At 48.0% G+C, this 72,089-nt stretch overlaps 1 protein-coding gene across 1 annotated transcript; it reads right to left on the bottom strand.

The window, feature by feature from the left end:
* Window positions 1-17,671: 17,671 nt before the first annotated feature.
* Window positions 17,672-51,577, bottom strand: LOC138643176 (prostate stem cell antigen-like). Its single transcript, XM_069732006.1, has 3 exons — window positions 51,441-51,577; window positions 39,134-39,238; window positions 17,672-18,135 (listed from the first exon to the last, which is right to left on the bottom strand). Exons 1-3 carry the CDS (start codon window positions 51,496-51,498, stop codon window positions 17,897-17,899), a joined length of 402 nt encoding a protein of 133 aa, XP_069588107.1. The 5' UTR covers window positions 51,499-51,577; the 3' UTR covers window positions 17,672-17,896.
* Between the last annotated feature and the right edge of the window lie 20,512 nt (window positions 51,578-72,089).

Raw genomic sequence — 72,089 nt, 5'->3', positions numbered from 1 at the left:
GACCCCCGTATGTCTGGGGGAGAGGAGAGGGACCCCCGTGTGACTGGGGGAGAGGGACCCCCGTGTGTCTGGGGGAGAGGAGAGGGACCCCCGTGTGTCTGGGGGAGAGGAGAGGGACCCCTGTGTCTCTGGGGGAGAGGAGAGGGACCCCCGTGTGTCTGGGGCAGAGGAGGAGGACCCCCGTGTGTCTGGGGCAGAGGAGGAGGACCCCCGTGTGTCTGGGGGAGAGGAGAAGGACCCCCGTGTGTCTGGGGGAGAGGAGAGGGACCCCCGTGTGTCTGGGGGAGAGGAGAGGGACCCCCGTGTGTCTGGGGCAGAGGAGAAGGACCCCCGTGTGTCTGGGGCAGAGGAGAAGGACCCCCGTGTGTCTGGGGGAGAGGAGAGGGACCCCCGTGTGTCTGGGGGAGAGGAGAGGGACCCCCGTGTGTCCAGGATAGGAGAAAGACCCTGTGTGTCCTGGGGAGAGGAGGAGGATCCCCGTGTGTCTGGGGGAGAGGAGAGGGACCCCCGTGTGTCTGGGGGAGAGGAGAGGGACCCCCGTGTCTCCAGGATAGGAGAAAGACCCTGTGTGTCCTGGGGAGAGGAGAGGGACCCCTGTGTGTCTGGGGGAGAGGAGGAGGACCCCCGTGTGTCTGGGGGAGAGGAGAAGGACCCCCGTGTGTCTGGGGGAGAGGAGAAGGACCCCCGTGTGTCTGGGGGAGAGGAGGAGGACCCCCGTGTGTCTGGGGGAGAGGAGGAGGACCCCCGTGTGTCTGGGGGAGAGGAGAAGGACCCCCGTGTGTCCAGGATAGGAGAAAGACCCCGTGTGTCTGGGGGAGAGGAGGAGGACCCCCGTGTGTCTGGGGGAGAGGAGAGGGACCCCTGTGTGTCTGGGGGAGAGGAGGAGGACCCCCGTGTGTCTGGGGGAGAGGAGAGGGACCCCTGTGTGTCTGGGGGAGAGGAGGAGGACCCCCGTGTGTCTGGGGGAGAGGAGAAGGACCCCCGTGTGTCTGGGGGAGAGGAGAAGGACCCCCGTGTGTCTGGGGAGAGGAGAAGGACCCCCCGTGTGTCTGGGGGAGAGGAGAAGGACCCCCGTGTGTCTGGGGGAGAGGAGAGGGACCCCCGTGTGTCTGGGGGAGAGGAGGAGGACCCCTGTGTGTCTGGGGGAGAGGAGGAGGACCCCTGTGTGTCTGGGGGAGAGGAGATGGAACTCCGTGTGTCTGGGGGAGAGGAGAAGGACCCCCCGTGTGTCTGGGGGAGAGGAGGAGGACCCCCGTGTGTCTGGGGGAGAGGAGAAGGAACCCCGTGTTTCTGGGGGAGAGGAGAAGGACCCCCGTGTGTCCAGGATAGGAGAAAGACCCCGTGTGTCCTGGGGAGAGGAGAAGGACCCCGTGTCTGGGGGAGAGGAGAAGGACCCCCGTGTGTCCAGGATAGGAGAAAGACCCCGTGTGTCCTGGGGAGAGGAGAAGGACCCCCGTGTGTCTGGGACAGAGGAGAGGGACCCCTGTGTGTCTTGGGGCAGGGGAGAGAGACCCGTGTGTGTCCTGGGGATAGGAGAGAGATACACACACACCCCCGCCGTGTGTCCAGGAGAGTGTAGAGTGAACCCCAGCGTGTCTGGGGAAGTAGAGAGTGACACCAGGGCCAGCGTCAGAACGTTCTTTGAGGGTGGAGTTGGCGCGTAAGTTGTACGGCCCCCGAAGGATGGTGTAAATATCCAAATGGCCCTTGGCAGGAAAAATTCCCCTCCCCCGATCTACATGACCATATCATAATTCACCTTTTATCAGCACCTGAGTTACACCCACACACCACTCCTTGATGACCTTGCGTGGTCCGGGTTGTGGGATGTTCTCAGCCCCTCAGGATTTTATGAAATTCCCAACATTAACAATACCTTCACTCCTCATGATCGCAGAAGGTTGAGGTCGCCGCCATATTTATCAGTATTTTACCTTTCCATAGATAGGAGACACCAGCCTTGCCGTGTTCACTGTTGATTTGGGGCTTAGAGGCAGGTGTCACAGTTATGAAAAAAATATGCATGTTTGAGGATTAGTCCTCAGGTTGAGGATGTACGTCCCATCAATATCAGATCTATAATAACCCCAATATTCATAACTTTCCACCAGAGACTAATGGCAGGTCTAACAATTCCCCTGAAGGGAACAATAGTTTCGTTTCACGTCTGGATGTCTTTCCTGGGAACAAAGAAGACTTTTCTACTTCTCTATCTGTTTGTAAACATGTGTCCCTTTTGTTATCTGGACCTCAGAAAATAACTGCTGTCTAATTAGCTGTATTCTGCAGGGAGTCTTGGCTTCAAAGGGCTAACTATTCATTTCCTAATTGGTTTCCTTCCTTTGGGGGGGTGGATGCCCCCTCACTAGTTGCAATGGGGGGGGGGTGGATTCCCCCTCACTAGTTGCAATGGGGGGGGGTGGATTCCCCCTCCCTAATGGCAGGTAGGGGGGTGTATGCCCCCTCACTAGTGGCTTTGGGGTCTTAATAGCTTCTATGACACCTCCCCCTGTTTGAGGTTGTGTGAGGGACTGATTTAGGGTATGTGCAGACGTTGCAGATTTGCCTGTGGAATTTTCTGTGCAGATTCTTCCCTCTCTTGCCACACTTGTGAGAAACTCACACTAGTCTCGCACCTCAATACCCAGCACTGGGACCGGAGCGTTCAGCTGCACAGAATTACACGCAGCCGCACACTCCGGTCGCCAGTGCCGGGTATTGAGGTGTGAAACTAGTGCGAGTTTCTCGCAAGTGTGACCCCGGCCTTAAATATCTGTTTAATTTTTAAAAAATTGGGCTCCCGCGCAACTTTCAAGTCCAGAGTGGGAAAGCCAGCGACTGGGGGCCGATGTTTATAGCCTGGGAAGGGTTTAATACCCATGGAGCTTCCCAGGCTATGAATATCAGCTCACCCCCCCCCCAAGAAAAAAAGAAAAAATGATGTGGGCTCCCCTATAATTTGGAATGAGATATGGAAGGCAGCACTATACAATATTGAAAATGGGGTTCACCTAATAATAATGATCTTAATAATCTTTATTTTTATATAGCGCTAACATATTCCGCAGCGCTTTACAGTTTTGCACACATTATCATCTATGAGCAAGAAGGATGAGAACATGCAAGACACAAGAGAAAGCACGCCCGTATATTTAGGGAACACCCAGAAATATTAAATACTCAGTTTATTACAAAAAATCAACACAGTCATTACACTTAGGACACAATGACAATTAAAATAATTTAAAAACAGCTGTGAAACATCCAAAGGCCACGGCCAATAATGTGGATCATAGACCACCCCGTGACTACTCAAACATGCTCAATATTATAAACATGGGCTCAGAGATTAGTGTGTTAATACCATTCAGATCCACCTAATATGGTATCACAGCATGGTGAGGGATCTATGAATATCTGGTGACATACAGAACCTGTTATCCACCGAGAGGGAAGGAAAAGGAAGGCCAGAGCTCAAACCCCACAAATGGGGCATGGAGATGCCCAGCAGGGAGCCATACGAGCAAGGGGTAATCGTGGGTAAACCCCACGCGTATCGCCACCAAAGTTGTGGCTTCTTCAGGGGAAGAACTTCATATGCACTGTGTCCAACAAGCCCCATAGATGCTCCAAATAAAGCTGTGCCATATATAATGCTCTGCACCGTTCATTATAGCCCCATAGATGCTCCATATAAAGCTGTGCCATATATAATGCTCTGCACCGTTCATTATTGCCCCATAGATGCTCCATATAAAGCTGTGCCATATATAATGCTCTGCACCGTTGATTATTGCCCCATAGATGCTCCATATAAAGCTGTGCCATATATAATGCTCTGCACCGTTCATTATAGCCCCATAGATGCTCCATATAAAGCTGTGCCATATATAATGCTCTGCACCGTTCATTATTGCCCCATAGATGCTCCATATAAAGCTGTGCCATATATAATGCTCTGCACCGTTGATTATTGCCCCATAGATGCTCCATATAAAGCTGTGCCATATATAATGCTCTGCACCGTTCATTATAGCCCCATAGATGCTCCATATAAAGCTGTGCCATATATAATGCTCTGCACCGTTCATTATTGCCCCATAGATGCTCCATATAAAGCTGTGCCATATATAATGCTCTGCACCGTTGATTATTGCCCCATAGATGCTCCATATAAAGCTGTGCCATATATAATGCTCTGCACCGTTGATTATTGCCCCATAGATGCTCCATATAAAGCTGTGCCATATATAATGCTCTGCACCGTTCATTATAGCCCCATAGATGCTCCATATAAAGCTGTGCCATATATAATGCTCTGCACCGTTCATTATTGCCCCATAGATGCTCCATATAAAGCTGTGCCATATATAATGCTCTGCACCGTTGATTATTGCCCCATAGACGCTCCATATACAGCTGTGCCATATATAATGCTCTGCACCGTTGATTATTGCCCCATAGACGCTCCATATAAAGCTGTGCCCCACATATTATGCTCTGCACCGTTCAGTATGGCCCCATAGATGCTCCATATAAATCTGTGCAATATAGAATGCTGCTGCAATAAAAAAAAAAAAATATGCCATACTCACCTCTCTTGCTGCCCGCAGCTCCTCAGCGTCCCGTCTCGGCGTCTCTCTGCACTGACTGTTCAGGCAGAGGGCGGCGCGCAGATTAGTACGTCATCGCGCCCTCTGACCTACACAGTCACGGCAAGAGGACGCGGAAGATGGAGCGACGCCCGGCGGGTGGAACGTGGACAGGTAAATATGAGATACTTACCTGCTCCCGACGTCCCTGGCTCCTTAGCCTGGACAGATGGTCTCCGGGTGCCGCAGCCTCTTCCTCTGTCAGCGGTCACCGTTACCACTCATTAGAGGAATGAATATGTGGCTCCACCCCTATGGGAGTGGAGTCCATATTCATAACTTTAATGAGCGGTACCATGTGACCGCTGAACGGAGGAAGAGCTGCGGCACCCGAAGACCATGGGACAGGCAGGGACAGCGACAGGCGCGCCGGGACTAGGTGAGTATATGACAGTCCTCTCTCCCCCTCACCCGCCGACCCCACCGCCGATCATGACTCGAGTATAAGCCGAGAGGGGCACTTTCAGCCCAAAAATTTGGGCGAAAATCTCGGCTTATACTCGAGTATATACGGTATATATATATACTCAGACATATATAGAACAATTCCCTCTTTTTGTCCACCACACAATCTATATGGTACTGTGAATAGATAGGGCAGCTCATTGATATATATTCAGGATTAGATCTGAATGGTATTAACACACTAATCTCTGAGCCGATGTTTATAATATTGAGCATGTTTGAGTAGTCACGGGGTGGTCTATGATCCACATTATTGGACATGGCCTTTGGATGTTTCACAACTGTTTTTAAATGATTTTAATTGTCATTGTGTCCTAAGTGTAATGACTGTGTTGATTTTTTTGTAATAAACTGAGTATTTAATATTTCTGCGTGTTCCCTAAATATATGGGCGTGCTTTCTCTTGTGTCTTGCATGTTCTCCCCTATAATTTATAGCCAGAAAGGCTATGCAGACAGCTGCAGGCTGATATTCATAGCCTAGAGAGGGGCCATGGATATTTGCCCCCAGCCTCCCCCCACCCCCCCCCCCCCCACCCCCCGCCGGGGCTACAAATATCAGTCTGCAGCTGCCCCAGAAATGGCTCATCTGCAAGATGCGCCAATTCTGGCACTCAGCCTCTCTCTTTCCACTGCCCTGTAGTGGTGGCATATAGGGTAACAAAGGGTTAATGTCACCTTTTATTGTAAGGTGACGTCGAGCCTGGTTAGTAATGAAGAGGCGTCAATAAGATACCTATCCATTACTAATAGTAGTGAAAGAGTTAAGAAAGATACAGCCTGAAAAAAGTATTTTAATCTTAATTTCACCATACGTACAACCACCATCGATCACTTGCAAAAAAAAAAAATAAACCAACCGTACACTCCCTGTCCGACCCAGTCCAATTAATAACGAGTGTCCCACGACGATCTCCCCTATAGAACAGTGACATCGGGTGATGTCACTGCTCTATAGGCCTCTAGTGACAGGAGACAATGGCTCCTGCTGTGTTATCACTGAGGGTTCAATGAGTTCATTGCTCACTTTACAGCAGTGCTGCGTGAGAATTTTTCCACGCAGCGGTGCCGAAAGTGAGAGTATGAACTATACTGTACTCACAGCTGCGGAGGGATACAGTGCAGAATGATACCTACCACCATTGTATCGCCGGAGCCCCTGGAGAGCGGTCGCATCAGCTGATGTGGCAGCTCTCCACGGGAGATCGTCGTGGGACACTCGTTATTACATGGATTACTGCAGATCAGGGAGTATACTGTTGGTTTATTATTTTTATATTTCTTACAGGTGATCAATGGCTTCGGGGATTAGCTGTGTGGTGAGTATGTACTGTGTGTTGTATGTACTGTATGTATATATGTGTTTTTATTTTTTACACTTGAACACAGTAGCCGGATGATGGGACTATACTGTCCCATCATCCGGCTAGCTGTCACTGTAGCAGGCATAGCCGGATGGGACCAGTAGTCCCATCGGACGATGCCTCCCTACACACAGCCCCGCACACACAGCCCCACACACAAACACACGCAGACCCCCGCACAGCCCTGAAGATACACACAGACGTGCACATCTCCGCACACACACCGTCTCTGCCCACACACTCTTCCCCCTCCCAATCTGCAGCATTACTCACAGGCACATCCGCAACAAATCGGCAGATCTTTTTTACATCTGCTGGTTTGCTGCGGATTGGCCTGACACAATTGAAGTCCATGGGTGCAGAAACACTGCAGATCCGCAAAAAGAATTGACATGGTCCTTTTTTGAATCTGCTGCATTTTCCGTGCAGATTTTTCCGCACCATGAGCACAGCATTTTTTTCCCATTTGTTTACATTGTACTGTAAATCACTTGCGGCTCTGCAGCGTTTCTGCGTGCAAAAAAACGCTGCGCATCCACAGCAAATCTGCAGCGTGTGCACTACCCTTACAGATCGCCCCACAATCCCACCTTAGGGACCACTCTTCCTGGATCCCACAGTACCCTCTCCTTTTGGGATTTTAGAGATCGGCTTGTCCGAAGGGTTACTCAGCTACACCAGACAGGTCTAAGACTCCTGGCTAGAGGTAGCCAGAAGTAACACTAAGGCCCCAACCTCACAGGAACCCTCTGGGGCTTGTTCTGGGTCAGTCACTGGTCCTGTTATCCCACTGGATGATGAGGGGTCCAAAAGGCAGTGAGTTATCTGCGTTCTCGGACCGCTGGTGGCAGCATCTATGTAGGCTGTCTCCCCAGGGGATAACAACATATGACAAGCTGCATTACTCCATGTGAATCCTACATAGTAACATAGGCCGAAAAAAGACATTTGTCCATCCAGTTCAGCCTATATTCCATCATAATAAATCCCCAGATCTACGTCCTTCTACAGAACCTAATAATTAACATAGTAACATAGTAACATAGTTAGTAAGGCCGAAAAAAGACATTTGTCCATCCAGTTCAGCCTATATTCCATCATAATAAATCCCCAGATCTACGTCCTTCTACAGAACCTAATTGTATGATACAATATTGTTCTGCTCCAGGAAGACATCCAGGCCTCTCTTGAACCCCTCGACTGAGTTCGCCTTGACCACCTCCTCAGGCAAGCAATTCCAGATTCTCACTGCCCTAACAGTAAAGAATCCTCTTCTATGTTGGTGGAAAAACCTTCTCTCCTCCAGGCGCAAAGAATGCCCCCTTGTGCCCGTCACCTTCCTTGGTATAAACAGATCCTCAGCGAGATATTTGTATTGTCCCCTTATATACTTATACATGGTTATTAGATCGCCCCTCAGTCGTCTTTTTTCTAGACTAAATAATCCTAATTTCGCTAATCTATCTGGGTATTGTAGTTCTCCCATCCCCTCCCCATATGCAATCCTCTTGCATATTATTGGTCATGGAGTTATAAAAAATCCTTAAGCACATGCATTGGTAACATGACATCTGGCCAGCTTCAAAGGGATTCACCTCCCCCTAACCTGCAGCTGGTATTCAACCTTCTTCAGGAAACCCCCCTGTAGATCCAAGCCATGCGGCCTGAGTCCTTAGTTCAGCCAGCTAGGATTTCATAAAGGAGTTATAGAAATACTATACGTCCTAACGGTACATCGTATATATTTCTGAGAACCCCAGACCAGGGCAAACACCTTTCTGGGTCTTGAGTCATTCTAACATGCACGGGAAGGGAGATGCATAGAACAGCCACTAGCAGCTAGGTAGCAAAATTGTGTTTAGTCTCTTTGAGTAGCAGGTGCCCGGTCGGATCCCATGGTGCCAGAACCGCTGCCCTAGTAATAATAGGAGGCTGCATCTGTATCCACTAGTAGGCCAGTTATTGGGAAATATAACAGCATATGGTATATATACCTCTTATCCACAGTCATGGGATATGTGTTTATACCCCTGGTATGGTCACTGCTATCTTCATGATAACCCCAGACTATTCACAGCCACCACCAGTCGTTTATACAAGCTGATTAGACGTAGTGTATGGCTTTGGGATGCGGTTTACAGAACAAAAGGAACAGAAATATTAAATGTTATTTAATCCTGAATGATAGGCAGTGTTTATAAAATACACAAAAGATTTTACAAAGGGACCAAACAATGCAGCATATTCAGTTACATAAAATGGAATAACAGAAACTTACTATGGACATCATGGAGATCATTTGGATTAGTGATTGGAAACGTCCAGTGAACAGGATCATATGTATCTGTCTGCATGCATCCAGATCATAATTCACCTTGACCTTTTATCAGCACCAAAGTTCCCCCTAAACACACCATTCATTGATGACCTCACGTGGGCTAGGTTGTGGGAATCTCAGCCCTTTAAGAAATTCCCAACGTTAACAATTAGTGATGAACGAGTATACTTGTTGCTCGGGTGATCTTCGAGTATTTGTAAGTGCTCAGAGATTTAGTTTTCATCGCCGCAGCTGAATGATTTACAGCTACTAGCCAGCTTGAATACATGTGGGGATTCCCTAGCAACCAGGCAACCCCCACATGTACTCAGGCTGGCTAGTAGCTGTCAGTCATTTAGCTGCGATGATGAAAACTAAGGCTATGTGCACACATGGAATGGGGTGCAGAATTTTCTGCACAAAATCCGCATCTCCTGGCAGAAACCACAGGTGCAGATTTGCCGCAGATTTTGTGCGGAATTGATGCAGATTTTCTGCGGTTTTTACCACTGCGGATTTCTAAAACGGAAGGGTGCAGAAACGCTGCAGATCCGCACAAAAGAAGTGACATGCACTTCTTTTAAATCTGCGTTTCCGCACAGATTTTTCCGCACCATCTGCAGAGCTTTTTTTTTTTACATTGATTTACATTGTACTGTAAATCACAGTGCGGGTCTGCATCGTTTCTGCGCAACGAGTACACTCACTCATCACTATTAACAATATCTTCGCTCCTAATGATCTCAGAAGTTTGAGATCACTGCTATATTTTTTTATCAGGATTTTACCTTTCCATGCATAGTAAACATGACATGACTGATGTCTGCTATCTGGCCACTATTGATTTGGGGCATATTGGCAGGTGTCACAGTTATGAAAAAATATACATATTCAAAGATTAGTCCTGAAGTTGAGTATGTACGTCCCATCAATATTAGATCTCTAATAACCCCAATATTCATAACTTTCCACTAGTGGCAGGTCTAACAATTTCCCTGAAGGCAAGAATTCCTTTCACCTCAGGATGTCTTTCCTTTTAACAAAGAAGGCTTTTCTACTCTATTTATGTGTAAACAAATATCCCTTTTGTTATCTGGACCTCAGAAAAGAACTTTACTGTCTAATTACCTATTCTCTTTAAAAGGGCACTTGAATGGTTAACTATTCATATCTTAATTGGTTTCCTCACCCCTTGGCTTTACGTAATTTACCGACTTCCCTATGTCCATTGTGCAATTTTACATCTAAGAGACTAAGGGTACCGTCACACAGAGGCATTTTGATCGCTACGACGGCACGATCCGTGACGCTCCAGCATCGTAACAATATCGCTCCAGCGTCGTAGACTGCTGTCACACTTTGCAATGTACGACGCTGGAGCGATAATTTCATGACGTATGTGCGATGTAGAAGCCGTTGCTTACTATGCGCACATCATATACAATATCGTGCACACCTTTGTTACACCATGCGATCATGCCGCCACAGCGGGACACTAGACGACGAAAGAACGTTTCAAACGATCTGCTACGACGTACGATTCTCAGCGGGGTCCCTGATCGCAGGAGCGTGTCAGACACTGCGAGATCGCTGGAACGTCATGGATATATCGCTGGAACGTCACAAATCGTGCCGTCGTAGCGATCAAAATGCCACTGCGTGACGGTACCCTTAGAATGTAAGCTATTTTTGCTGCTGCAATTTTGTGTGAGAGAGGAGGAGGGAGGGGGGGGAATGCCCCCTCACTAGAGTGGCTTTATGGGAAATATATATATATCTTGGTACCGTGTTAGCCAGTAGATTGAAAAATATTTAGAATTGAGAGTCCTCCGTGGTTGATACCTTTTAATGGCTAACTGAAAAGATGGTAACAAATTGCAGCTTTCGAGACTACTCAGATCACTTCATCAGGCACAGACTAAAGCAAATTCTGAAGAATCACATATTTATGGACAACGCAGCACAGATAAATGCCATAGATAAGACAGGTGACGTGAAGCAGAACTACCATTATGTGAGTGATTAACAGTTATGTCCATAAATATTGGGACAGTTCAGAGATAATCAGTGTGAATGTTTTATTGTCCTCTGATTGGGGTCTGGTTCTGTGTTGTGATGCCCCCCACACGGTCTGAGGAGCAAAGATAGGGTCAGAATCGTGGTTTTTATAGTTAGTGTAGGTCTGCAACTGTTAAATCCACAACTCCTGAGAAACCAACAGTCCTTTTTAGGGCTAATTCATGGGTCCCGATATTGCAGCACTAGGTAGGCAGGGCACAGCATATCCACATCAGTGCAAGGCCTGCAGGCACTGTTTGTGCGTCCATTGCTCCCAATGCATCCCTCCCAGAGCTCCATAACTGTCTGCTGCTGCAGCTTACTTACTATATACCTAGTTGCATTTTTTTTTTTCAAAAAATTCACCCCCCCAAAAAAAAAAAAAATACAGTGTGTTCTGTCAGACTTAGGCCTGTTTAAAAATCATAATTTCAGGCATATGTAGCATAGTTGTGTGTGCTAGCCTTGTGGCTCTCTGTTATTCTACTTATATACAGGGCATTGTTGGCTGGTTTACCACTTTTTTGCTGTCTGTTACTCTACGTATATACAGCACTATTTTGCATAAATTAAATTCACAAAAAAGCCCCAAAAAATAGAATACAGTCTGTTATGTCAGGCTGAGGCCTGCCTGGTGTTTGAAAAATCGTAGATTTGCAGGCATACTGATCAGATATTATTTTCCTCCTAATAAATACATTTGTGTTGAGCTTTTGAAATAGTGCAGTAGTCCATTTAAAATGGGCAAGGCAAGGAACGGGGAAGTGGACATGATGATGATGGTGCATGCAGACGTGGCCAAGGTTAAAGTGGGCCACAACAAAGACCCACATCTTCTCGCTCGACCTTCCTGTCCCAGTTTCTAGAGGAATGCAGCACACCACTATTGAAGCCAGAGCAGTGTGAAACGGTTGTTGGTTGGATAGCGGATAATGCTTCCAGTCACTTAGCCACCACCACCATGTCTTCCACACGGTCAAGTCTGAGTAGCCGTGAGTGTGGCCCGGATATTCCTCACCCTGATCCTCCTTCCCACCATGCCCAGTGCCCTGAGACAACTGATCCCACACTTGGACTCTCTGAAGAGCTGTTCAGTTTTCCATTTCAAGATTACAGACTGTCAACTTGAAGTGGTGACAGCTGAGATCGCATGTAGAGATGCCCAAAGCTTTGACCAGCACTGGTCACACGAAGGCGATGGTGGGAAAGTGTCAGAAGAGGTGGACGATGATGAGACATAATTGCCAGAAAGTCAGGAGGAGGAGCAGGGTGCGGATGTGGAAGACGAGGTGGTGGATGATTATGTGACTGACCTAACCTGGCAGGAGAACATGCAGAGTGAGGGCAGCAGCACACATGGGGAAGGAGGCATATCACCCCAACAGGCAAGAAGCATTGTGGTGGCCACAGACAGAAGGCGTGCATCAATTCCCCGTAACACCAACATGAGGGAAGTCTCCATTCCAACTGTTAGATCTTCCCATGTCTAGTTATTTTTTAAAGACTGCAAACAGGCCATTTGCAGCACCTGCCATGCTCGCATCAGCAGGGGTAGCAAAACAACCAGCCTGACCACCACCAGCATGATCAGGCACATGGCAGCAAAGCACCCGACTTTGTGGGACGAACTCCAGGACCACTGTCTGCAGGTCACACCACTGCTTCTTCCACTGTTTTGTGTAGAAGCCAATCCCCGTGCATGTGAAGATGCCTCTAGCCCAGCACCTGTTGTGGCGCACAGTCAAGCAGCACCATCATCAAGCCCGTCTACATCCTTGTCCCAGCACAGCCTTCAGTTGTCTATACCCCAGTCTTTGGAACGCAAGTGGAAATACCCAGCCAATGCCCCACAGGCCACAGTCCTAAATTCTAATGTTTCTCTTCTGCTTGTGCTAGAAATGCTGCCTTTTAGGCTAGTTGAGAAGGAAGCTTTCCGCAACCTGATTGCGGCGGCCGTCCCAAGGTACTTGGTCTCTAGTCGCCCCTATTTCTCCCAGTGTGCCGTACCAGCATTACACCAGCATGGTCCCACAACATTACCCGTGCCCTCAGCAATGCTGTTACAGGGAAAGTCCACCTAACCACGGTCACAGGGACAAGTACTTGTGGACAGGGACGGTACATCTCACTGATGGCACACTGAGTTAGCAGTGGAAGCCGGGACCCATTCGGACCTTGGGATGGAACACATCCACCCCACGCCAAGGATTGATGGCTCTACGTCAGGGTTGCCCCCACAGTCTACAGCTCCTGCACCTCCTCCTCTTCATCCTCAATCTCTGAAATCAACACATCAGTCAGAAGCTGGAAGCACTGCAGTACTGCCTCAGCCAAGCGGCAACAGGCTGTGCTAAAGCTAATCTGCATAGGTAACAAAAAGCACAATACAGAAGCGTTGAGGACAGTGCTGAAAGAGCAGTCAGATATTTGGATGACACCGCTGAACCTGCAGCCAGGCATGGTCGTGTGTGACAATGGCTGTAACCTGGTGGTGGCTCTAAGGCAAGGTGAGCTCACACACGTACCTTGCTTGGCCCATGTGCTTAACCTCATGGTTCAATGTTTTCTGAAAAGTTACCCGGAGCTACCGGATCTGCTAGTGAAAGTACGCCGTCTGCCCATTTTAGAAAGTCAGCTACAGCTTCAGCCGCCCTTGCTGTGCTTAAGCAGCGTTTGAAGCTTCCAGCTCACCGACTGGTGTGTGATGTCCCCACGTGCTCGAACTCTACGCTGCATATGTTGGAAAGGATTTGTGAGCCGATGAGGGCAGTTGTTGACTACCAACATCAACAAGGCCGTCGATATTCATTTCAGACTCCACACATAAGACCTCAGGAGTGGACATGGATGTCAGACATATGTACCATCCTCCAAAACTTTGAGGACTGCACCAAGATGGTGAGCGGTGATGACGCCATAATTAGCGTCACCATCCCGCTTCTCAGCATTGTGAAAACCTTTCTGCTCACAATTAGATGATGCAGAGCACGAGGACATGGAGCAAGGAACCATACAGGGGAATTACACTCAGCCCAGCTTCATGTCTTCTCAACGTGGATAGGTAGGCAATGAGGAGGAGGAAGAACAGGAGCTACTTTCATGCACTATAGACGGCACTACAAACACATCTGTATTAGCTTCTGTTCAGTGGGGATGGCCTGAGGACAGGGAAGAGGAGGAGGACGGCAGCATGATCAGTCATCCTGTTGGTGAGGACACGGAAGTCTTGCCTGTTAGCAGTCTGGCACGCATGGCTGACTTTATGTTGCGCTGCATTTTACGTGACCCTCGGATTATCAAAATTTTCGGTGACATTCATTACTGGTTGGTGACACTTCTAGACCCACGCTACAAGGAGAACTTTCAATCTCTTCTTCCTGAGGCAGAGAGGTGTACTAAAATATTGCAGTACCACAGGGCCCTTGTAGTGGAATTACTTAGAATATTCCCATGTGAGAACGCTGGCAGCAGACGTCAGAGTTTGTTGTACAACCAAGGAGTCCAAGCGAGAGAGACAGAAGTACAATCCAGCTCAGGCAGGGGAACAATGGCCAAATTCTGGGACAGTTTTCTCAGACCCTCCCATCGTGGCGGCACAGAGGCAAAGGGTACTGTCACAAGAAGTGCAATGTTTGGGAAGATGGTGAAGGGAGTACCTTGCAGATCGTACAAACATCCTCTGGGATTCCTCTGTGCCTTATAATTATTGGGTATCCAATCTGGACACGTGGCATGAACTGTCTCTCTACGCCTTGGAGGTCCTGGCCTGCCCTGCTGCTAGCGTTCTGTCAGAGATGGCTTTTAGTGCCGCTGGTGGAATTATAACAGATAAGCGCATCCACCTGTCAACGGAAAATGTTGACAGGCTGACTCTTACAAAAATGAACAAGGGCTGGATTGGGAAAGACTTCTGTACACCACCAAGTGAAAACAGTAAAACATAACCTCAAATACATTCTCTTTTGGGGAGGTGTATTCTCACTCACCTCTTCACAACCATACATGGGTATACGTGTCCAGATTTGGTCTGTTTGTTCTTATCCTTATCATCCAGAACCACTAGATGACCAGGGTGAACGTTCTCTGTACTGTTATAGGACGGTGACGTTTGGGCAAGGGGGCTGTGATGGCACTAGTTTATTTACTAAAAAAAGGACCCCACATTGGGCTTTACATTACATTGGGCCTACTTCTTAACTCTGTCTCCTGCAATATGTCCTTTAACTTCCACTAGATCACCAGGGTGAACGTGCTCTGTACGGTGAATTTTGGGCAAGGGGTTGTGATGGGACTATTTTATTTAGTAAAAAAAAGGACCCCACATTGGGGAATTGTTTGTCAGCTCATGCACTCCATTACAAGTCTCAGAGACCCACACCCCTACATTGGGCCTACTTAACTCGGTTTCCTGCAATGTCTCTTCCTTATCTCCGACGACATGACCTTGGTGAACGTGTTCTGTACTTTTATAGGCCACAGAATTTTGAGCAAGGTGCTGATACCTGCATAATTGGGGACGCCCATGCAGTGTAGGTAATCTCCCATGGGTTCTCTGTCTTGGTCTTGCTTCTCTGATCTTCCAGACGGATGATGTTTAAAAGCCTCTTGGTGATGATGTAAGTATACTGTAAGTAGTTCATCTTTATATATACTTAAGCATTATATGTTCTTATTAACCTTTGTATGTTAACATATACAAAAGTGTACGCACTCACACTATTCAATCATACTATTCCTTGAATTTTGTAGTTTGAAATAAAATTGCCTTGTATTGCAAGTATTGGCCTTTTTAAAGCCGTATCGGAACGTTCGTGTTAAAAACTTGTCAAATAAAATTGCCAAGTTCTCCTGTAAATCATTCTGCAAACAGGGAACCATCACACCATTAAAAAATACGAGTGGATGTGGGTTCCAAGGCGTAATGGGGGGCATATGACTATATAGCAGGGCAGGCCTTGGTGCCAATGTATAAAACCAAGGAGTATGGAGCACAAAATGAATATTGTGAAGTGGATTTTCCTGGGCCCATTCAGTATGTGGGTTCCAAGGCCTAATGGGGTGCATATGAATTGGTAGCAGGGCTGGCCTAGAATTTAATGCAACACTTTTTTAGGAGGCCCTCCTGGACATCTTATAAAAGGGGCATTGTGGTGCGTCGTAATTCTTGGCAGCCCACCCACTCACAGCATAGGCAACAACAGTTTAGGAGACCCACTCTTTAATAATGGCCCTTTAAGAAGATTAATGCCGCCTGATGCACCAGTACAAATAGGCTCTGTGACTTTAAGAGTCCCTCCTTCATAAATGAAACAAGATGGGTCTACTTATGTGTCACCCACCACATGGCCAGCTAGGGGGGTTACATGTTACAATGACATTTCCCAGTGAATGCATTTGTAGTGGTTGAAAGCAATGTTAAAGTTGGAAAACGCTGCGTCTGAACTAAGCCCAATTGATGGAGGAAATTTTCATTCTGGGGCTACATATTTGGCCTTACAGGCAAGTCATTAACCTGCAGAGGACGGATCTTGACATATTTCCCAGAAAAATCCGTTTTGGTTTAGTTTTCAGGTGTTTTTTGTGGCACCGAGAAAAATGGCATGAATCTCGGAAAATAATGATTAAAGCCGTGAACTAGGAGTCAGGAATGCTTCCAGGGACGATCCCCATGATGTTCCCGTGTAATTTGAGCAGTGTTTCCATCATTTTCAGATGTTTTTAGACCTTTAAAGGACCTCCGGGAGGGATCGCGGTAAAATACTCGCGTCTCCCATAGACTTACTGTACATTGGGCTCGTTGTTCTGGCTGAGTACCTGAGTATTCCAATCTGATCGACCTGAGCAACGAGCGCCCTGGCATTTTAGTGCTAGTAATTACAGATATGTGAAGGATGACGCCAGCCATCAAACAGTTCTGCCAACACCGTGCCCCAACATCACTTTGTGGTTTGCATTTTTGCTTTAGCATGGGAACAGATAACCATTAGCGCTCTCCCCGGCTCCACCATTATCTGCCCATAATAAAACCTAATAAATTCACCTCCATCCTGCCACCCCATATCCTCAGTAAACTGCAGGAGAATGTGCGCTCCGCTGCGCCACCTTGTGGCCCATACCTGACAGGACACTTAGCATGTTACATTGTATCAAAAGGTTGTTACTGCGGAATCTGTTCTATGAACTTGTAACTTGTTGTTATTGTTTTATTTCTTCCAGAACATCTACATGAATTTTAACTCCTTAAATTTTCTCCATTTTTATTGGTGTAAAGGGGGAAGGAGTTGATTCCAATATTTATAACTTTTTTTTTTTAACTTTTTTTCTGTCTTTGTTTTATGGAGGCTGCATCTTTAGAGCGTTTTTTTTTTTTCAACTCCCTAAGAGAAACCCCAGATTGCTGCTTCTCCCACTTGGTAGATACAGTGCTCTCCAGTCACTACCAAAGCTGCATTCAGACTCTCATCCAAAATCTTGATAAGTCCAACTGCCTTAAGGTCTGTGTCACAGGAAACCTACCAGCACAGTACTGAGAAATGCTCCATGATAACGGGAAAGACATCGGGATTTTGAGTGCAGCTCTGGATGTGATTAGAGACAAATCTTGGATCTCACGTCTGAGGATGCCGTCTTGTGTCTTGGAGACGTCCGCATTTTCATATTTATACTGCAGATTTCCAGTTTTCATCAAACTTTAGCAGAATTGTGAATGCAGCTCTGGGTGTGATTGGAGACATGGAATAGGTAAACTAAATATTTGCCGTTTCCTATAAAATATTCCAGACACTGAAGCCCAGAACAGAAAAATCAAAGACGAGAAAACTCTGACGACATTTATTAAAGTGACGGCTGAAATCTTTATCATACGTTAAATATCTATAGTGTCCCCGATACGATCATTCCCCCTGATTAGCTTTATTTGGATCGTATCAGTGTATACCCGATGTCAGAGCCTGCGATACCTCAGCACGGTGCGAGGCGTTCTGGCCTCATGCCTCCACACAACATCCAGCAGCTGATACATTCATTCCCATTGATGGCGCTTTACATGGCAGAGATGGCACTGAGGAGACCGGAGACGGCAATCAACAGCAAAGCGCCGCCTGCCAGGACACCGCCGCCACTGCCGAGATACAGGCTGTTCACATCTCCGAGCTTCTCATTGTTGCACAAGTCCGAAGTGCAACAGGTTTCTGTGGCTGCCACAATGGTGAGGTTCTGGGAAGCAGTAATGCAGGCGGCGGAGCAGAACTTACTCATATACGTCATTATAACACCATCAACTGCGGGAGAAGATAATAGAGATGTGAGGCACGGACAAAAAAACACATACTCCAGAGCTGCACTCACTATTCTGCTGGTGCAGTCACTGTGTACATACATTACATTACTGATCCTGAGTTACATCCTGTATTATACCCCAGAGCTGCACTCACTATTCTGCTTGTGCAGTCACTGTGTACATACATTACATTACATTACTGATCCTGAGTTACCTCCTGTATTATACCCCAGAGCTGCACTCACTATTCTGCTGGTGCATTCACTGTGTACATACATTACATTACTGATCCTGAGTCACCTCCTGTATTATACTCCAGAGCTGCACTCACTATTCTGCTGGTGCATTCACTGTGTACATACATTACATTACTGATCCTGAGTTACATCCTGTATTATACCCCAGAGCTGCACTCACTATTCTGCTGGTGCAGTCACTGTGTACATACATTACATTACTGATCCTGAGCTACATCCTGTATTATACCCCAGAGCTGCACTCACTATTCTGCTTGTGCAGTCACTGTGTACATACATTACATTACTGATCCTGAGTTACATCCTGTATTATACCCCAGAGCTGCACTCACTATTCTGCTGGTGCAGTCACTGTGTACATACATTACATTACTGATCCTGAGTTACATCCTGTATTATACCCCAGAGCTGCACTCACTATTCTGCTTGTGCAGTCACTGTGTACATACATTACATTACTGATCCTGAGTTACCTCCTGTATTATACTCCAGAGCTGCACTCACTATTCTGCTGGTGCAGTCACTGTGTACATACATTACATTACTGATCCTGAGTTACATCCTGTATTATACCCCAGAGCTGCACTCACTATTCTGCTGGTGCAGTCACTGTGTACAGACATTACATTACTGATCCTGAGTTACATCCTCTATTATACTCCAGAGCTGCACTCACTATTCTGCTGGTGCAGTCACTGTGTACATACATTACATTACTGGTCCTGAGTTACATCCTGTATTATACTCTAGAGCTGCACTCACTATTCTGCTGGTGCAGTCACTGTGTACATACATTACATTACTGATCCTGAGTTACATCCTGTATTATATTCCAGAGCTGCACTCACTATTCTGCTAGTGCAGTCACTGTGCACATACATTACATTACTGGTCCTGAGTTACATCCTGTATTATACCCCAGAGCTGCACTCACTATTCTGCTGGTGCAGTCACTGTGTACATACATTACATTACTGATCCTGAGTTACCTCCTGTATTATACTCCAGAGCTGCACTCACTATTCTGCTGGTGCAGTCCCTGTGTACAGACATTACATTACTGATCCTGAGTTACATCCTGTATTATACTCCAGAGCTGCACTCACTATTCTGCTGGTGCAGTCACTGTGTACAGACATTACATTACTGATCCTGAGTTACATCCTGTATTATACCCCAGAGCTGCACTCACTATTCTGCTGGTGCAGTCACTGTGTACAGACATTACATTACTGGTCCTGAGTTACATCCTGTATTATACTCTAGAGCTGCACTCACTATTCTGCTGGTGCAGTCACTGTGTACATACATTACTGATCCTAAGTTACCTCCTGTATTATACTCCAGAGCTGCACTCACTATTCTGCTGGTGCAGTCACTGTGTACATACATTACATTACTGATCCTGAGTTACATCCTGTATTATACTCCAGAGCTGCACTCACTATTCTGCTTGTGCAGTCACTGTGTACATACATTACATTACTGATCCTGAGTTACCTCCTGTATTATACTCCAGAGCTGCACTCACTATTCTGCTGGTGCAGTCACTGTGTACATACATTACATTACTGATCCTGAGTTACATCCTGTATTATACCCCAGAGCTGCACTCACTATTCTGCTGGTGCAGTCACTGTGTACAGACATTACATTACTGATCCTGAGTTACATTCTCTATTATACTCCAGAGCTGCACTTACTATTCTGCTGGTGCAGTCACTGTGTACATACATTACATTACTGGTCCTGAGTTACATCCTGTATTATACTCTAGAGCTGCACTCACTATTCTGCTGGTGCAGTCACTGTGTACATACATTACATTACTGATCCTGAGTTACATCCTGTATTATATTCAAGAGCTGCACTCACTATTCTGCTGGTGCAGTCACTGTGCACATACATTACATTACTGGTCCTGAGTTACATCCTGTATTATACCCCAGAGCTGCACTCACTATTCTGCTGGTGCAGTCACTGTGTACATACATTACATCACTGATCCTGAGTTACCTCCTGTATTATACTCCAGAGCTGCACTCACTATTCTGCTGGTGCAGTCCCTGTGTACAGACATTACATTACTGATCCTGAGTTACATCCTGTATTATACTCCAGAGCTGCACTCACTATTCTGCTGGTGCAGTCACTGTGTACAGACATTACATTACTGATCCTGAGTTACATCCTGTATTATACCCCAGAGCTGCACTCACTATTCTGCTGGTGCAGTCACTGTGTACAGACATTACATTACTGGTCCTGAGTTACATCCTGTATTATACTCTAGAGCTGCACTCACTATTCTGCTGGTGCAGTCACTGTGTACATACATTACTGATCCTAAGTTACCTCCTGTATTATACTCCAGAGCTGCACTCACTATTCTGCTGGTGCAGTCACTGTGTACATACATTACATTACTGATCCTGAGTTACATCCTGTATTATACTCCAGAGCTGCACTCACTATTCTGCTGGTGCAGTCACTGTGTACATACATTACATTACTGATCCTGAGTTACATCCTGTATTATACCCCAGAGCTGCACTCACTATTCTGCTTGTGCAGTCACTGTGTACATTCATTACATTACTGATCCTGAGTTACATCCTGTATTATACCCCAGAGCTGCACTCACTATTCTGCTGGTGCAGTCACTGTGTACATACATTACATTACTGATCCTGAGTTACATCCTGTATTATACCCCAGAGCTGCACTCACTATTCTGCTTGTGCAGTCACTGTGTACATACATTACATTACTGATCCTGAGTTACCTCCTGTATTATACTCCAGAGCTGCACTCACTATTCTGCTGGTGCAGTCACTGTGTACAGACATTACATTACTGATCCTGAGTTACATCCTCTATTATACTCCAGAGCTGCACTCACTATTCTGCTGGTGCAGTCACTGTGTACATACATTACATTACTGGTCCTGAGTTACATCCTGTATTATACTCTAGAGCTGCACTCACTATTCTGCTGGTGCAGTCACTGTGTACATACATTACATTACTGATCCTGAGTTACATCCTGTATTATATTCCAGAGCTGCACTCACTATTCTGCTAGTGCAGTCACTGTGCACATACATTACATTACTGGTCCTGAGTTACATCCTGTATTATACCCCAGAGCTGCACTCACTATTCTGCTGGTGCAGTCACTGTGTACATACATTACATTACTGATCCTGAGTTACCTCCTGTATTATACTCCAGAGCTGCACTCACTATTCTGCTGGTGCAGTCCCTGTGTACAGACATTACATTACTGATCCTGAGTTACATCCTGTATTATACTCCAGAGCTGCACTCACTATTCTGCTGGTGCAGTCACTGTGTACAGACATTACATTACTGATCCTGAGTTACATCCTGTATTATACCCCAGAGCTGCACTCACTATTCTGCTGGTGCAGTCACTGTGTACAGACATTACATTACTGGTCCTGAGTTACATCCTGTATTATACTCTAGAGCTGCACTCACTATTCTGCTGGTGCAGTCACTGTGTACATACATTACTGATCCTAAGTTACCTCCTGTATTATACTCCAGAGCTGCACTCACTATTCTGCTGGTGCAGTCACTGTGTACATACATTACATTACTGATCCTGAGTTACATCCTGTATTATACTCCAGAGCTGCACTCACTATTCTGCTTGTGCAGTCACTGTGTACATACATTACATTACTGATCCTGAGTTACCTCCTGTATTATACTCCAGAGCTGCACTCACTATTCTGCTGGTGCAGTCACTGTGTACATACATTACATTACTGATCCTGAGTTACATCCTGTATTATACCCCAGAGCTGCACTCACTATTCTGCTGGTGCAGTCACTGTGTACAGACATTACATTACTGATCCTGAGTTACATTCTCTATTATACTCCAGAGCTGCACTTACTATTCTGCTGGTGCAGTCACTGTGTACATACATTACATTACTGGTCCTGAGTTACATCCTGTATTATACTCTAGAGCTGCACTCACTATTCTGCTGGTGCAGTCACTGTGTACATACATTACATTACTGATCCTGAGTTACATCCTGTATTATATTCAAGAGCTGCACTCACTATTCTGCTGGTGCAGTCACTGTGCACATACATTACATTACTGGTCCTGAGTTACATCCTGTATTATACCCCAGAGCTGCACTCACTATTCTGCTGGTGCAGTCACTGTGTACATACATTACATCACTGATCCTGAGTTACCTCCTGTATTATACTCCAGAGCTGCACTCACTATTCTGCTGGTGCAGTCCCTGTGTACAGACATTACATTACTGATCCTGAGTTACATCCTGTATTATACTCCAGAGCTGCACTCACTATTCTGCTGGTGCAGTCACTGTGTACAGACATTACATTACTGATCCTGAGTTACATCCTGTATTATACCCCAGAGCTGCACTCACTATTCTGCTGGTGCAGTCACTGTGTACAGACATTACATTACTGGTCCTGAGTTACATCCTGTATTATACTCTAGAGCTGCACTCACTATTCTGCTGGTGCAGTCACTGTGTACATACATTACTGATCCTAAGTTACCTCCTGTATTATACTCCAGAGCTGCACTCACTATTCTGCTGGTGCAGTCACTGTGTACATACATTACATTACTGATCCTGAGTTACATCCTGTATTATACTCCAGAGCTGCACTCACTATTCTGCTGGTGCAGTCACTGTGTACATACATTACATTACTGATCCTGAGTTACATCCTGTATTATACCCCAGAGCTGCACTCACTATTCTGCTTGTGCAGTCACTGTGTACATTCATTACATTACTGATCCTGAGTTACATCCTGTATTATACCCCAGAGCTGCACTCACTATTCTGCTGGTGCAGTCACTGTGTACATACATTACATTACTGATCCTGAGTTACATCCTGTATTATACCCCAGAGCTGCACTCACTATTCTGCTTGTGCAGTCACTGTGTACATACATTACATTACTGATCCTGAGTTACCTCCTGTATTATACTCCAGAGCTGCACTCACTATTCTGCTGGTGCAGTCACTGTGTACATACATTACATTACTGATCCTGAGTTACATCCTGTATTATACCCCAGAGCTGCACTCACTATTCTGCTGGTGCAGTCACTGTGTACAGACATTACATTACTGATCCTGAGTTACATCCTCTATTATACTCCAGAGCTGCACTCACTATTCTGCTGGTGCAGTCACTGTGTACATACATTACATTACTGGTCCTGAGTTACATCCTGTATTATACTCTAGAGCTGCACTCACTATTCTGCTGGTGCAGTCACTGTGTACATACATTACATTACTGATCCTGAGTTACATCCTGTATTATATTCCAGAGCTGCACTCACTATTCTGCTGGTGCAGTCACTGTGCACATACATTACATTACTGGTCCTGAGTTACATCCTGTATTATACCCCAGAGCTGCACTCACTATTCTGCTGGTGCAGTCACTGTGTACATACATTACATTACTGATCCTGAGTTACCTCCTGTATTATACTCCAGAGCTGCACTCACTATTCTGCTGGTGCAGTCCCTGTGTACAGACATTACATTACTGATCCTGAGTTACATCCTGTATTATACTCCAGAGCTGCACTCACTATTCTGCTGGTGCAGTCACTGTGTACAGACATTACATTACTGATCCTGAGTTACATCCTGTATTATACCCCAGAGCTGCACTCACTATTCTGCTGGTGCAGTCACTGTGTACAGACATTACATTACTGGTCCTGAGTTACATCCTGTATTATGCTCTAGAGCTGCACTCACTATTCTGCTGGTGCAGTCACTGTGTACATACATTACTGATCCTAAGTTACCTCCTGTATTATACTCCAGAGCTGCACTCACTATTCTGCTGGTGCAGTCACTGTGTACATACATTACATTACTGATCCTGAGTTACATCCTGTATTATACTCCAGAGCTGCACTCACTATTCTGCTGGTGCAGTCACTGTGTACATACATTACATTACTGATCCTGAGTTACATCCTGTATTATACTCCAGAGCTGCACTCACTATTCTGCTGGTTCAGTCACTGTGTACATACATTACTGATCCTGAGATACATCCTGTATTATACTCCAGAGCTGCACTCGCTATCCTGCTGGTGCAGTCACTGTGTACATACATTAGATTACAGATCCTGAGTTACCTCGTGTTTTATACTCCAGAGCTGCACTCACTATTCTGCTGGTGCAGTCACTGTGTACATACATTACATTACTGATCCTGAGTTACATCCTGTATTATACTCCAGAGCTGCACTCACTATTCTGCTGGTGCAGTCACTGTGCACATACATTACATTACTGATCCTGAGTTACATCCTGTATTATACTCCAGAGCTGCACTCACTATTCTGCTGGTGCAGTCACTGTGTACATACATTACATTACTGATCCTGAGTTACCTCCTGTATTATACTCCAGAGCTGCAATCACTATTCTGCTGGTGCAGTCACTGTGTACATACATTACATTACTGATCCTGAGTTACATCCTGTATTATACCCCAGAGCTGCAATCACTATTCTGCTGGTGCAGTCACTGTGTACATACATTACTGATCCTGAGTTATGTCACGATAATGTATGAAATGTAATATGATTTTGTATCTTTGCCTGTTAGCACCCATGCTGTGGGCTTAAACCCCCCTTCTCTCTGTGTTTCTGCTTGCTGAAATGTATGTGTAGAAGAGGTTTTATTGCTTCTAGCTGCATATTCCAGGTTCTGGACAACTTACTCATTCCCTCACCACAAGAATTTATACAACCAGTAGCCGCAATAGACAATTGTACCAGCTGAAACTGGTCTAGGCCTCCCAAAATCCATGAGGGTCTTTGTTCTATTATGATAAGATATTGGGTCACCGATTTAGGCTAGGAAAATAAGTCCATGTTGCGAATCTCCATCAGCGGATCTGTCAGCCACTGTAAGCATGAGCCTTTAAACCCAACGGGGACAAAGTATGGATTTTTCCGGAGCCGTGTGTCCCAACTAGGCCGAATTTGGTACCAATAGAAAGCCAATTGTAAAATAAGAGGAATGAGGGGTGTGTTATGATTCTGACATGTTCTGGAGCGAAGATACGAGAATTATCAGAATTAGTGTTAAATTTGGTAAGTCTGAGGGGAGGGTCTGGGGAAACCAACCCTTTTAGTGAAGACACCAGGCTGCAGTTATAGGTTTTCTGCAAGGCACCCAGCAGTTAGTCTTACCTGAGGAGCTCTTACTGCCAGCCCTGATGAACTGGGATATTGGGAGCTCCGCCCACTAGCCTGGTTTTGCATGAAATGATCTGAACACATGTAAGTGTTAATTTCTCACTTAATCCCTGTTATTTTATAATTACTTTGTACATACTTTCAATTGTCTCTTATTGTAAAATCCTTGTGATATTTTTTTATAAACTGCCTAATCTTTTGGAGTAAGCTATAAAACTACTAGTTTCATTCTTCTTGCTCTAAAACGCACCATACGCCTTCTGAAGAGAATTACGCCAACCTTTTGGGTTGGCTTCGGGCCCATTTAATCGAAGCTGGTGGCAGCATACCTTATTCTGGGTATTTGGGAGTCGTTGTAGTGATGGTGCCGTTGATAATTATTGTTCCTGCCTGAGTGGGAGTAGTTATATTGCCCTCGCCGCAGCGTGCCCAATAGCCAGTACATAGCAGGCAGCCTTTCTGGCGACTAATTACCCTAGGTGCAGTACCTAGTCTGACCTGAGGGTAATTGGGGTGCCAGAGAGCTGCAAGTTCTCAAGCGGAACGGTACAGCGGGATATACATAAATCCCTGCAGTTCGTGGTATATTGAAGAGCAGTGGGATAACTAAAATAAGCCCCTGCTATAAACTGATGTGTTTTCATCACATTGTAGCAGTGTAGCAGTGGAGGGATAACTAAGATAAGCCCCCCTGCACATGTGATAGCCATCTGTTGGCCTAAAGTCACCCCGATCCGTGACGTAGGGGTGAAAGTCACGCTGAGAATAGTGACAAGTTATATCCTGTATTATATTCCAGAGCTGCACTCACTATTCTGCTGGTGCAGTCACTGTGTACATACATTAGATTACTGATCCTGAGTTACCTCCTGTATTATACCCCAGAGCTGCACTCACTATTCTGCTGGTGCAGTCACTGTGTAAATACATTACATTACTGATCCTGAGTTACATCCAGTATCATACCCCAGAGCTGCACTCACTATTCTGCTGGTGCAGTCACTGTGTACATACATTACATTACTGATCCTGAGTTACATCCTGTATTATACTCCAGAGCTGCACTCACTATTCTGCTGGAGCAGTCACTGTGTACATACATTACTGATCCTGAGTTACATCCTGTATTATACTCCAGTGATGCACTCACTATTCTGCTGGTGCAGTCACTGTGTACATACATTACATTACTGATCCTGAGTTACATCCTGTATTATACTCCAGAGCTGCACTCACTATTCTGCTGGAGCAGTCACTGTGTACATACATTACTGATCCTGAGTTACATCCTGTATTATACTCCAGTGATGCACTCACTATTCTGCTGGTGCAGTCACTGTGTACATACATTACATTACTGATCCTGAGTTACATCCTGTATTATACTCCAGAGCTGCACTCACTATTCTGCTGGTTCAGTCACTGTGTACATACATTACATTACTGATCCTGAGTTACATCCTGTATTATAATCCAGAGCTGCACTCACTATTCTGCTGGTGCAGTCACTGTGTACATACATTACATTACTGATCCTGAGTTACATCCTGCATTATACCCCAGAGCTGCACTCACTATTCTGCTGGTGCAGTCACTGTGTACATACATTACATTACTGATCCTGAGTTACATCCTGTATTATACTCCAGAGCTGCACTCACTATTCTGCTGGTGCAGTCACTGTGTACCTACATTACTGATCCTGAGTTATATCCTGTATTATACTCCAGAGCTGCACTCACTATTCTGCTGGTGCAGTCACTGTGTACATACATTACATTACTGATCCTGAGTTACTTCCTGTATTATACCCCAGAGCTGCACTCAGTATTCTGCTGGTGCAGTCACTGTGTACATACATTACATTACTGGTCCTGGGTTACATTCTGTATTATACTGCAGAGCTGCACTCACTATTCTGCTGGTGCAGTCACTGTGTACATACATTACATTACTGATCCTGGGTTACATCCTGTATTATACCCCAGAGCTGCACTCACTATTCTGCTGGTGCAGTCACTGTGTACATACATTACATTACTGATCCTGAGTTACCTCCTGTATTATACCCCAGAGCTGCACTCACTATTCTGCTGGTGCAGTCACTAGTCACTGTGTACATACATTACATTACTGATCCTGAGTTACATCCTGTATTATACCCCAGAGCTGCACTCACTATTCTGCTGGTGCAGTCACTGTGTACATACATTACATTACTGATCCTGAGTTACATCCTGTATTATACTCCAGAGCTGCACTCACTATTCTGCTGGAGCAGTCACTGTGTACATACATTACTGATCCTGAGTTACATCCTGTATTATACTCCAGTGATGCACTCACTATTCTGCTGGTGCAGTCACTGTGTACATACATTACATTACTGATCCTGAGTTACATCCTGTATTATACTCCAGAGCTGCACTCACTATTCTGCTGGAGCAGTCACTGTGTACATACATTACTGATCCTGAGTTACATCCTGTATTATACTCCAGTGATGCACTCACTATTCTGCTGGTGCAGTCACTGTGTACATACATTACATTACTGATCCTGAGTTACATCCTGTATTATACTCCAGAGCTGCACTCACTATTCTGCTGGTGCAGTCACTGTGTACATACATTACATTACTGATCCTGAGTTACATCCTGTATTATAATCCAGAGCTGCACTCACTATTCTGCTGGTGCAGTCACTGTGTACATACATTACATTACTGATCCTGAGTTACATCCTGCATTATACCCCAGAGCTGCACTCACTATTCTGCTGGTGCAGTCACTGTGTACATACATTACATTACTGATCCTGAGTTACATCCTGTATTATACTCCAGAGCTGCACTCACTATTCTGCTGGTGCAGTCACTGTGTACCTACATTACTGATCCTGAGTTATATCCTGTATTATACTCCAGAGCTGCACTCACTATTCTGCTGGTGCAGTCACTGTGTACATACATTACATTACTGATCCTGAGTTACTTCCTGTATTATACCCCAGAGCTGCACTCAGTATTCTGCTGGTGCAGTCACTGTGTACATACATTACATTACTGGTCCTGGGTTACATTCTGTATTATACTCCAGAGCTGCACTCACTATTCTGCTGGTGCAGTCACTAGTCACTGTGTACACACATTACATTACTGATCCTGAGTTACATCCTGTATTATACCCCAGAGCTGCACTCACTATTCTGCTGGTGCAGTCACTGTGTACATACATTACATTACTGATCCTGAGTTACATCCTGTATTATACTCCAAAGCTGCACTCACTATTCTGCTCATGCATTTTTTTATATGGTCCGTCCCAGCCCCTCTCGCCCCCTATAATACAAGGACGCCCCTTGGATCAGCCTTGTACATTCTGCAGTGTTTCCCATATGACACAGACAGTATCAGAGTGTATAGTGTAACACATTAGTTCACATATTACACTACAGAAAATTTTATTTTTATTAGTTCACTTAAAATATAATAGATTAAAGTCAGAAAATCCTCAAGTTTTTGAAAATAGTGGGGGTAGGAGCTGGTGCTAGTAACAGATACAAGAGGGGTCATATAAGCCTGGGCGGGGTATTGCTGAAAGCACTGATGAGGGAGGGAGCGTCACGCTGCCTGTGCCATCATTACCTCGTGTAACGTCCCTGACACATACACTGACAGCGGCGCAATGACGTCATTACTTGGCGCCCAGTGTCCTGAGATGTGCAGGCACTCAGAGGAGCAGGGGAATGAAGAGTGCATTACAGTATATAGAGTTTGCTTATGGGGGGTGCATTATACTATATAGAGTCTGCCTATGGGGAGTGCATTATAGAATATAGAGTCTGCTTATGGGAGTGCATTATACTGTATAGAGTCTGTTTATGGGGAGTGCATTATACTGTATAGAGTCTGCCTATGGGGAGTGCATTATAGAATATAGAGTCTGCCTATGGGGAGTGCATTATAGAATATAGAGTCTGCCTATGGGGAGTGCATTATAGAATATAGAGTCTGCCTATGGGGAGTGCATTATACTGTATAGAGTCTGCCTATGGGGAGTGCATTATAGAATATAGAGTCTGCCTATGGGGAGTGCATTATACTGTATAGAGTCTGCCTATGGGGAGTGCATTATAGAATATAGAGTCTGCCTATGGGGAGTGCATTATACTGTATAGAGTCTGCCTATGGGGAGTGCATTATACTGTATAGAGTCTGCCTATGGGGAGTGCATTATAGAATATAGTCTGCCTATGGGGAGTGCATTATACTGTATAGAGTCTGCCTATGGGGAGTGCATTATACTGTATAGAGTCTGCCTATGGGGAGTGCATTATACTGTATAGTCTGCTTATAGGGTGTGATGCAGTGACACTTGTTACAAGTAGGGGGCGCTGCATGGTCTCCCCAGAATACTCATGGAGGCGTATTTTGGCCATAGGAATGCATGGCAATCGTAGGTATAACTGTCATGATGAGACAAAGTCCGGCGTTATTGTGAATTGCCGGTATCACAGAGGAAGATACTCTGTGCTGTCATCCTGAAGTAAGGTTGTTCTGGGACCTGTAGTCCCACAAGTTTGTATAATTGTGAAGGGAGGCTGGCAGGGCTAGTTATGAGAGCTGAAGAGCACCTGGTGAGGTCATGATCCTGAGTGGCCTCTGTTGGGAGGTCCAGAGTGTGGACTGGATCCCTGAAGAGCACAAGGTGAGGTCAGGGATCCGCAGAGCTGGTGACGGCTACTGTGTGGGGGAATCTACCATCCATCGGTGGGTCTGGTACTGACTAATGTGTGCCCGCCAGGCAAGTTGGTGATCCTCGTAGGCAGCTTCTCTGGAGGACAGGATCCGTGTTATGCCAGCCAGTGGAAACCTGCAATGCTGACAAGCAGGTAATCCAGACTATGTGTGTTTGGCTCCAGAGTGAGTCTGAATATTGGAGTGCATTATACCATATTCTGTAGAGTTTCTACCTATGGGGTGTGCATTATACTATATCGAGTCTACCTATGGGGGTGCAATATACTGTATTTAGTCTGCTTATGGGGATGCATGATACAATATAGAGTCTGCCTATGGGTGCATTATACTGTATAGAGTTTGCCTATGGGGTGCATTACACTGTATAGAGTTTGCCTATGGGGTGCATTATACTATATAGAGCCTGCTTATGGGAGTGCATTTTATTGTATAGAGTCTGCCAATTGGAGTGCATTATACTGTATAGAGTCTGCCTATGGGGTGTGCATTATACTGTATAGAGTCTGCCTTTGTGGAGTACATTATTCTATATAGAGTCTGCTTATGGGGGTGCATTATTCTATATAGAGTCTGCCTATGGGGGTGCATTATAGAATACAGAGTCTGCTAATGGGGTGCATTATTCTATATAGAGTCTGCTTATGGGGGTGCATTATACTATATAGAGTCTGCCTATGGGAGTGCATTATACTATATAGAGTCTGCTAATGGGGTGCATTATTCTATATAGAGTCTGCCTATGGGGGTGCATTATAGAATACAGAGTCTGCTAATGGGGTGCATTATTCTATATAGAGTCTGCTTATGGGGGTGCATTATACTATATAGAGTCTGCCTATGGGAGTGCATTATACTATATAGAGTCTGCTTATGGGGGTGCATTATTCTATATAGAGTCTGCCTATGGGGGTGCATTATAGAATACAGAGTCTGCTAATGGGGTGCATTATTCTATATAGAGTCTGCTTATGGGGGTGCATTATACTATATAGAGTCTGCCTATGGGAGTGCATTATACTATATAGAGTCTGCTAATGGGGTGCATTATTCTATATAGAGTCTGCCTATGGGGAATGCATTATACTATATAGTCTGCTTATTGGGTGCATTATACTGTATAGAGTCTGCCTATGGGGTTGCATTATACTATATAGTGTCTGCCTATGGGGGTGCATTATACTGTATAGAGTTTGCCTATGGGGTGCATTATTGTTGTGAATTCTGTTGTCGAACTCCCTCCTGTGGTCGTGAATGGTACTTCGGCGAGTTCCGTCTGTGGGCTCCCTCTGGTGGCTATGAGTGAAGCTGCTGCTTCTGAGGTTCCTTACACAGGTGACATGGTTTATCCTTTGGTTGGCTGCTCTATTTAACTCCTCTCAGATCATTACTCCATGCCAGCTGTCAATGTTTTTGCATTCGTTCAGTTCGCTCCTGGATCTCTCTGGTGACCTGCCTTCTCCTGCAGAAGCTAAGTTCCTTATAGTCTTATTTTGTTCTCTGTTTTCTTGTCCAGCTGGTTTTCATGATTTTGTCTTGCTAGCTGGAAGCTCTGGGATGCAGAGTGGCCCCTCTGCACCGTGAGTCGGTGCGGAGGTCTTTTTTTGCACACTCTGCGTGGTCTTTGTAGGTTTTTGTGCTGATCGCAAAGTTACCTTTCATATCCTCTGTCTATTTAGTAAGTCTGGCCTCCCTTTGCTGAAACCTGTTTCATTTCTGCGTTTGTGACTTTCATCTTACTCACAGTCAATATATGTGGGGGGCTTCCTTTACCTTTGGGGAATTTCTCTGAGGCAAGGTAGGCTTTATTTTCTATCTCTAGGGCTAGACAGTTCTTAGGCTGTGATGAGGCGCCTAGGTCTGATCAGGAGCGCTCCACGGCTATTTCTAGTGTGTGTGATAGGATTAGGGCTTGCGGTCAGCAGAGCTCCCACATCCCAGAGCTCGTCCTGGGAGAGGTTTAATTATCAGGTCATTCCGGGTGCTCCTAACCACCTGGTCATAACACATTATGCTATATAGAGCCTGCTGATGGGAGTACATTTTATTGTATAGAGTCTGCCAATTGGAGTGCATTATACTGTATAGAGTCTGCCTATGGGGGTGTGCATTATACTGTATAGAGTCTGCCTATGGGGTGTGCATTATACTATATAGAGTCTCCCTATGGGGTGTGCATTATACTATATAGAGTCTGCCTATGGGGTGTGCATTATACTGTATAGAGTCTGCCAATTGGAGTGCATTATACTGTATAGAGTCTGCCTATGGGGGTGTGCATTATACTGTATATAGTCTGCCTATGGGGGTGTGCATTATACTGTATAGAGTCTGCCTATGGGGTGTGCATTATACTGTATAGAGTCTGCCTTTGGGGAGTGTATTATTCTATATAGAGTCTGCCTATGGGGTGAGCAGTATACAATATAGAGTCTGTCTATATTGAAGCCTAGACAGGTAAGCACCTTTGCCTGTTTTTCTGTGGTGATTTTTCTAGAATAGTGGAGTTTTTTTCCTCCTTTTTTTCCTCCTGTTGTGTTTTTTGCTGTTAGACTTGGACTAGCAAGCGTGAGGACCCATGACGTGGGTTGCCAGCTTACGTATTGTGGCCATAATATTAACTAATACCTTACATATTTTGATATATGATATGTTTGATATGTTTTTTTTACTTTTTGAGGTGCAGTTTGGCCCTGATGGCTTTGTAAGTTGTGGTCTCTGTTCACACGGGACGCATTACAGTTAGCACTGGGCAGCCCACCACATAGCGATACTAGTAAGCTATGATCCAGATGCTGTGCATACTCCCTGATTGTAGGCTGTCTGTCTCATTTGGTATTACCGCACCTGTGTAGTTGCCATCTTTACTTGAGCCTGCAGCACCATGATGCATTCAATTTGAGGCCTAGACAGGTAAGCACCTTTGCCTGTTTTTCTGTGGTGTTTCTTCTAGAATAGTGGAGTTTGTTTCCTCTTTTTTTCCCTCCTGTTGTGTTTTTTACTGTATAGAGTCTGCCTAAGGGGGTGCATTATACTATATAGAGTCTGCCTATGTTGGATGCATTATACTGTATACATTCTGCCTATGGGGGGTGCATTATACTGTATAGAATCTGCCTATGGGGAGGGCAGTATACAATATAGAGTCTGTCTATGGGAGTGCATTATACTGTATACTCTGCCTAAGGGGGGTGCATTATACTATATAGAGTCTGCCTATTGGGGTGCATTATACTTTATAGAGTCTGCCTATGGGGAGTGCGGTATACAATATAGAGTGCCCGTGGGGAGTTACAGTAATTTTACTATATAGAGTCTACCTATGGGGGTGCATTATGCTATATAATCTGCCTATGGGGGTGCATTTTACTGTATAGAGTCTGCCTATGAGTGCAGTATACAATCTATATGCCTCACCCATGTGCTCCTTCTTTCTCTGCATCCCGCCCCTGTGTTCCTTCCTCCTCTGCATCCCGCACACGTTCTCCTTCCCTCTCTGCATCCTTCACAAGTGCTCCTTCCCTTTCTGTGTCCCGCACAGATGCTCCGTCCCTCTCTCCGTCCTACACACGTGCTCCTTCCCTCTATGCGTCCCAAACATATGTCCTTTCCCCTCTGCCTCTCACCCATGTGCTCCTTCCGTCTCTGCATCCCGCCCACATACTCCTACCCTCTCTGCATTGCTGAAAATGGGAGAAGTGAAATATGTCTTTGGCTACGTTCACATTAGCGTTGTGCGGGGCAGCATCGGCGACGCAACGCACAACGCATGCACAACGCAGCTTTTTGTGACGCATGCTTTCATTTTTGCATGATTTTTGGCGCAGAAAAAACTGCATCATGCAGCGTCCTCTGCGCCCTGAAGAGTTGAGCCAAAATGATGCATGCATCACAAAACGCAAGACAACACATGTCCATGCGCCCCCCATGTTAAATATAGGGGCACATGACGCATGCGGTCTGGGTCAGATGAAAAAGACTGGAAAAATCAGAAAGAACATCAGCGGTAAGTCACATTTGGAAATGTGCTGTAATCTTTTATATATTTCCGTAAGACTGGTATCTACCACTATGTCACCATATGGCGGTAATATCAACTTTGTTCTTTGTATATAAATTATTTTCAGCAACATTGCAGCCATCTGCTGTGGTTCTCCTCCACTATTAGGGTGTGTTATCTAGTTGTACTCAAGGTTGCCTGGTTTGGGGCCCACTCAGAAGTTTCGCACCCCCTGAACTAAGACCCTATCTATGCCTCTGGTTCAAAGGGATATTCCCCCTATTAACCCTTACTCTGAGTTGCATCTAGCCTCGGAAGTTGGCAGCCCAAAAGCACAATTGGCCAATAAATGCTTAAAATCCCGGAAATGGCTTTAGTTAAATCACTGGGGTCCGCGTCTGCCTCTGGTATATACATAGTAACATAGTAACATAGTTAGTAAGGCCGAAAAAAGACATTTGTCCATCCAGTTCAGCCTATATTCCATCATAATAAATCCCCAGATCTACGTCCTTCTACAGAACCTAATAATTGTATGATACAATATTGTTCTGCTCCAGGAAGACATCCAGGCCTCTCTTGAACCCCTCGACTGAGTTCGCCATCACCACCTCCTCAGGCAAGCAATTCTAGATTCTCACTGCCCTAACAGTAAAGAATCCTCTTCTATGTTGGTGGAAAAACCTTCTCTCCTCCAGACGCAAAGAATGCCCCCTTGTGCCCGTCACCTTCCTTGGTATAAACAGATCCTCAGCGAGATATTTGTATTGTCCCCTTATATACTTATACATGGTTATTAGATCGCCCCTCAGTCGTCTTTTTTCTAGACTAAATAATCCTAATTTCGCTAATCTATCTGGGTATTGTAGTTCTCCCATCCCCTTTATTAATTTTGTTGCCCTCCTTTGTACTCTCTCTAGTTCCATTATATCCTTCCTGAGCACCGGTGCCCAAAACTGGACACAGTACTCCATGTGCGGTCTAACTAGGGATTTGTACAGAGGCAGTATAATGCTCTCATCATGTGTATCCAGACCTCTTTTAATGCACCCCATGATCCTGTTTGCCTTGGCAGCTGCTGCCTGGCACTGGCTGCTCCAGGTAAGTTTATCATTAACTAGGATCCCCAAGTCCTTCTCCCTGTCAGATTTACCCAGTGGTTTCCCGTTCAGTGTGTAATGGTGATATTGATTCCTTCTTCCCATGTGTATAACCTTACATTTATCATTGTTATACCTCATCTGCCACCTTTCAGCCCAAGTTTCCAACTTATGCAGATCCATCTGTAGCAGAATACTATCTTCTCTTGTATTAACTGCTTTACATAGTTTTGTATCATCTGCAAATATCGATATTTTACTGTGTAAACCTTCTACCAGATCATTAATGAATATGTTGAAGAGAACAGGTCCCAATACTGACCCCTGCGGTACCCCACTGGTCACAGCGACCCAGTTAGAGACTATACCATTTATAACCACCCTCTGCTTTCTATCACTAAGCCAGTTACTAACCCATTTACACACATTTTCCCCCAGACCAAGCATTCTCATTTTGTGTACCAACCTCTTGTGCGGCACGGTATCAAACGCTTTGGAAAAATCGAGATATACCACGTCCAATGACTCACCGTGGTCCAGCCTATAGCTTACCTCTTCATAAAAACTGAATAGATTGGTTTGACAGGAGCGATTTCTCATAAACCCATGCTGATATGGAGTTAAACAGTTATTCTCATTGAGATAATCCAGAATAACATCCCTCAGAAACCCTTCAAATATTTTACCAACAATAGAGGTTAGACTTACTGGCCTATAATTTCCAGGTTCACTTTTAGAGCCCTTTTTGAATATTGGCACCACATTTGCTATGCGCCAGTCCTGCGGAACAGACCCTGTCGCTATAGAGTCCCTAAAAATAAGAAATAATGGTTTATCTATTACATTACTTAGTTCTCTTAGTACTCGTGGGTGTATGCCATCCGGACCCGGAGATTTATCTATTTTGATCTTATTTAGCCGGTTTCGCACCTCTTCTTGGGTTAGATTGGTGACCCTTAATATAGGGTTTTCATTGTTTCTTGGGATTTCACCTAGCATTTCATTTTCCACCGTGAATACCGTGGAGAAGAAGGTGTTTAATATGTTAGCTTTTTCCTCGTCATCTACAACCATTCTTTCCTCACTATTTTTTAAGGGGCCTACATTTTCAGTTTTTATTCTTTTACTATTGATATAGTTGAAGAACAGTTTGGGATTAGTTTTACTCTCCTTAGCAATGTGCTTCTCTGTTTCCTTTTTGGCAGCTTTAATTAGTTTTTTAGATAAAGTATTTTTCTCCCTATAGTTTTTTAGAGCTTCAATGGTGCCATCCTGCTTTAGTAGTGCAAATGCTTTCTTTTTACTGTTAATTGCCTGTCTTACTTCTTTGTTTAGCCACATTGGGTTTTTCCTATTTCTAGTCCTTTTATTCCCACAAGGTATAAACCGCTTACACTGCCTATTTAGGATGTTCTTAAACATTTCCCAATTATTATCTGTATTCTCATTTCTGAGGATATTGTCCCAGTCTACCAGATTAAGGGCATCTCTAAGCTGGTCAAACTTTGCCTTCCTAAAGTTCAATGTTTTTGTGACTCCCTGACAAGTCCCCCTAGTGAAAGACAGGTGAAACTGTACAATATTGTGGTCGCTATTTCCTAGATGCCCGACCACCTGCAGATTTGTTATTCTGTCAGGTCTATTAGATAGTATTAGGTCTAAAAGTGCTGCTCCTCTGGTTGGATTCTGCACCAATTGTGAAAGATAATTTTTCTTGGTTATTAGCAGAAACCTGTTGCCTTTATGGGCTTCACAGGTTTCTGTTTCCCAGTTAATATCCGGGTAGTTAAAGTCCCCCATAACCAGGACCTCATTATGGGTTGCAGCTTCATCTATCTGCTTTAGAAGTAGACTTTCCATGATTTCTGTTATATTTGGGGGTTTGTAACAGACCCCAATGAGAATTTTGTTACCATTTTTCCCTCCATGAATTTCGACCCATATGGACTCGACATCCTCATTTCCTTCGCTAATATCCTCCCTTAAAGTGGACTTTAGACAAGACTTTACATAGAGACAAACCCCTCCTCCTCTCCGATTTTTACGATCCTTTCTAAACAGACTGTAACCCTGTAAGTTAACTGCCCAGTCATAGCTTTCATCTAACCATCTCTCGGTTATTCCCACTATGTCAAAGTTACCTGTAGATATTTCTGCTTCTAGTTCTTCCATCTTGTTTGTCAGGCTTCTGGCGTTTGCGAGCATGCAGTTTAGAGGATTTTGTTTTGTTCCAATCTCCTTGCTGTGGATTTTTTTAGAAATGTTCTTACCTCCCTTCTGAGTATGTTTTCCTGGACAGTGTTTTCCTGGACATATAGACAGTGACACCTGCATGGAGGGGTCATCTGCCCTAACTATGCCCGGAAGTGGCCATGGAACGCAATGTGCTCTCCAAATCACAGATGCGTTCCACGTCTGGGGTAGTGATGGACGTAGAGAGTTGGGGCGCACATGTTCAAGAGGTAATCAAAACATCGTATCTCCCCAAAAAGGTACCAATAAGGTACCAGCTCAAGCATAAAAAATAAACCCTCACCCAGGAAAATGGCGACACAAGTGAAATTTTTATTTCTTATTTTTTTTCACCACTTAAATGAAAAGAACCTAGACATGTTTGGTATCCGAAAACTCGTAATGACCTGGGGAATCATATTGCTAGGTCAGATTTAGCTTTTAGTGAATGTGGTAAGTTAAAAAAAATACAAAAACAATTGTGTATTTGCAGTATTTTTGCAGTTTCACCGCATTTGGAATTTTGTTCTCATTTTCCATTTCATTACATAATTTCATTGTATTATGTATGGTGTCATTCAAATGTAAAACTCGTCCTGCAAAAAAACAAGCCCTCACACGGCTATAGTGACTGAAAAATAAAAAAGTTCTGGCTCTGGGAATAAGGGGAGCAAAAAATGGTAAATTGTCAGGTGATGAAGAAGTTAAGTGAACTAATAAAATCCCGTTTTCTGCTGTGCGATTTCTGGAACGGAGCGTTCGGCCGTTGTGACCCGGCCATTGTGACCCGACCGTTGTGACCCGGCCATTGTGACCCGACCGTTGTGACCCGACCGTTGTGACCCGGCCATTGTGACCCGACCGTTGTGACCCGGCCGTTGTGACCCGGCCGTTGTGACCCGGCCGTTGTGACTCGACCGTTGTGACTCGACCGTTGTGACCCGGCCATTGTGACCCGACCGTTGTGACCCGACCGTTGCGACCCGGCTATTGTGACCCGACCGTTGTGACCTGGCCATTCTAATCCGGCCGTTCTGACCCGGCCATTGTGACATGACCGTTGTGACCCGACCATTGTGACCCGACCATTGTGACCCGGCCATTGTGACCCGGCCGTTGTGACCCGGCCTTTGTGACCCGACCGTTGTGACCTGGCCATTCTGATCCGGCCATTCTGACCCGGCCATTGTGACATGATCGTTGTGACCCGACCGTTGTGACCCGACCGTTGTGACCCGGCCATTGTGACCCGGCCATTGTGACCCGGCCATTGTGACCCGACCGTTGTGACCTGGCCATTCTGACCCGGCCAATGTGACATGACGGTTGTGACCCGACCGTTGTGACCCGGCCGTTGTGACCGTTGTGCACTTACTTCTCGCTGTCCCACAGTACGGGGTGGTCCCGCTGCAGTTTGTCACCGTCATACAGGGGTCATCACTGATCGCCATAGTGCAGGTGTAACAGAGCGCGGTGGAGCCTGAAAGCACAAGAGCAACAATCATGGTCGGCACAGACAAGACTGACAGCAGTGACGTGCGGGGTTCTTACCTCACCGGATACAGGGCCCCTCTTAGGGGAGAACAGGAACATCTACAGAGAGGAGAACAGCGACATCCACAGCGCCCCACAGAGGGGAGAACAGGAACATCCACAGCGCCCCACAGAGGGGAGAACAGCGACATCCACAGCGCCCCACAGAGGGGAGAACAGTGATATCTACAGCGCCCCACAGAGGGGAGAACAGGAACATCCACAGCGCCCCACAGAGGGGAGAACAGCAACATCCACAGCGCCCCACAGAGAGGAGAACAGCAACATCCACAGCGCCCCACAGAGGGGAGAACAGTGACATCTACTGCGCCCCACAGAGAGGAGAACAGCAACATCCACAGCGCCACACCGAGGGGAGAAGAGCGACATCCACAGCGCCCCACAGAGGGGAGAACAGCGACATTTACAGCGCCCCACAGAGGGGAGAACAGCGACATCCACAGCGCCCCACAGAGGGGAGAACAGGGACATCCACAGCGCCCAACAAAGGGAAGAACAGCGACATCCACAGCGCCCCACAGAGGGGAGAACAGCGACATCTACAGCGCCCCACAGAGGGGAGAACAGGAACATCCACAGCGCCCCACAGAGGGGAGAACAGCGACATCCACAGCGCCCCACAGAGGGGAGAACAGCGACATCCACAGCGCCCCACAGAGGGGAGAACAGCGACATTTACAGCGCCCCACAGAGGGGAGAACAGCGACATCCACAGCGCCCCACAGAGGGGAGAACAGGGACATCCACAGCGCCCCACAAAGGGAAGAACAGCGACATCCACAGCGCCCCACAGAGGGGAGAACAGCAACATCCACAGCGCCCCACAGAGGGAAGAACAGCGACATCTACAGCGCCCCACAGAGGGGAGAACAGCGACATCTACAGCACCCCACAGAGGGGAGAACAGCGACATCCACAGCGCCCCACAGAGGGGAGAACAGTGACATCTACAGCGCCCCACAGAGAGGAGAACAGCGACATCCACAGCGCCCCACAGAGGGGAGAACAGCGACATCCACAGCGCCCCACAGAGGGGAGAACAGGGACATCCACAGCACCCCACAGAGGGGAGAACAGCGACATCCACAGCACCCCACAGAGGGGAGAACAGTGATATCTACAGCGCCCCACAGAGGGGAGAACAGCGACATCCACAGCGCCCCACAGAGGGGAGAACAGCGACATCCACAGCACCCCACAGAGGGGAGAACAGTGATATCTACAGCGCCCCACAGAGGGGAGAACAGGAACATCCACAGCGCCCCACAGAGGGGAGAACAGGGACATCCAAAGCGCCCCACAGAGAGGAGAACAGCAACATCCACAGCGCCCCACAGAGGGGAGAACAGCAACATCCACAGCGCCCCACAGAGAGGAGAACAGCAACATCCACAGCGCCCCACAGAGGGGAGAAGAGCGACATCCACAGCGCCCTACAGAGAGGAGAACAGTGACATCCACAGCGCCCCACAGAGGGGAGAACAGCGACATCCACAGCGCCCCACAGAGAGGAGAACAGCGACATCTACAGCGCCCCACAGAGGGGAGAACAGCGACATCCACAGCGCCCCACAGAGGGGAGAACAGGGACATCTACTGCGCCCCACAGAGAGGAGAACAGCAACATCCACAGCGCCCCACAGAGGGGAGAAGAGCGACATCCACAGCGCCCCACAGAGGGGAGAACAGCGACATCCACAGCGCCCCACAGAGGGGAGAACAGCGACATCTACAGCGCCCCACAGAGGGGAGAACAGCGACATCCACAGCGCCCCACAGAGGGGAGAACAGGGACATCCACAGCGCCCCACAAAGGGAAGAACAGCGACATCCACAGCGCCCCACAGAGGGGAGAACAGCGACATCTACAGCGCCCCACAGAGGGGAGAACAGGAACATCCACAGCGCCCCACAGAGGGGAGAACAGCGACATCCACAGCGCCCCACAGAGGGGAGAACAGCGACATCCACAGCGCCCCACAGAGGGGAGAACAGCGACATTTACAGCGCCCCACAGAGGGGAGAACAGTGACATCTACAGTGCCCCACAGAGAGGAGAACAGGGACATCTACAGCGCCCCACAGAGGGGAGAACAGGGACATCTACAGCGCCCCACAAAGAGGAGAACAGCGACATCCACAGCGCCCCACAGAGGGGAGAACAGCGACATTTACAGCGCCCCACAGAGGGGAGAACAGTGACATCCACAGCACCCCACAGAGCCGAGAACAGGGACATCCACAGCGCCCCACAGAGGGGAGAACAGCAACATCCACAGCGCCCCACAGAGGGGAGAACAGGAACATCCACAGCGTCCCACAGAGGGGAGAACAGTGACATCTACAGCGCCCCACAGAGGGGAGAACAGGAACATCCACAGCGCCCCACAGAGGGGAGAACAGTGACATCTACAGCGCCCCACAGAGGGGAGAACAAGAGCATCCACAGCGCCCCACAGAGGGGAGAACAGGGACATCCAAAGCGCCCCACAGAGGGGAGAACAGGGACATCTACAGCGCCCCACAGAGAGGAGAACAGCAACATCCACAGCGCCCCACAGAGGGGAGAACAGGGACATCCAAAGCGCCCCACAGAGGGGAGAACAGGGACATCTACAGCACCCCACAGAGGAGAACAGCAACATCCACAGCGCCCCACAGAGGGGAGAACAGGGACATCCAAAGCGCCCCACAGAGGGGAGAACAGGGACATCTACAGCACCCCACAGAGGGGAGAACAGCGACATCCACAGCGCCCCACAGAGGGGAGAACAGCGACATCCACAGCGCCCCACAAAGAGGAGAACAGCGACATTTACAGCGCCCCACAGAGGGGAGAACAGGGACATCCACAGCGCCCCACAGTGGGGAGAACAGCAACATCCACAGCGCCCCACAGAGGGGAGAACAGGGACATCCACAGCTCCCCACAGAGGGGAGAACAGTGACATCTACAGCGCCCCACAGAGGGGAGAACAGGAACATCCACAGCGCCCCACAGAGGGGAGAACAGCGACATCCACAGCGCCCCACAGAGGGGAGAACAGCGACATCCACAGCGCCCCACAGAGGGGAGAACAGGGACATCCACAGCGCCCCACAAAGGGAAGAACAGCGACATCCACAGCGCCCCACAGAGGGGAGAACAGCGACATCTACAGCGCCCCACAGAGGGGAGAACAGGAACATCCACAGCGCCCCACAGAGGGGAGAACAGCGACATTTACAGCGCCCCACAGAGGGGAGAACAGGGACATCCAAAGCGCCCCACAGAGAGGAGAACAGCAACATCCACAGCGCCCCACAGAGGGGAGAACAGGGACATCTACAGCGCCCCACAGAGAGGAGAACAGCAACATCCACAGCGCCCCACAGAGGGGAGAACAGCGACATCCACAGCGCCCCACAGAGAGGAGAACAGCGACATCCACAGCGCCCCACCGAGGGGAGAACAGGGACATCCACAGCGCCCCACAGAGGGAAGAACAGCGACATCCACAGCGCCCCACAGAGGGGAGAACAGCGACATCCACAGCGCCCCACAGAGGGGAGAACAGTGACATCTACAGCGCCCCACAGAGGGGAGAACAGGAACATCCACAGCGCCCCACAGAGGGGAGAACAGTGACATCCACAGCGCCCCACAGAGGGGAGAACAGCGACATCCACAGCGCCCCACAGAGGGGAGAACAGGGACATCCACAGCGCCACACCGAAGGGAGAACAGGGACATCCACAGCGCCACACCGAGGGGAGAACAGCGACATTTACAGCGCCCCACAGAGGGGAGAACAGCGACATCCACAGCGCCCCACAGAGGGGAGAACAGCGACATCCACAGCGCCCCACAGAGAGGAGAACAGCGACATCCACAGCGCCCCACAGAGGGGAGAACAGTGACATCTACAGCGCCCCACAGAGGGGAGAACAGTGACATCTACAGCGCCCCACAGAGAGGAGAACAGCGACATCCACAGCGCCCCACAGAGGGGAGAACAGGGACATCTACAGCGCCCCACAGAGGGGAGAACAGGAACATCCACAGCGCCCCACAGAGGGGAGAACAGGGACATCCAAAGCGCCCCACAGAGAGGAGAACAGCAACATCTACAGCGCCCCACAGAGGGGAGAACAGGAACATCCACAGCGCCCCACAGAGGGGAGAACAGGGACATCCACAGCGCCCCACAGAGGGGAGAACAGGGACATCTACAGCGCCCCACAGAGGGGAGAACAGGAACATCCACAGCGCCCCACAGAGGGGAGAACAGGGACATCCAAAGCGCCCCACAGAGAGGAGAACAGCAACATCTACAGCGCCCCACAGAGGGGAGAACAGGAACATCCACAGCGCCCCACAGAGGGGAGAACAGGGACATCCACAGCGCCCCACAGAGGGAAGAACAGCGACATCCACAGCGCCCCACAGAGGGGAGAACAGCGACATCCACAGCGCCCCACAGAGGGGAGAACAGGAACATCCACAGCGCCCCACAGAGGGGAGAACAGGGACATCCACAGCGCCACACCGAGGGGAGAACAGGGACATCCACAGCGCCACACCGAGGGGAGAACAGCGACATTTACAGCGACCCACAGAGGGGAGAACAGCGACATCCACAGCGCCCCACAGAGGGGAGAACAGCAACATCCACAGCGCCCCACAGAGGGGAGAACAGGGACATCCACAGCGCCCCACAGAGGGGAGAACAGCGACATCCCCAGCGCCACACCGAGGGGAGAACAGGGACATCCACAGCGCCACACCGAGGGGAGAACAGGGACATCAACAGCGCCCCACAGAGGGGAGAACAGCGACATCCACAGCGTCCCACAGAGGGGAGAACAGCGACATCCACAGCGTCCCACAGAGGGGAGAACAGCGACATCCACAGCTCCCCACAGAGGGGAAAACAGGAACATCCACAGCGCCCCACAGAGGGGAGAACAGGGTCATCCACAGCACCCCACAGAGAGGAGAACAGGGACATCCACAGCGCCCCACAGAGGGGAGAACAGCGACATCTACAGCGCCCCACAGAGGGGAGAACACGGACATCCACAGCGCCCCACAGAGAGGAGAACAGGAACATCCACAGCGCCCCACAGAGAGGAGAACAGCGACATCCACAGCGCCCCACAGAGAGGAGAACAGCGACATCCACAGCGCCCCACAGAGAGGAGAACAGCGACATCTACAGCGCCCCACAGAGGGGAGAACAGGGACATCCACAGCGCCCCACAGAGGGGAGAACAGGGACATCCACAGCGCCCCACAGAGGGGAAAACAGCGACATCCACAGCGCCCCACAGAGGGGAGAACAGGGTCATCCACAGCACCCCACAGAGGGGAGAACAGCGACATCCACAGCGCCCCACAGAGGGGAGAACAGGGACATCCACAGCGCCCCACAGAGGGGAGAACAGCGACATCCACAGCGCCCCACAGAGAGGAGAACAGGGTCATCCACAGCACCCCACAGAGGGGAGAACAGCGACATCCACAGCGCCCCACAGAGGGGAGAACAGGGACATCCACAGCGCCCCACAGAGAGGAGAACAGCGACATCCACAGCGCCCCACAGAGAGGAGAACAGGGACATCCACAGCGCCCCACAGAGGGGAGAACAGCGACATCTACAGCGTCCCACAGAGGGGAAAACAGCGACATCTACAGCACCTCACAGAGGGGAGAACAGGGACATCTACAGCGCCCCACAGAGAGGAGAACAGGAACATCCACAGCGCCCCACAGAGAGGAGAACAGGGACATCTACAGCGCCCCACAGAGAGGAGAACAGGGACATCCACAGCGCCCCACAGAGGGGAGAACAGTGACATCCACAGCGCCCCACAGAGGGGAGAACAGCGACATCTACAGCGCCCCACAGAGGGGAAAACAGGGACATCCACAGCGCCCCACAGAGGGGAGAACAGGGACATCCACAGAGCCCCACAGAGGGGAGAACAGCAACATCCACAGCGCCCCACAGAGAGGAGAACAGGGACATCCACAGCGTCCCACAGAGGGGAGAACAGCGACATCTACAGCGCCCCACAGAGGGGAAAACAGGAACATCCACAGCGCCCCACAGAGGGGAGAACAGCGACATCTACAGCGCCCCACAGAGGGGAGAACAGGAACATCCACAGCGCCCCACAGAGGGGAGAACAGCGACATCCACAGCGTCCCACAGAGGGGAGAACAGCGACATCCACAGCGCCCCACAGAGGGGAGAACAGCGACATCCACAGCGTCCCACAGAGGGGAAAACAGGGACATCCACAGCGCCCCACAGAGGGGAGAACAGCGACATCCACAGCGCCCCACAGAGGGGAAAACAGGGACATCCACAGCGCCCCACAGAGGGGAGAACAGGAATATCCACAGCGCCCCACAGAGAGGAGAACAGCGACATCTACAGCGCCCCACAGAGGGGAGAACAGCGACATTTACAGCGCCCCACAGAGAGGAGAACAGCGACATCCACAGCGCCCCACAGAGGGGAGAACAGCGACATCCACAGCGCCCCACAGAGGGGAGAACAGTGACATCCACAGCGCCCCACAGAGAGGAGAACAGCGACATCTACAGCGCCCCACAGAGGGGAGAACAGGAACATCCACAGCGCCCCACAGAGGGGAGAACAGCGACATCCACAGCGTCCCACAGAGGGGAGAACAGCGACATCCACAGCGCCCCACAGAGGGGAGAACAGCGACATCCACAGCGTCCCACAGAGGGGAAAACAGGGACATCCACAGCGCCCCACAGAGGGGAGAACAGCGACATCCACAGCGCCCCACAGAGGGGAAAACAGGGACATCCACAGCGCCCCACAGAGGGGAGAACAGGAATATCCACAGCGCCCCACAGAGAGGAGAACAGCGACATCTACAGCGCCCCACAGAGGGGAGAACAGCGACATTTACAGCGCCCCACAGAGAGGAGAACAGCGACATCTACAGCGCCCCACAGAGGGGAGAACAGGGACATCCACAGCGCCCCACAGAGGGGAGAACAGCGACATCCACAGCGCCCCACAGAGGGGAGAACAGTGACATCCACAGCGCCCCACAGAGAGGAGAACAGCGACATCCACAGCGCCCCACAGAGGGGAAAACAGCGACATCCACAGCGCCCCACAGAGGGGAGAACAGCGACATCCACAGCGCCCCACAGAGAGGAGAACAGCAACATCCACAGCTCCCCACAGAGGGGAAAACAGGAACATCCACAGCGCCCCACAGAGGGGAGAACAGGGTCATCCACAGCACCCCACAGAGAGGAGAACAGGGACATCCACAGCGCCCCACAGAGGGGAGAACAGCGACATCTACAGCGCCCCACAGAGGGGAGAACACGGACATCCACAGCGCCCCACAGAGGGGAGAACAGGGACATCCACAGCGCCCCACAGAGGGGAGAACAGGGTCATCCACAGCACCCCACAGAGGGGAGAACAGCGACATCCACAGCGCCCCACAGAGGGGAGAACACGGACATCCACAGCGCCCCACAGAGGGGAAAACAGCGACATCCACAGCGCCCCACAGAGGGGAGAACAGGGTCATCCACAGCACCCCACAGAGGGGAGAACAGCGACATCCACAGCGCCCCACAGAGGGGAGAACAGGGACATCCACAGCGCCCCACAGAGGGGAGAACAGCGACATCCACAGCGCCCCACAGAGAGGAGAACAGGGTCATCCACAGCACCCCACAGAGGGGAGAACAGCGACATCCACAGCGCCCCACAGAGGGGAGAACAGGGACATCCACAGCGCCCCACAGAGAGGAGAACAGCGACATCCACAGCGCCCCACAGAGAGGAGAACAGCGACATCTACAGCGCCCCACAGAGAGGAGAACAGGGACATCCACAGCGCCCCACAGAGGGGAGAACAGCGACATCTACAGCGTCCCACAGAGGGGAAAACAGCGACATCTACAGCACCTCACAGAGGGGAGAACAGGGACATCTACAGCGCCCCACAGAGAGGAGAACAGGAACATCCACAGCGCCCCACAGAGAGGAGAACAGGGACATCTACAGCGCCCCACAGAGGGGAGAACAGGGACATCCACAGCGCCCCACAGAGGGGAGAACAGTGACATCCACAGCGCCCCACAGAGGGGAGAACAGCGACATCTACAGCGCCCCACAGAGGGGAAAACAGGGACATCCACAGCGCCCCACAGAGGGGAGAACAGGGACATCCACAGAGCCCCACAGAGGGGAGAACAGCAACATCCACAGCGCCCCACAGAGAGGAGAACAGGGACATCCACAGCGTCCCACAGAGGGGAGAACAGCGACATCTACAGCGCCCCACAGAGGGGAAAACAGGAACATCCACAGCGCCCCACAGAGGGGAGAACAGCGACATCTACAGCGCCCCACAGAGGGGAGAACAGGAACATCCACAGCGCCCCACAGAGGGGAGAACAGCGACATCCACAGCGTCCCACAGAGGGGAGAACAGCGACATCCACAGCGCCCCACAGAGGGGAGAACAGCGACATCCACAGCGTCCCACAGAGGGGAAAACAGGGACATCCACAGCGCCCCACAGAGGGGAGAACAGCGACATCCACAGCGCCCCACAGAGGGGAAAACAGGGACATCCACAGCGCCCCACAGAGGGGAGAACAGGAATATCCACAGCGCCCCACAGAGAGGAGAACAGCGACATCTACAGCGCCCCACAGAGGGGAGAACAGCGACATTTACAGCGCCCCACAGAGAGGAGAACAGCGACATCTACAGCGCCCCACAGAGGGGAGAACAGGGACATCCACAGCGCCCCACAGAGGGGAGAACAGCGACATCCACAGCGCCCCACAGAGGGGAGAACAGTGACATCCACAGCGCCCCACAGAGAGGAGAACAGCGACATCTACAGCGCCCCACAGAGGGGAAAACAGCGACATCCACAGCGCCCCACAGAGGGGAGAACAGCGACATCCACAGCGCCCCACAGAGAGGAGAACAGCAACATCCACAGCTCCCCACAGAGGGGAAAACAGGGACATCCACAGCGCCCCACAGAGGGGAGAACAGGGACATCCACAGCACCCCACAGAGGGGAGAACAGCAACATCCACAGCGCCCCACAGAGAGGAGAACAGGGACATCCACAGCGTCCCACAGAGGGGAGAACAGCGACATCTACAGATCCCCACAGAGGGGAAAACAGGAACATCCACAGCGCCCCACAGAGGGGAGAACAGCGACATCTACAGCGCCCCACAGAGGGGAGAACAGGAACATCCACAGCGCCCCACAGAGGGGAGAACAGCGACATCCACAGCGCCCCACAGAGGGGAGAACAGGGACATCTACAGCGCCCCACAGAGGGGAGAACAGGGACATCTACAGCACCCCACAGAGGGGAAAACAGGGACATCCACAGCGCCCCACAGAGGGGAAAACAGGGACATCCACAGCGCCCCACAGAGGGTAAAACAGGGACATCCACAGCGCCCCACAGAGGAGAGAACAGCGACATCCACAGCGCCCCACAGAGGGGAGAACAGGGACATCCACAGCGCCCCACAGAGGGGAGAACAGGGACATCCACAGCGCCCCACAGAGGGGAGAACAGCGACATCCACAGCGTCCCACAGAGGGGAAAACAGGGACATCCACAGCGCCCCACAGAGGGGAAAACAGGGACATCCACAGCGCCCCACAGAGGGGAAAACAGGGACATCCACAGCGCCCCACAGAGGGGAGAACAGGAACATCCACAGCCCCCCACAGAGAGGAGAACAGCGACATCTACAGCGCCCCACAGAGAGGAGAACAGCGACATCTACAGCGCCCCACAGAGGGGAGAACAGGGACATCCACAGCGCCCCACAGAGGGGAGAACAGCGACATCCACAGCGCCCCACAGAGAGGAGAACAGCGACATCTACAGCGCCCCACAGAGAGGAGAACAGCGACATCTACAGCGCCCCACAGAGGGGAGAACAGGGACATCCACAGCGCCCCACAGAGGGGAGAACAGCGACATCCACAGCGCCCCACAGAGGGGAGAACAGCGACATCTACAGCGCCCCACAGAGGGGAGAACAGGGACATCCACAGCGCCCCACAGAGGGGAGAACAGCGACATCCACAGCGCCCCACAGAGGGGAGAACAGGGTCATCCACAGCGCCCCACAGAGGGGAGAACAGCGACATCTACAGCGCCCCACAGAGGGGAGAACAGCGACATCCACAGCGCCCCACAGAGGGGAGAACAGCGACATCCACAGCGCCCCACAGAGAGGAGAACAGCGACATCCACAGCGCCCCACAGAGAGGAGAACAGCAACATCCACAGCGCCCCACAGAGAGGAGAACAGCGACATCTACAGTGCCCCACAGAGGGGAGAACAGGGACATCCACAGCGCCCCACAGAGGGGAGAACAGGGACATCTACAGCGCCCCACAGAGGGGAGAACAGGGACATCCACAGCGCCCCACAGAGGGGAGAACAGGAACATCCACAGCGCCCCACAGAGGGGAGAACAGCGACATCCACAGCGCCCCACAGAGGGGAGAACAGTGACATCTACAGCGCCCCACAGAGGGGAGAACAGCGACATCTACAGCGCCCCACAGAGGGGAGAACAGGGACATCCACAGCGCCCCACAGAGGGGAGAACAGGGTCATCCACAGCGCCCCACAGAGGGGAAAACAGCGACATCCACAGCGCCCCACAGAGGGGAGAACAGCGACATCCACAGCGCCCCACAGAGGGGAGAACAGCGACATCTACAGTGCCCCACAGAGGGGAGAACAGGGACATCCACAGCGCCCCACAGAGGGGAGAACAGCGATATCCACAGCGCCCCACAGAGGGGAGAACAGCGACATCCACAGCGCCCCACAGAGGGGAGAACAGTGACATCCACAGCGCCCCACAGAGGGGAGAACAGGAACATCCACAGCGCCCCACAGAGGGGAGAACAGCGACATCCACATCGCTCCACAGAGAGGAGAACAGCGACATCCACAGCGCCCCACAGAGGGGAGAACAGGGACATCCACAGCGCCACACAGAGGGGAGAACAGGGACATCCACAGCGCCCCACAGAGGGGAGAACAGGAATATCCACAGCGCCCCACAGAGGGGAGAACAGCGACATCCACAGCGCCCCACAGAGGGGAGAACAGGGACATCCACTGTTATTACTGTGGATATAACTGTTATTATGGGGACACTGGATATCACTGTTATTATTTGGTGTTATGGGGGCACAGTGGATGTCACTTATTATGAGGCACTGTGGAAATTACTGTTATTGTGGGGGAGCTCATGACATTCATGGTGCCTGAAGACAAGGAGACCTTTCCATTGGGCAGAGCAGTTATTTGTTGTCAAACCAGTAATGATAAGACCAGTCCGGTCACATACATGACTTTGTGCCTAGAACAAGCATTAAATCCAAAACATCAAAATAACACAAACTGGTTCCTAATACAACAAAAGCTGCATGATACACTGTGCCGGAATGTCTCCTCTAGATACCACTGGTCATAGTTCCAGTTCAGCAGCATTAAGTGTACCGATATCTCTCCTGCTCAGAAATCCTTCATGTCCCCTTGTGTCTTCCACCATCTTGAAGTTCTGTATCAGAAAACAAGGAACGGTAGAACCACTTTGAGGGTTACATCACCCTTCTTATCTATCATGGATGGACACGAAAGGCAGAAGAACAAGCACCAAGTCAATTTTTTCCTAGGATGGGGCAGGGTCTTGATGACGGACTATCTACGCCCTAGTCTACCTTCCAGGATTTCTAGCAACCAGCAAGATGTACTGTAGTGTAGACATAATCTCTGCTCATGCCTTCTCGATGACCATTAATGTGTCCTCCAAAATCTGGAAGCTTTGTATCAGAATACAGATTTTACATCTAATCTGATGTTCAGTGATCATATTTAAATGCCTCTGGCCGTGTAGATCCACGAGGAACAATAACAACTCCAAGAAGAACTTTAGTAAGTTGAAGGAACTTCCAATGTCCTGGATGAATTGGGACTCAGGACTACTTATCACCTTTGGGATTATCCACCCTATCTGCCTTTTTCCTTCCTTACTACATTAGTCACATACCCACGGCCTTACCTAGTTGGGCCATGCTGAGCAGCAACACGAACACGACGCTAACCACAAGGGTCACCATCTTCTGTAGAGCCAAGTTCTTTGAGTGTTCCTTGAGAAGATTATTGGCCAACTGAGGCGTGTGACAACTGAAATAGGGTTTTATGTGAACAGGATAGACCAGAATTTTTTTTGTTTGTTTCTTCCATTTTCTGCATATTTTTGTGCATCAGTGATAAGTAGGTGTGACTTTCATCCTGGTGACCTCTCCCACCTGCTGACTCCATTGTGTCGAATCACTCCCTTTTACAAACACGACAGATCTATATTAATGTAGGCTTTAGGTAAAGTGAGATATTTCTGACCGGTTCATACGTTATTTGTATGTAATATTATATTATGAGGGTCGATGTTCAGGATTGGCAGGATAATGTGGCTCGGAGATGCCAGGAGAGGTGGCCTTGACTCTACCTCTAGGGTGGTAATAATATCACGGTAATAATATTCTCCTGGTCGGTGCAGTTACAGAGTTGCATTATTATTGTTCCACCGATGGAGCCTGGTAAGGACTTGTTTTTGGAGTCTCAGAGGTGCAGTTTTTACGGATGCCAATTTGATCAGTTTTTATTGCATTTTTTGGGGGAGGTCACAGTGAAGGAGAACCTCTAACTCTAGCTGTTTCTATTTTGTTTTCTTTACGCCATATTCTGTATGGGTTCATTAACTTTATATGTTCATAGATTGGATTTTTTGCAGCGTTGTAATAACAAATATGTTTAGTTATATATTTTTATGCAACTTCTTTATTTTTTGAGGTGGGTGAGGGAAGTGAATCAAAGTTTAATTTTTTTTTATATTTTTAAAAACTTTACTATTTTTTTTTTTAAGTCCCCCTAGGGGACATGAACCTGTGATCTATATATTGTAATACTTTAATATTGTAGTATAGATTAAAATTAGCTGAGATTCAGAGCACTACAAATATAGAGGTGACATTGGTCTTCTGTAGGTTCCTGCCTGCTTGGCAATCACATCGCACCCCTCAATCATGTCGTAGGTGGCTGATGGGCATCGGAACCCACGGATTACGTCAGAACACATCGGAACATGTCAGAACATGTTGGAACACATCGGAACACGTTGTAACACACGCCATCAGATCATGCAATTTATATGACACGTAGGCGCTTTTCATAAACATGCAGCCCACATGCATGTACAATTTTTTATTTTTCGCTTATTTTCGGCAATTCTATTCATTCAGGAAGATGTCTCCATTGTTCTCTTGATAAATCTCAATAAAAATGTCTAACTTGTGCCCCAATCATCATCATCACTGTCCTGTAACCTAGCTCTCCGAGCATCGGCCCCAGGACCCATCATCACTAAACTCCAGACCACCTTTCCCAGTATCAGCAGTAATCTCACAAAGTATCATCCATGAACGGTAACCCAGCTTTTCCAGTATTATCATGAGCATCAAAGAGTTTAATCTCTGAGCTGCAACAAAACCTTCTTAATATCAGTAGCATTCTCACATGTCATCACTATAATAGTAGGTGGAGCAGTGGAATGATGGACAGGATGACCACTCCATTGTTCTCTTGATAAGACTTTATAAACAGGAATAGCTTGAAAACAGTCAGTCAGCACTAGCTTACCGAACAAATCACCATGTAAAGGGGCCTTAAAAAATAAAATCCAGAGAAATCAATTTTCTTATCCCCAAATTTTGCATATTGGAAATTTCCTATATTATTCTTTACTCCTCCTGCTACATTACACCTGTACTCCTCCTAGACCTGTCCTCTGCCTTCTACATTACTCTGTGCTCCTCCTTCTAGGCCTGTCCTCTGCCTTCTACATGACTCTGTGCTCCTCCTCCTAGACCTGTCCTCTGCCTTCTACATGACTCTGTGCTCCTCCTCCTAGACCTGTCCTCTGCCTTCTACATTACTCTGTGCTCCTCCTTCTAGACCTGTCCTCTGCCTTCTACATGACTCTGTGCTCCTCCTCCTAGACCTGTCCTCTACCTTCTATATGACTCTGTGCTCCTCCTCCTAGACCTGTCCTCTGCCTTCTACATGACTCTGTGCTCCTCCTCCTAGACCTGTCCTCTGCCTTCTACATTACTCTGTGCTCCTCCTCCTAGACCTGTCCTCTGCCTTCTACATGACTCTGTGCTCCTCCTCCTAGACCTGTCCTCTGCCTTCTACATTACTCTGTGCTCCTCCTTCTAGGCCTGTCCTCTGCCTTCTACATGACTCTGTGCTCCTCCTCCTAGACCTGTCCTCTGCCTTCTACATGACTCTGTGCTCCTCCTCCTAGACCTGTCCTCTGCCTTCTACATTACTCTGTGCTCCTCCTTCTAGACCTGTCCTCTGCCTTCTACATTACTCTGTGCTCCTCCTCCTAGACCTGTCCTCTACCTTCTATATGACTCTGTGCTCCTCCTCCTAGACCTGTCCTCTGTCTTCTACATGACTCTGTGCTCCTCCTCCTAGACCTGTCCTCTGCCTTCTACATGACTCTGTGCTCCTCCTCCTAGACCTGTCCTCTGCCTTCTACATGACTCTGTGCTCCTCCTTCTAGACCTGTCCTCTGCCTTCTACATTACTCTGTGCTCCTCCTCCTAGACCTGTCCTCTGCCTTCTACATTACTCTGTGCTCCTCCTCCTAGACCTGTCCTCTGCCTTCTACATTACTCTGTGCTCCTCCTTCTAGGCCTGTCCTCTGCCTTCTACATGACTCTGTGCTCCTCCTCCTAGACCTGTCCTCTGCCTTCTACATGACTCTGTGCTCCTCCTCCTAGACCTGTCCTCTGCCTTCTACATTACTCTCTGCTCCTCCTCCTAGACCTGTCCTCTGCCTTCTATGTGACTCTGTGCTCCTCCTCCTAGACCTGTCCTCTGCCTTCTACATGACTCTGTGCTCCTCCTCCTAGACCTGTCCTCTGCCTTCTACATGACTCTGTGCTCCTCCTCCTAGACCTGTCCTCTGCCTTCTACATGACTCTGTGCTCCTCCTTCTAGACCTGTCCTCTGCCTTCTACATTACTCTGTGCTCCTCCTCCTAGACCTGTCCTCTGCCTTCTACATTACTCTGTGCTCCTCCTCCTAGACCTGTCCTCTGCCTTCTACATTACTCTGTGCTCCTCCTCCTAGACCCATCCTCTGACTTCAACATTACTCTGCTCTCTTCCTCCTAGACCTGTCCTCTGCCTTCTACATTACTCTGTGCTACTCCTCCTAGAACTATCCTCTGCCTTCTACATTACTCTGTGCTCCTCCTCCAAGACCTGTCCTCTGCCTTCTACATGACTCTGTGCTCCTCCTTCTAGACCTGTCCTCTGCCTTCTACATTACTCTGTGCTCCTCCTCCTAGACCCATCCTCTGACTTCAACATTACTCTGCTCTCTTCCTCCTAGACCTGTCCTCTGCCTTCTACATTACTCTGTGCTACTCCTCCTAGAACTATCCTCTGCCTTCTACATGACTCTGTGCTCCTCCTCCTAGACCTGTCCTCTGCGTTCTACATGACTCTGTGCTCCTCCTCCTAGACCTGTCCTCTGCCTTCTACATGACTCTGTGCTCCTCCTTCTAGACCTGTCCTCTGCCTTCTACATGACTGTGCTCCTCCTCCTAGACCTGTCCTCTGCCTTCTACATTACTCTGTGCTCCTCCTCCTAGACCCATCCTCTGACTTCAACATTACTCTGTCCTCTTCCTCCTAGACCTGTCCTCTGCCTTCTACATTACTCTGTGCTACTCCTCCTAGAACTATCCTCTGCCTTCTACATTACTCTGTGCTCCTCCTCCGAGACCTGTCCTCTGTTTTCTACATTACTCTGTGCTCCTCCTCCTAGAACTGTCCTCTGCCTTCAACATGACTCTGTGCTCCTCCTCCTAGACCTGTCCTCTGCCTTCTACATTACTCTGTACTCCTCCTTCTAGACCTGTCCTCTGCCTTCTACATGACTCTGTGCACCTCTTCCTAGAGCTGTCTGTTGTGAATTCCGCTCTTGGGCTCCCTCCGGTGGTTGTAAGTGGCACTTTTGTGAGTTCTGCACTTGGGCTCCCTCCGGTGGTTTTAAGTGGAATGGCTGCTCCTTGGATTTAGCAGTCAGCAGCTGCTTCCACTGATTGTCTTTTCTGCTCGGCTATTTAGCCTGGCTCTTTCCTTCAGCTTGTGCCACTTGTCAATGGTTCCTGGTTGGATTCACATCTCTGCTTGGATTTCCCTGATATCCTGACCAGTTCAGCAAAGATAAGTCCTTGCTTTGCTCTTTTCTGTCCACATGTTGTGGACTTAATTGTTCCGTACATTCTATGTTTTTGTGCAGCTTGTCAGTATGGATTTATTCAGTTAAGCTGGAAGCTCTGGGAAGCAGATTTACCCTCCACACCTTTAGTCAGGTGTGGAGGTTTTTGTAAACTCTGTGTGGATTTTTCTAGTTTTTAATACTGACCGCACAGTATTCCGTCCTGTCCTATCTATCTAGCTAGACTGGCCTCCTTTGCTACATCCTGGTTTCATTCTACGTGTGTCTTTTCCCTCTTCACCCACAGTCATTATTTGTGGGGGGCTATCTGTCCGTTGGGGATTTTCTCTGAGGCAAGATAGCTTTCCTGTTTCTATCTTTAGGGGTAGTTAGTTCTGTGACGAGGCTGTGACGAGGCTGTGACGAGGTGTCTAGGGAGTGACAGGAACATCCCACGGCTACTTCTAGTGTTGTGTTGAGCTTAGGAACTTCGGTCAGTACAGGTACCACCTCCTTCAGAGCTCGTCCCATGTTGCTCCTAAACCACCAATTCATAACACCTGTCCTCTGCCTTCTACATTACTCTGTGCTCCTCCTCCTAGACCCGTCCTCCGACTTCTACATTACTCTGTGCTACTCCTCCTAGAACTATCCTCTGCCTTCTACATTACTCTGTGCTCCTCCTCCGAGACCTGTCCTCTGTCTTCTACATTACTCTGTGCTCCTCCTCCTAGAACTGTCCTCTGCCTTCTACATTACTCTATGCTCCTCCTCCTAGACCTGTCCTCAGCCTTGAACATTACTCTGTGCTCCTCTTCCTAGACCTGTCCTCTAACTTCTACATTACTCACAGATTGCACATGAGTCAACAATGTGATGCAGCAGCAAAAAGCCAAACAAAGATCTATGATGTAATAAGAGAAGCATACAGTCTAGATCATGTGAAGTAATTCTCCCCCTCTACTCCTCCTTGGTCAGGCCTCATCTGGAATACTGTGTCCAGTTCTGGGCACTACATTTTAAAAAAGACATTGAAAAACTGGAGCAAGTTCAGAGAAGAGCAACCAGGATGGTGAGCGGACTGCCAAGTATATCCTACGAGGAACGGGTAAAGGATCCGGAATGTTTAGCTTGCAGAAAGGAAGTCGAGGAGGAGACTTAATAGCTGTCTACAAATATCTGAAGGGCTGTCACATTCTAGAAGGATCATCATTATTCTCATTTGCACATGGAAACTTGAGAAGCAATGGAATGAAACTGAAAGGGAGAAGGTAGAATTTATTATAACAGAAAATTACGAAAATTCTACAAAAAATGTTTGACACACAAAAAAAACCCAAAACAATGAATCTGAGCAGGTGACAGAAGTGACAGCAGCAGAGAGAATGGAAGAGAGAATACAGCAGAGATGGGGAACAGAGCAAGCGACAGAAACCACCGCAGCAGAGAGAGAATGGAAGAAGAGACAGAGAATACAGCAGAGATGGGGAACAGAGCAAGTGACAGATACGACAGCAGCAGAGAGAGAATGGAAGAAGAGACAGAGAATACAGCAGAGATGGGGAACAGAGCAAGCGACAGAAACCACCGCAGCAGAAAGAGAATGGAAGAAGAGACAGAGAATACAGCAGAGATGGGGAACGGAGCAAGCGACAGAAACCACAGCAGAAAGAGAATGGAAGAAGAGATAGAGAATACAGCAGAGATGGTGAACAGAGCAAGAGACAGAAACCACCGACGAAAGAGAATGGAGGAAGAGACAGAATACAGCAGAGATGGGGAACAGAGCAAGCGACAGAAACCACAGCAGAAAGAGAATGGAAGAAGAGACAGAGAATACAGCAGAGATGGGGAACAGAGCAAGCGACAGAAACCACCGCAGCAGAAAGAGAATGGAAGAAGAGACAGAGAATACAGCAGAGATGGGGAACAGAGCAAGCGACAGAAACCACCGCAGAAAGAGAATGGAAGAGACAGAGAATACAGCAGAGATGGGGAACAGAGCAAGCGACAGAAACCACAGCAGCAGAAAGAGAATGGAAGAGGAGACAGAGAATACAGCAGAGATGGGGAGCAGATCAAGTGACAGAAACCACCGCAGCAGAGAGAGAATGGAAGAAGAGAAAGAGAATACAGCAGAGATGGGGAGCAGATCAAGCGACAGAAACCACCGCAGCAGAGAGAGAATGGAAGAAGAGACAGAGAATACAGCAGAGATGGGGAACAGAGCAAGCGACAGAAACCACAGCAGAAAGAGAATGGAAGAAGAGACAGAGAATACAGCAGAGATGGGGAACAGAGCAAGCGACAGAAACCAACGCAGCAGAAAGAGAATGGAAGAAGAGACAGAATACAGCAGAGATGGGGAACAGAGCAAGTGACAGATACCACTGCAGAAAGAGAATAGAAGAAAAGACAGAGAATACAGCAGAGATGGGGAGCAGATCAAGCGACAGAAACCACCGCAGCAGAGAGAGAATGGAAGAAGAGACAGAGAATACAGCAGAGATGGGGAACAGAGCAAGTGACAGATACGACAGCAGCAGAGAGAGAATGGAAGAAGAGACAGAGAATACAGCAGAGATGGGGAACAGAGCAAGCGACAGAAACCACCGCAGCAGAAAGAGAATGGAAGAAGAGACAGAGAATACAGCAGAGATGGGGAACGGAGCAAGCGACAGAAACCACAGCAGAAAGAGAATGGAAGAAGAGATAGAGAATACAGCAGAGATGGTGAACAGAGCAAGCGACAGAAACCACAGCAGAAAGAGAATGGAAGAAGAGACAGAGAATACAGCAGAGATGGGGAACAGAGCAAGCGACAGAAACCACCGCAGCAGAAAGAGAATGGAAGAAGAGACAGAGAATACAGCAGAGATGGGGAACAGAGCAAGCGACAGAAACCACCGCAGAAAGAGAATGGAAGAGACAGAGAATACAGCAGAGATGGGGAACAGAGCAAGCGACAGAAACCACAGCAGCAGAAAGAGAATGGAAGAGGAGACAGAGAATACAGCAGAGATGGGGAGCAGATCAAGTGACAGAAACCACCGCAGCAGAGAGAGAATGGAAGAAGAGAAAGAGAATACAGCAGAGATGGGGAGCAGATCAAGCGACAGAAACCACCGCAGTAGAGAGAGAATGGAAGAAGAGACAGAGAATACAGCAGAGATGGGGAACAGAGCAAGCGACAGAAACCACAGCAGAAAGAGAATGGAAGAAGAGACAGAGAATACAGCAGAGATGGGGAACAGAGCAAGCGACAGAAACCACCGCAGCAGAAAGAGAATGGAAGAAGAGACAGAATACAGCAGAGATGGGGAACAGAGCAAGTGACAGATACCACTGCAGAAAGAGAATAGAAGAAAAGACAGAGAATACAGCAGAGATGGGGAGCAGATCAAGCGACAGAAACCACCGCAGCAGAGAGAGAATGGAAGAAGAGACAGAGAATACAGCAGAGATGGGGAACAGAGCAAGCGACAGAAACCACCACAGAAAGAGAATGGAAGAAGAGACAGAATACAGCAGAGATGGGGAACAGAGCAAGTGACAGATACCACTGCAGAAAGAGAATAGAAGAAAAGACAGAGAATACAGCAGAGATGGGGAACAGAGCAAGTGACAGATACCACTGCAGAAAGAGAATAGAAGAAAAGACAGAATACAGCAGAGATGGGGAGCAGATCAAGTGACAGAAACCACCGCAGCAGAGAGAGAATGGAAGAAGAGACAGAGAATACAGCAGAGATGGGGAAAAGAGCAAGTGACAGAAACCACAGCAGAAAGAGAATGGAAGAAGAGACAGAGAATACAGCAGAGATGGGGAGCAGAGCAAGTGACAGAAACCACCGCAGCAGAGAGAGAATGGAAGAAGAGACAGAGAATACAGCAGAGATGGGGAACAGAGCAAGTGACAGAAACCACAGCAGAAAGAGAATGGAAGAAGAGACAGAGAATACAGCAGAGATGGGGAACAGAGCAAGTGACAGATACGACAGCAGCAGAGAGAGAATGGAAGAAGAGACAGAGAATACAGCAGAGATGGGGAACAGAGCAAGCGACAGAAACCACCGCAGCAGAAAGAGAATGGAAGAAGAGACAGAGAATACAGCAGAGATGGGGAACGGAGCAAGCGACAGAAACCACAGCAGAAAGAGAATGGAAGAAGAGATAGAGAATACAGCAGAGATGGTGAACAGAGCAAGAGACAGAAACCACCGACGAAAGAGAATGGAGGAAGAGACAGAATACAGCAGAGATGGGGAACAGAGCAAGCGACAGAAACCACAGCAGAAAGAGAATGGAAGAAGAGACAGAGAATACAGCAGAGATGGGGAACAGAGCAAGCGACAGAAACCACCGCAGCAGAAAGAGAATGGAAGAAGAGACAGAGAATACAGCAGAGATGGGGAACAGAGCAAGCGACAGAAACCACCGCAGAAAGAGAATGGAAGAAGAGACAGAGAATACAGCAGAGATGGGGAACAGAGCAAGCGACAGAAACCACAGCAGCAGAAAGAGAATGGAAGAGGAGACAGAGAATACAGCAGAGATGAGGAGCAGATCAAGTGACAGAAACCACCGCAGCAGAGAGAGAATGGAAGAAGAGACAGAAAATACAGCAGAGATGGGGAACAGAGCAAGCGACAGAAACCACAGCAGAAAGAGAATGGAAGAAGAGACAGAGAATACAGCAGAGATGGGGAACAGAGCAAGCGACAGAAACCACCGCAGCAGAAAGAGAATGGAAGAAGAGACAGAATACAGCAGAGATGGGGAACAGAGCAAGTGACAGATACCACTGCAGAAAGAGAATAGAAGAAAAGTCAGAGAATACAGCAGAGATGGGGAGCAGATCAAGCGACAGAAACCACCGCAGCAGAGAGAGAATGGAAGAAGAGACAAAGAATACAGCAGAGATGGGGAACAGAGCAAGCGACAGAAACCACAGCAGAAAGAGAATGGAAGAAGAGACAGAGAATACAGCAGAGATGGGGAACAGAGCAAGCGACAGAAACCACCGCAGCAGAAAGAGAATGGAAGAAGAGACAGAATACAGCAGAGATGGGGAACAGAGCAAGAGACAGATACCACTGCAGAAAGAGAATAGAAGAAAAGACAGAGAATACAGCAGAGATGGGGAGCAGATCAAGCGACAGAAACCACCGCAGCAGAGAGAGAATGGAAGAAGAGACAGAGAATACAGCAGAGATGGGGAACAGAGCAAGCGACAGAAACCACCACAGAAAGAGAATGGAAGAAGAGACAGAATACAGCAGAGATGGGGAACAGAGCAAGTGACAGATACCACTGCAGAAAGAGAATAGAAGAAAAGACAGAGAATACAGCAGAGATGGGGAACAGAGCAAGTGACAGAAACCACCGCAGAAAGAGAATGGAAGAGACAGAGAATACAGCAGAGATGGGGAACAGAGCAAGCGACAGAAACCACAGCAGCAGAAAGAGAATGGAAGAAGAGACAGAGAATACAGCAGAGATGGGGAACAGAGCAAGCGACAGAAACCACCGCAGAAAGAGAATGGAAGAGACAGAGAATACAGCAGAGATGGGGAACAGAGCAAGCGACAGAAACCACAGCAGCAGAAAGAGAATGGAAGAGGAGACAGAGAATACAGCAGAGATGGGGAGCAGATCAAGTGACAGAAACCACCGCAGCAGAGAGAGAATGGAAGAAGAGAAAGAATACAGCAGAGATGGGGAGCAGATCAAGCGACAGAAACCACCGCAGCAGAGAGAGAATGGAAGAAGAGACAGAGAATACAGCAGAGATGGGGAACAGAGCAAGCGACAGAAACCACAGCAGAAAGAGAATGGAAGAAGAGACAGAGAATACAGCAGAGATGGGGAACAGAGCAAGCGACAGAAACCAACGCAGCAGAAAGAGAATGGAAGAAGAGACAGAATACAGCAGAGATGGGGAACAGAGCAAGTGACAGATACCACTGCAGAAAGAGAATAGAAGAAAAGACAGAGAATACAGCAGAGATGGGGAGCAGATCAAGCGACAGAAACCACCGCAGCAGAGAGAGAATGGAAGAAGAGACAGAGAATACAGCAGAGATGGGGAACAGAGCAAGTGACAGATACGACAGCAGCAGAGAGAGAATGGAAGAAGAGACAGAGAATACAGCAGAGATGGGGAACAAAGCAAGCGACAGAAACCACCGCAGCAGAAAGAGAATGGAAGAAGAGACAGAGAATACAGCAGAGATGGGGAACGGAGCAAGCGACAGAAACCACAGCAGAAAGAGAATGGAAGAAGAGATAGAGAATACAGCAGAGATGGTGAACAGAGCAAGCGACAGAAACCACAGCAGAAAGAGAATGGAAGAAGAGACAGAGAATACAGCAGAGATGGGGAACAGAGCAAGCGACAGAAACCACCGCAGCAGAAAGAGAATGGAAGAAGAGACAGAGAATACAGCAGAGATGGGGAACAGAGCAAGCGACAGAAACCACCGCAGAAAGAGAATGGAAGAGACAGAGAATACAGCAGAGATGGGGAACAGAGCAAGCGACAGAAACCACAGCAGCAGAAAGAGAATGGAAGAGGAGACAGAGAATACAGCAGAGATGGGGAGCAGATCAAGTGACAGAAACCACCGCAGCAGAGAGAGAATGGAAGAAGAGAAAGAGAATACAGCAGAGATGGGGAGCAGATCAAGCGACAGAAACCACCGCAGTAGAGAGAGAATGGAAGAAGAGACAGAGAATACAGCAGAGATGGGGAACAGAGCAAGCGACAGAAACCACAGCAGAAAGAGAATGGAAGAAGAGACAGAGAATACAGCAGAGATGGGGAACAGAGCAAGCGACAGAAACCACCGCAGCAGAAAGAGAATGGAAGAAGAGACAGAATACAGCAGAGATGGGGAACAGAGCAAGTGACAGATACCACTGCAGAAAGAGAATAGAAGAAAAGACAGAGAATACAGCAGAGATGGGGAGCAGATCAAGCGACAGAAACCACCGCAGCAGAGAGAGAATGGAAGAAGAGACAGAGAATACAGCAGAGATGGGGAACAGAGCAAGCGACAGAAACCACCACAGAAAGAGAATGGAAGAAGAGACAGAATACAGCAAAGATGGGGAACAGAGCAAGTGACAGATACCACTGCAGAAAGAGAATAGAAGAAAAGACAGAGAATACAGCAGAGATGGGGAACAGAGCAAGTGACAGATACCACTGCAGAAAGAGAATAGAAGAAAAGACAGAATACAGCAGAGATGGGGAGCAGATCAAGTGACAGAAACCACCGCAGCAGAGAGAGAATGGAAGAAGAGACAGAGAATACAGCAGAGATGGGGAACAGAGCAAGTGACAGAAACCACAGCAGAAAGAGAATGGAAGAAGAGACAGAGAATACAGCAGAGATGGGGAGCAGAGCAAGTGACAGAAACCACCGCAGCAGAGAGAGAATGGAAGAAGAGACAGAGAATACAGCAGAGATGGGGAACAGAGCAAGTGACAGAAACCACAGCAGAAAGAGAATGGAAGAAGAGACAGAGAATACAGCAGAGATGGGGAACAGAGCAAGTGACAGATACGACAGCAGCAGAGAGAGAATGGAAGAAGAGACAGAGAATACAGCAGAGATGGGGAACAGAGCAAGCGACAGAAACCACCGCAGCAGAAAGAGAATGGAAGAAGAGACAGAGAATACAGCAGAGATGGGGAACGGAGCAAGCGACAGAAACCACAGCAGAAAGAGAATGGAAGAAGAGATAGAGAATACAGCAGAGATGGTGAACAGAGCAAGAGACAGAAACCACCGACGAAAGAGAATGGAGGAAGAGACAGAATACAGCAGAGATGGGGAACAGAGCAAGCGACAGAAACCACAGCAGAAAGAGAATGGAAGAAGAGACAGAGAATACAGCAGAGATGGGGAACAGAGCAAGTGACAGAAACCACCGCAGCAGAAAGAGAATGGAAGAAGAGACAGAGAATACAGCAGAGATGGGGAACAGAGCAAGCGACAGAAACCACCGCAGAAAGAGAATGGAAGAAGAGACAGAGAATACAGCAGAGATGGGGAACAGAGCAAGCGACAGAAACCACAGCAGCAGAAAGAGAATGGAAGAGGAGACAGAGAATACAGCAGAGATGGGGAACAGAGCAAGTGACAGATACGACAGCAGCAGAGAGAGAATGGAAGAAGAGACAGAGAATACAGCAGAGATGGGGAACAGAGCAAGCGACAGAAACCACCGCAGCAGAAAGAGAATGGAAGAAGAGACAGAGAATACAGCAGAGGTGGGGAACGGAGCAAGCGACAGAAACCACAGCAGAAAGAGAATGGAAGAAGAGATAGAGAATACAGCAGAGATGGTGAACAGAGCAAGAGACAGAAACCACCGACGAAAGAGAATGGAGGAAGAGACAGAATACAGCAGAGATGGGGAACAGAGCAAGCGACAGAAACCACAGCAGAAAGAGAATGGAAGAAGAGACAGAGAATACAGCAGAGATGGGGAACAGAGCAAGTGACAGAAACCACCGCAGCAGAGAGAGAATGGAAGAAGAGACAGAAAATACAGCAGAGATGGGGAACAGAGCAAGCGACAGAAACCACAGCAGAAAGAGAATGGAAGAAGAGACAGAGAATACAGCAGAGATGGGGAACAGAGCAAGCGACAGAAACCACCGCAGCAGAAAGAGAATGGAAGAAGAGACAGAATACAGCAGAGATGGGGAACAGAGCAAATGACAGATACCACTGCAGAAAGAGAATAGAAGAAAAGTCAGAGAATACAGCAGAGATGGGGAGCAGATCAAGCGACAGAAACCACCGCAGCAGAGAGAGAATGGAAGAAGAGACAGAGAATACAGCAGAGATGGGGAACAGAGCAAGCGACAGAAACCACCGCAGCAGAAAGAGAATGGAAGAAGAGACAGAGAATACAGCAGAGATGGGGAACAGAGCAAGCGACAGAAACCACCGCAGCAGAAAGAGAATGGAAGAAGAGACAGAATACAGCAGAGATGGGGAACAGAGCAAGTGACAGATACCACTGCAGAAAGAGAATAGAAGAAAAGACAGAGAATACAGCAGAGATGGGGAGCAGATCAAGCGACAGAAACCACCGCAGCAGAGAGAGAATGGAAGAAGAGACAGAGAATACAGCAGAGATGGGGAACAGAGCAAGCGACAGAAACCACCACAGAAAGAGAATGGAAGAAGAGACAGAATACAGCAGAGATGGGGAACAGAGCAAGTGACAGATACCACTGCAGAAAGAGAATAGAAGAAAAGACAGAGAATACAGCAGAGATGGGGAACAGAGCAAGTGACAGATACCACTGCAGAAAGAGAATAGAAGAAAAGACAGAATACAGCAGAGATGGGGAGCAGATCAAGTGACAGAAACCACCGCAGCAGAAAGAGAATGGAAGAAGAGACAGAGAATACAGCAGAGATGGGGAACAGAGCAAGTGACAGAAACCACAGCAGAAAGAGAATGGAAGAAGAGACAGAGAATACAGCAGAGATGGGGAGCAGAGCAAGCGACAGAAACCACCGCAGCAGAGAGAGAATGGAAGAAGAGACAGAGAATACAGCAGAGATGGGGAACAGAGCAAGTGACAGAATCCACAGCAGAAAGAGAATGGAAGAAGAGACAGAGAATACAGCAGAGATGGGGAACAGAGCAAGTGACAGATACGACAGCAGCAGAGAGAGAATGGAAGAAGAGACAGAGAATACAGCAGAGATGGGGAACAGAGCAAGCGACAGAAACCACCGCAGCAGAAAGAGAATGGAAGAAGAGACAGAGAATACAGCAGAGATGGGGAACGGAGCAAGCGACAGAAACCACAGCAGAAAGAGAATGGAAGAAGAGATAGAGAATACAGCAGAGATGGTGAACAGAGCAAGAGACAGAAACCACCGACGAAAGAGAATGGAGGAAGAGACAGAATACAGCAGAGATGGGGAACAGAGCAAGCGACAGAAACCACAGCAGAAAGAGAATGGAAGAAGAGACAGAGAATACAGCAGAGATGGGGAACAGAGCAAGCGACAGAAACCACCGCAGCAGAAAGAGAATGGAAGAAGAGACAGAGAATACAGCAGAGATGGGGAACAGAGCAAGCAACAGAAACCACCGCAGAAAGAGAATGGAAGAAGAGACAGAGAATACAGCAGAGATGGGGAACAGAGCAAGCGACAGAACCCACAGCAGCAGAAAGAGAATGGAAGAAGAGACAGAGAATACAGCAGAGATGGGGAGCAGATCAAGTGACAGAAACCACCGCAGCAGAGAGAGAATGGAAGAAGAGACAGAGAATACAGCAGAGATGGGGAACAGAGCCAGCGACAGAAACCACAGCAGCAGAAAGAGAATGGAAGAAGAGACAGAATACAGCAGAGATGGGGAACAGAGCAAGTGACAGATACCACTGCAGAAAGAGAATAGAAGAAAAGACAGAGAATACAGCAGAGATGGGGAACAGAGCAAGTGACAGATACCACTGCAGAAAGAGAATAGAAGAAAAGACAGAATACAGCAGAGATGGGGAGCAGATCAAGTGACAGAAACCACCGCAGCAGAGAGAGAATGGAAGAAGAGACAGAGAATACAGCAGAGATGGGGAACAGAGCAAGTGACAGAAACCACAACAGAAAGAGAATGGAAGAAGAGACAGAGAATACAGCAGAGATGGGGAGCAGAGCAAGCGACAGAAACCACCGCAGCAGAGAGAGAATGGAAGAAGAGACAGAGAATACAGCAGAGATGGGGAACAGAGCAAGTGACAGAAACCACAGCAGAAAGAGAATTGAAGAAGAGACAGAGAATACAGCAGAGATGGGGAACAGAGCAAGCGACAGAAACCACCGCAGCAGAAAGAGAATGGAAGAAGAGACAGAGAATACAGCAGAGATGGGGAACAGAGCAAGCGACAGAATCCACAGCAGAAAGAGAATGGAGGAAGAGACAGAGAATACAGCAGAGATGGGGAACAGAGCAAGCGACAGAAACCACAGCAGCAGAGAGAGAATGGAATAAGAGACAGAGAATACAGCAGAGATGGGGAACAGAGCAAGCAACAGAAACCACAGCAGAAAGAGAATGGAAGAAGAGACAGAGAATACAGCAGAGATGGGGATCAGAGCAAGCGACAGAAACCACAGCAGAAAGAGAATGGAAGAAGAGACAGAGAATACAGCAGAGATGGGGATCAGAGCAAGCGACAGAAACCACAGCAGAAAGAGAATGGAAGAAGAGACAGAGAATACAGCAGAGATGGGGATCAGAGCAAGCGACAGAAACCACAGCAGCAGAGAGAGAATGGAATAAGAGACAGAGAATACAGCAGAGATGGTGAACAGAGCAAGCGACAGAAACCACAGCAGCAGAGAGAGAATGGAATAAGAGACAGAGAATACAGCAGAGATGGTGAACAGAGCAAGCGACAGAAACCACAGCAGCAGAGAGAGAATGGAATAAGAGACAGAGAATACAGCAGAGATGGGGAATAGAGCAAGTGACAGAAACCACAGCAGAAAGAGAATGGAAGAAGAGACAGAGAATACAGCAGAGATGGGGATCAGAGCAAGCGACAGAAACCACAGCAGCAGAGGGAGAATGGAATAAGAGACAGAAAATACAGCAGAGATGGTGAACAGAGCAAGCGACAGAAACCACAGCAGCAGAGAGAGAATGGAATAAGAGACAGAGAATACAGCAGAGATGGTGAACAGAGCAAGCGACAGAAACCACAGCAGCAGAGAGAGAATGGAATAAGAGACAGAGAATACAGCAGAGATGGGGAACAGAGCAAGTGACAGAAACCACCGCAGCAGAGAGAGAATGGAAGAAGAGACAGAGAATACAGCAGAGATGGGGAACAGAGCAAGCGACAGAAACCACAGCAGCAGAGAGAGAATGGAATAAGAGACAGAGAATACAGCAGAGATGGGGAACAGAGCAAGTGACAGAAACCACAGCAGAAAGAGAATGGAAGAAGAGACAGAGAATACAGCAGAGATGGGGATCAGAGCAAGCGACAGAAACCACAGCAGAAAGAGAATGGAAGAAGAGACAGAGAATACAGCAGAGATGGGGAACAGAGCAAGCGACAGAAACCACAGCAGCAGAGAGAGAATGGAATAAGAGACAGAGAATACAGCAGAGATGGGGAACAGAGCAAGCGACAGAAACCACAGCAGCAGAAAGAGAATGGAAGAAGAGACAGAGAATACAGCAGAGATGGGGATCAGAGCAAGCGACAGAAACCACAGCAGCAGAAAGAGAATAGAAGAAAAGACAAAATACAGCAGAGATGGGGATCAGAGCAAGCGACAGAAGCGCCTCAGACAATGAACCTTCTATTACAGAAATTGAGTGTAATGTCTGTGAAGAGATAATTTCCCAAACCTCAGACCGCGGGTTATAAACATTGGCTGCTGATAAAAGGGAGATCTGGCGCCAACTCCGTCTAGGACATTCATTAGTGATGTATCCGACACCTTTTAATGAGCTATAAACATCGGTTACACTTGATAGTAATGACGGCTCTGTTCTGTATATACAGCTCTGGCAAAAATTAAGAGACCACCACATGAAATCCCTGTCATGGCCGCCCAATCTCCAGACCTGAACCCCATTGAAAACCTCTGGAATGTAATCAGGAGGGTGATGGATGGTCACAAGCCATCAAACAGAGAAGAACTGCTGACATTATTGTACCAGGAGAGGCATAATGTCACCCAGGAGCAGAGTGAAAGACTGGTGGAAAGCTGCCAAGACACATGAAAGCTGGGATTAAACATCATGGTTATTCCACCAAATATTGATTTCTGAACTCTTCCTGAGTTAACCCCTTAGTGACAGAGCCAATTTCATATTTAATGACCGGGCCAATTTTTACAATGCTGACCACTGTCCCTTTATGAGGTTATAACTCTGGAACGCTTTAACGGATCCCGCTGATTCTGAGATTGTTTTTTCGTGACATATTCATGTTAGTGGTAACATTTCTTCGATATTACTTGCGATTATTTATGAAAAAAAAACGGAAATTTGGCCAAACTTTTTAAAATTTTGCAATTTTCAAACTTTGAATTTAGTTAATAAATAACATTTCCTACGCGTCTACTTTACAACAGCACAATTTTGGAAATACATTTTTTTTTTGTTAGGAAGTTATAAGGGTTAAAATTTGACCAGCGATTTCTAATTTTTACAACATAATTTACAAAACCATTTTTTTAGGGACCATCTCACATTTACAGTCATTTTGAGGGGTGTACATGATAGAAAATTCCCAAACTTGACATTCTAAAAATTACACCCCTCAAGGTGCTAAAAACCACATTCAAGAAGTTTATTAACCCTTGACGTGCTTCACAGCAACTGAAACAATGTGGAAGGAAAAAAATGTACATTTAACTTTTTTTGCAAACATTTTACTTCAGAACAAATTTTTTTATTTTCACAAGTGTAAAAAGAGAAAATGAACCACAAAATTTGTTCTGCAATTTCTCCTGAATACACAGATACCCCATATGTGGGGGTAAACCACTGTTTAGGTGCATGGCAGGGCTTGGAAGAGAAGGATCGCCGTTTGACTTTTTCAATGCAGAATTGGCTGGAATTGAGATCGGATGCCATGTCGCGTTTGGAGAGCCCCTGATGTGCCTAAACAGTGGAAACTCCCCCCACAAGTGACCCCATTTTGGAAACTAGACCCTTTAAGGAACTTGCCTAAATGTGTGGTGAGCACTTTAAACCCCCAGGTGCTTCACAGAAGTTTATAACGTAGAGCTTTGAAAATAAAAAAATCGCATTTTTTCTACAAAAATGATATTTTCGCCCCCAAATCTTTTTTTTCACAAGGGTAACAGGAGAAATTTGACCCTAAAAGTTGTTGCTCAATTTGTCCTGAGTACATCGATACCCCATATATGGGGGTAAACCATAGTTTGGGCGCATGGCAGAGCTTGGAAGAGAAGGAGTTCCATTTGATTTTTTCAATGCAGAATTGGCTGGAATTGAGATCGGATACCATGACGCGTTTAGAGAGCCCCTGATGTGCTTAAACAGTGGAAACCCCCCACAAGTGACACCATTTTGGAAACCAAACCCATTAAGGAACTTATCTAGATGTGTGGTGAGCACTTTCAACCCCCAAGTACTTCACAGAAATTTATAACGTAGAGCCGTGAAAATGAAAAATCCTTTTTTTTTCCTCAAAAATTATTTTCTGGCTCGCAATTTTTTATTTTCTCAAGGGTAACAGGAGAAATTGGAACCCAAAGTTTGTTGGTTGTCCAGTTTGTCCTGAGTACGCTGATACCCCATATTTGGGGGGGACCATTGTTTGGGCACTCATCGGGGCTCGGGAAGGGAAGTAGTGACGTTTTAAAATGCAGACTTTGATGGAATGTTCTGCAGGCGTCATGTTTCATTTGCAGAGCTCCTGATGTACCTAAACAGTAGAAACCCCCCACAATTGACCCCATTTTGGAAACTAGACCCCCGAAGGAACTTATCTAGATGTGTGGTGAGAACTTTGAACGTCCAAGTGCTTCACAGAAGTTTATAATGCAAAGTTGTGAAAATATATATTTTTTCCACAAAAATGTTTTTTTTAGCCCCAAATTTTTTATTTTCCCAATGGTAACAGGAGAAATTGGACCCCAAAATTTGTTGTCCAATTTGTTCTGAGTACGATGATACCCTATATGTGGGGGGACCACTGTTTGGGCACACATCAGGGCTCGGAAGGGAAGTAGTGACCTTTTAAAATGCAGACTTCGATGGAATGGTCTGCAGGTGTCATGTTACATTTTCAGAGCCAACGATGTAGCTAAACAGTAGAAACCCCCCACAAGTGACCCTATTTTGGAAACTAGACCTCCCAAGGAACTTATCTAGATATAAGGTGAGCATTTTTAATGCCCAAGTGCTTCACGGAAGTTTAACGCAGAGCCATGAAAATAAAAAAATCATTTTTTCCCCACAAAAATGATTTTTTAGCCCCTCATTTTTTTTTATTTTTGCAAGGGTAACAGGACAAAGGGAAACTGGACCCCAAAAGTTGTTGTACAATCAGTCCTGAGTACGCTGATACCCCATATGTGGGGATAAACCACTGGCAGAGCTCAGAAGGGAGGGAGCACAAATTGACTTTTTGAACTCAAAACTGGCTGTCACGTTTGGAGATCCCCTGATGTACCTAAACAGTGGAATCCCCCCAATTCTAACTCCAACCGTAACCCCAACACACCCCTAACGCTAATCCCAACCCAATCCATAACCCTTATCAAAATCCTAACCCCAAAATACCCCTAACCCTAATACCAACCCTAACCATAACCCTAATCACAACCCTAACGCCAAAACACCCCTAACCCTAATCCCAACCCTAGCCCTAATCAAATCCCTAAGCCCAACCCACCCCTAATCATAATCTCAACCCTAACCTCAAACCTAACCCTAACCTTAACTCTAATCCCAAACCTAACCCTAATCCCAAATGTAACCCTAATGCCAACTCTAACCCTATGTTTAGCCCCAACCCTAACTTTAGACCCAAACCTAACCATAACTTTAGCCCTAACCCTTACCCTAACTTTAGCCCCAACCCTAACCCTAACTTTAGCCACAACCCTAACTGTTGTGAATTCTGTGGTCAAGCTCCCTCCTGTGGTCATGAGTGGTACTTCGGCTGGTTCTGTCTATGAGCTTCCTCTGCTGGATGTGAGTGGGGCTGCGGCTTCTGAGTTTCCTTCCTCAGGTGACGAGGTTAAGTCGTTAGGTGCTGCTCTATTTAACTCCACCTAGTTCTTTGTTCCTGGCCTCCAGTCACTGTTCCAGTATTGGTCTTGCTTTCTCCTGGATCGTTCTTGTGGCCTGTCTGCCCTGCATAAGCTAAGTTTTGCTTGTGTTACTTTTGTTTGCTATATTTTCTATCCAGCTTGCTATATTGGTTTTTCTTGCTTGCTGGAAGCTCTGAGACGCAGAGGGAGCACCTCCGTACCGTTAGTCGGTGCGGAGGGTCTTTTTGCCCCCTCTGCGTGGTTGTTTGTAGGTTTTTGTGCTGACCGCAAAGCTATCTTTCCTATCCTCGGTCTATTCAGTAAGTCGGGCCTCACTTTGCTAAAATCTATTTCATCTCTGTGTTTGTATTTTCATCTTAACTCACAGTCATTATATGTGGGGGGCTGCCTTTTCCTTTGGGAAATTTCTCTGAGGCAAGGTAGGCTTATTTTTCTATCTTCAGGGCTAGCTAGTTTCTCAGGCTGTGCCGAGTTGCATAGGGAGCGTTAGGTGCAATCCACGGCTACCTCTAGTGTGGTTTGATAGGATTAGGGATTGCGGTCAGCAGAGTTCCCACGTCTCAGAGCTCGTCCTATGTTAGTAACTATCAGGTCACTTT

The sequence above is a fragment of the Ranitomeya imitator genome, chromosome 6, assembly GCF_032444005.1.
Source record: "Ranitomeya imitator isolate aRanImi1 chromosome 6, aRanImi1.pri, whole genome shotgun sequence".
In the NCBI taxonomy this organism is placed as follows: domain Eukaryota; kingdom Metazoa; phylum Chordata; class Amphibia; order Anura; family Dendrobatidae; genus Ranitomeya; species Ranitomeya imitator.
The sequence above is the reverse complement of the archived record's forward strand: the minus strand, read 5'-3'. Positions and strand labels throughout refer to the sequence as shown.

Coding starts and splice junctions, on each gene's coding strand:
- LOC138643176 (XM_069732006.1), bottom strand. CDS start 51,498: ATGGTGACCCTTGTGGTTAGCGTCGTGTTCGTGTTGCTGCTCAGCATG. Junction 39,239..51,440: donor GCTCAGCATGGCCCAACTAG/GTAAGGCCGTGG, acceptor TTGTGCTTTCAG/GCTCCACCGCGCTCTGTTAC. Junction 18,136..39,133: donor GTACTGTGGGACAGCGAGAA/GTAAGTGCACAA, acceptor CTTCTCCCGCAG/TTGATGGTGTTATAATGACG.